The following is a 59,065-nucleotide window of genomic DNA, read 5'->3' as shown; positions in this document are numbered from 1 at the left end:
AAAAACATTTAATGCCATTAATTTCGAAATTCTAAATTATATGGTCTCTCACCCCATTTAATTACAATTTATTTAAGGAAAATTTAAATTATATGGTTTCTAACTTTATTCTTGTTTTAAATGAGGATGCCATGTATAGAAATTTATTGTGTTTATAATTATAGAATAATATAACGAAGATATGATTATTTTTATTTTTCTTCTAATACATAGATGTCTATTTTGGTTATTTAACCTACCTATAAAATCTGATTTAAAATATAAAATAATAGGGATGTGTATTAAGTAGTTTGGGGTGTGTATTTAAAATTTCTCTTCTTTTTTTTGTTTTTTTTTTTTGCAAATATAATGGACAGACTTAGATTTAGGTCATAATGTGATTTGTTTTGTTTTCCCTCACCAATATGTGTTCAATATGTATATCATACATTTTTATGTCACATAATCATAGTTTTAATTCTTATTAAATATATATGAATGCTTTAATGAGTATGTAGTGAAAGTGGAAAATGAAAATAGATAAGGAAAATTATAAATGCAATCTAATATTATTGAATTGGAAAGTCTATAGAAACTTAATGTAATATTTTTTGGTATAATTATTGTCCTTAATAGTCATTTTATAGTAGGTTATATATGTCATTTAATAATTCATAATAGAGTGAGGTCAAGTAAGCAGATTTAGAGGTCCCAATAGCAACACTCGAATCAACAAGGCTTTTTTTTGTTTTTTTTTAGAATAGAAAAATCAAGATGTTTTAGAGAAACTCTCATCCTCAACTTAAGTGCAATCATCTTTGTCCTTCACTTAAAAAAAGACCTAGCGCTCTGCTAGGGTTTCAGAATCTTCTTTCTCTGGGCGGCGGATTCTTGCATTCTTGCTGTTGCTTGTCAATGGTGGTGATGGCAGATTTTGGTCTGCTTATTCTTTTCTTGATTGCTTTGGGGAATACTGAGTCTTGAGTTCGGGGCATGGAAGCACTGTTGTCTCCGCGTTCATGCTAGATGGTGATATGAACGATGCGGCCTCGTGGGAGGGGATGGCATCTAGATGGCAGTTGAACAACAATCCGGTCTTGGCTTGGTCAAGATCGTCTCGGAAAGGTCGATTCCGATCGAGTCCATGGAACGACGGTGTACCTGTTACAGGGGTTGATCCTTGGAGGGCCGGCGATCTTTCTATCCCGGATGGTGACGGAGTGCTGGTTTGCTCAGACCCAGGGGATATTGCTTCCGATGGGGGTGCTTCTGGGGATAACGGCGGCAAGTATGGCGGTAAGTGCGGCGGTCGAAACGAATCAGGGTTTCTGGGGATGAGGGCGGATGTGCTTTCCTCCGGCCCGGGCTCTTCGGTGGCAGGGATGATGGTGTGGCTCTGCTTATCGGAGAATATTATCTCTGATGGTGACGCTGCCTGGTGCAGCGATGGGCTCTACATTGTCGGTGGTGCCGGCGGTCATGGTGATGAGGTCGAGCGGCCATGGGTCAGATGCAGCATCAGCGTCTTCCAGATTGGGTTGTCTCCAACTGTGGGCGTAGGCGGTGGTGTCACAAGTGGCAGGTATGGACTCGGTGGTAGCTTTTGCGCCGGTGCTGATCCTAACGTTTGGGTATGCGGCGTCTCAGTTGCTAGGGCGTCAAGACTGAGTGGTTGGGCTCTAAACAGCAAATTGGGCCTGATGGTGGATGTTTGCAATGTACGCATTGATGTTGGATGTGGTGGTTCGCTACAACGCGAGATTGGGCAATTTGTGGAGGCTGCTATTGTGGAGGGTGATGTGGAAGGTGCTATGTCACATTCCACTATTAGTTTAATTTAATTATTGCTTGGGTCGCAAAAATCAGAGCCTTAGTTGTTTCCCTTTTATGTCTGCTTCGAGGTTTCTTGGTTTTTGTTGGAATAATGGTGCGTGGATTTCCTAATTAAAATGTGGGTGTACTCGGGATTTTATTCTTCTAGAATAGGGTTTCATGAGGTTCTAAGGAACAATTGCTTTCTGTCGACCCCATAGGGGTGTTTCGTTTTTGTTAGGGCTGGGCTCGGGTCGGCCCGGCTCGGTTTTGGGCCGAACCCGACTTCGACCCGGAGTCCTCGGTTGGGCCTAAATTTGGACCGACAACTGTTTCTAAATGGGCTGGGCCGAAATATTCGGTGACCCGAATTTTCAGTTCGGCCCGGGTCGGGTTCGGTTCTAAATGGGCTTTTATTTATTTATTCAGTATTCACGGCCCAATTACAAATCCATGCAAAACAAGCATAAACACAACCTGCCCATGAAATGCTCAATACAATTACAACAAGCATAAAGAGGAAAAAATGCAGTTCAATACACAGTTTCATAAAGTCCTAGAAGGAAAAAAGGCAGAAAAATCCGACAAACTTAAAAGTCATAAACCATAGAGCAAAGTTCATAACAACCAGTTAACCACAAGTCCAGAAACAGATACCTAGTCCATTAGTTATTACATACCCAAATTTAACTAACAAAGGAGTTTCAAACTTAAAAACAGTTCATGAAAACATAAAAACTAAAAGGCAGATATGCAAATCTGCAGCCAACACCAAAACAGCAGCATAACATGCATCTCTCTACTTTAAAGCATCATTCATTCTTCTGCAGAAAGATCCACCTGAGTTATGACACTCCCTACCAATCAAAACAGCAACAAATTGTCAAATTCCTATTAGTTTGACACTTGAAATTCAACAACATAGAAAATAACAAACGGATTTTATAACAAAATGATCCCAGACTTCTGACTGGTTCTTCCTCTTCCCAAGTTCCTAAGCTTCACCGGTTGCTGCAGAAGTTGGTGTTGCTGCAGATGTTGGTGTTGCTGCAGAAGTTGGTGTTGCAGCGACAGAAGGAGACATGAGGAGTTGTCCGGCTTCAGCCGAAGCTGGTGTAGTTCCGATGCTAGACTGTGTCGGAGTCTGTGACGTCCCATCACCAATCTACAAAATAAAAACAAACAGATAGACAAAGTCCCAATAAACAAGTTAACAATAAACTCCAAGTTAACAATAAACTCAAACTCCAAGTTAACAATAAACTCCAATAAACAAGTTACCAGTTAACAATAAACTCCAAGTTAAAAACAGACTCCCATGAACAAGTTAACAATAAACTCCAAGTTAACAATAAAATCAAACTCCAAGTTAACAATAAACTCCAATAAACAAGTTAACACTTAACAATAAACTCCAAGTTAAAAACAGACTCCCATGAACAAGTTAACAACAGACTCCAAGCTAACAACAAGTTAACGAGAAACCCTAATTTGATTTCCAGAAACCCCAAATTAAAACCCTAATTTGATTTGCCGAAACCCTAATTTGATTTGCATCAAAATTGAACAGAATGAGAGAGTCCAGAGACTCGAGAGAGTGAAAATATCTGAAAGTTTAAAAAAAATCAAGAACAATGAAGATTTTAACCCGAACCCTAAAATCCAAAGTCTCACAAGTTCAATCCGAATCCTCACAAGTTTTACAGAAAACCTATCACAATAGAGAGTCCATGAATATCGAAGTGAAAACAGAAAAGTGAATTACCGAGTCCATGTCAGAGAGGCGACAAAACTGCAGATCGATGTGAAGATCGGCGTGGTCGGGCTCGGCGTAAAGATCGGCGGGCAGCAAACTACTTTCTGCAGCTAGATCGGGCTCGGCGTGAACATCGGCGGGCAGCCAGCAGCGTCTGCAGCAAGATCGAGCTCGGCGTGAACATCGGCGGGCGGTCGTTGCGGCGGTGTGCAGTCGGGCTCAGAGTGAAGCGTTGTGGCGGTCGTTGCGGCGGTGTGCAGTCGGGCTCGGTGTGGAGTCAAGAGAGAGAGAGAGAATGAGATGGGAGGCCGAGTGTGAGAGACTGAGAGTGGAGACTGAATGAGATCGCACTCGGTTTAGGTTTAGGTTACTTAGGTTTAGGAGTGATCGGGTGCGGGTGTTCTACGTGCAACCAAATGTCCACCAATCATAAATTGACACATAAGAAAACTAATAAAAATATATATAAATATAATAAATATACCGGTTCGGTTTTTTGCGGTCGGTTATGATAATTAACCCGGTTCCGACCCGGTTCAATCCGGTCCGGTTCGAAATCTGAAGATTTTTGCACTGCTTTTTCCGGTTCGGTAACCGCCACCATTTTTCCGGCCCGGTTCGGCCGGTTTTGCTCCCCCGGTTCGGTTTCTGCCCTCCCCTAGTTTTTGTACTGCTTGCTGAATCTAATGAAAGTGCTGACCTATTTTCGTCAAAAAAAAATATGTTTGAGAGAAATATTTAACACTAAACTAAATAGTAGTTAGACAAAGAGTGGCTCTATTCATACCTCCAAATTTAATATTTAGACCTCCTTTAATTTTTGAAGTTTTGAACTATTTTATTTCCATTATCACCCTTTTGCAAAAAAAAAAAAAAAAAAAAAAAACCATCTGCTATAATTCTATCCCTTTCTCTCTCTATGTTCTTCACCCCGTGACTCCCTCTCTCCCTCCCTCCTCCATCACCATCTGATCTGATCTAAAGAAAAAGGAAGAAACAAACTTTGATATGAAATTGAAAAGAAAAACGAACCATCATGTGCTGTAAGATTCAAGCCCAGTTGGGCAATAATAAAAAATGCTGATATTCTCAAGACCTCTTTATTAACTAGTTTGCTATAGAAAAAAAGTTCAAAATTCAGCTTCAATTGTGCCAAGTAATTTCAAAATTCTTGAGGAAGAACACAATATTTTGAAACTGAGAGTTTAAAATGTCATCCGATCGTGAAATTGTATGTGCGTAGTCTTTCTTTTTAATTTCATTTTTGTTGTTGACTTGTTGTTTTTCATTGTAGATATTTAATTTTTGGGGCTGTGACCACTTACCCAATTTCAGCTTAAAAATTGCCCACTTACTCCACTAAGAGTTATTTAACCTCATTTACCCAATCTAACATCTATTGACATTTTAGCCCCTATTAATTAAATTAAAACTCATCCCTCTCCTATCAGTCTCTCTCTCATTCCCAGACTCTCTCTCTCTCCCCCCGATCTCCACCTCCAGTCTCTCTCTCTCTCTCTCTCTCTCTTTCTCTATCTCTCTCTTCCTTCCCGGCTGAGACGACTCATCGACCACCGTCAGCCTCAAAAATCGGCGTCCTCGAGTCCGGTTCGATTGAAGAACAGAACCAAGCGGCTATGGAGATCAAGCTCCTACGACGGTGGGGGGCCGGGGGCTGGGCAACGAGGTGGGGGGTGGGCTGCTACGTCATCGCCGATCTGGGTGCTGCGACGATGGGGGGCTGACGAATCCGATCTGGGTGCGGCAACAGTGCAGAGGAGTCGTCGTTGCTCTGGTCCTGCTGTTGGTTGTGGAGATCAATTTCTCTTGGCTGGGTGCGGTGAGGCCGGCGGCCAAAACAATTTTTTTTTTTTTTGGATGGCGGTAGAAAAGAAGAAATTTTTTTCCTTCTTAGGGTTTTTGTTTTTTTTTTGACGGAAACTAGTAAACTAGAGTTTTTTTCTTGGCTATTGGCTGATAACGTATAAAAGTAAGAGTATTGGGAGGCAATAATATGAGTATTGGGGGGCAATAATATGATTACTGAGGGGCAATAATATGATCAATTGTGTCTGTAGTGTATTCATTTTGGTTTTGGGAGTTTATACAATTCACTGGACGGAAATAATATGATTATTGGAGGCAATAATATGATTATTGAGAGGCAATTATATGAGTATTGGGGGGGTAATAATATGATTATTGGGGGCAATAATATGATCAATTGTGCATGTAGTGTATTCATTTTGGTTTTGGAAGTTTATACAATTCATTGGACGGAAATAATATGATTATTGGAGGCAACAATATGATTTTTGGGAGGCAATAATATGAGTATTAGGAGGCAATAATAACATTACTGGGGGGCAATAATATGGTTACTGGGTATTATTAGGGGGCAATAAATTCAGACACCGGAATCCCGACACCAGTCCGGTAGCCGGATTCCAGATTCCAGTCACCGGCCGCCGGATTCCGGTCACCGGAGTCGGCGGCCGGCCATTGGTCACCGAAGTCCGGCAAGGTGGAGGATGATTTCTCCCTCTAAGTGAGAAAGAAGGAGAGGGCAAAAAAGTCCCAAAAATAAATAAAAAGAATAAAAAAAAGAATTAATTGGGTAAAGGGGAAATAATCCCTTAGAATGTTTTGGGTAAATGGGGTTAAAAAACTGTTAGTGAAGCAAGTTGGCAAATTTTAAGCTAAAATTGGGTAAATGAGCATTTCCCCTTAATTTTTTTCTTTGAACAATCATTGTAGAGATTGATATATAGAAGAAAGAGGTTCATATAGAAGAAAGAGGTTCAGAGGTATAAATATATAAAAATGGGTAAAACAGGAAGTTTAGTGAAGAAAAAAGTGTAAGGAGGCCTAAACCATCCTTAGACAAAAGTTGATGGGTTTGGCGTTTCTAATGAATATAAAGAGAAAGGTTTGGAAAGGTTGGTTTTGTAGCGGAAAGCAATGCAAGAAAGGAGATGCAAGGATAAAAAAGTTCACATACTTTTCTGGTTGTCTCTTCCATTTTCATTAGCAAAATCCAGGTTGGTGATATATGCACAAATCTTTTATCATCAAGTGTCATATATTAAAATAAAACACAGATATCTCTGGGTATCAAACCATCAATCATATATAATTCCAAAATTATGCTTTAGAAAAGAAAAAAATATAGAGCCCAGTTCTCAGTTTCTCTCTCACCCTGCTTCAGTTTCTAAGTTCATTTCCATAGTTGATATTTTTCATTTGTTTATATGAGTATAATATAAATTAGACATTAGAAGCTTTAGTTGAAGTTAATGGGTATCCATCAATCATGAAAAATTCATTAACTAATGATTGAGAAAAAAGATATTTTCTTTTACAAACTTGGATTATTCTCTCTTGTTTTCAGCAATATTCTTGCAGGTTTTTGTGATGTTGCTGTTGGGTTTGCTTTATTTTCTGGCCACTGCCCACAAGCATAGATTCTCATCTTTCACTGTTGCAAGAGCTCTAAGGGATGGATGAATGTGCTCTTCTCTGCCTTGATTGATTCTCTTTGCTATCCTCCTGCTTTTGTCCTTTTGTTAACCCTCTCCTTTTCATTGATGCCTTCCTAGGCGGTTTTTGGCGCAGTGTATAGCTGTTGTGCACACCTTTCCTCCACAGTGATGTGCATATTCACACATGTTTGTTCTATTTTCTCCCATCCCATTTGGTTATAAATACAGCATTGCCATTCTGAGTTTTCTACATTCCAGTGCAGTACCAGCCTCCTTCTAGCTCATTGCGATAGGTGGGGTGTCGAGCACAGTTACCCGAAAGGAAAAGATGAGCTATTCACGTTCTAATATGTCTTCTGGTTTGTTTCTTGACTAGCTTAGCACCTCTCAGGCTCTCATTGCCTCTATTTTCTCGAATTCTTTCCTTCTGCTGTCAATAGTGTGATCAGCTATATAACTATTCTTCCATTCAATTAGGCAACTTGCTTTATACTTGCAGAATCCTTGTTTATTTGCACCACCTTTAACTTGTATGATTGCTGAGTAGCGTCTTGTTTTTACGAAATTCAGGTAGCAGAACTGCTCGAAGAACACTCGAGTTTGGAAGGACACATGTTGTGAGGCCCAGAGGGAAACATCAGGCAACAATGGTCTGGCTACACGGACTGGGGGACAATGGCTCAAGGTATTATTGCTATTCCCATTCTGAACTAGTTTCACTCGTTATGAGTGATATATTATACATTGCAAGACCTTCTGAAGTCCTCTATAGTCTATCCAGTTAGGGAAGCTATGACTAGTGTGCAAACTTCTTTCTACTCAGCTCTGGGAAATAGCAGGCTTCATATTAATTTAAGTTCATCATAGAGTTTGGTATTCAAGCATCATTTTCAATACACAACCAAAGGATAAACCTTTTTTTCTTTTTTGCTATGATCTCATGGGAGAGGTTGGTGAGAACTCATAAACTATAGAACTTGTCTATATTTTGGTGTTTATTTCCTGATTTGTGATCAGCAGTAGATGCAATTCCGTTCCTTTCCTTCTGTATCATGTCCTGTATTGGAAGGATTGACTTTTTTGTTTTATAAACAAGAAAAAGAAACGTTTGCAAGAATGTCAACATCTTGCATGCTCTACAATTTGAGCTGGATGGGGGCCGTATAACAAATCTATTAAACACTAAGCATCTTTCTTTTTTGAGAATCTCGTTCTAATTAATTCGATTAAGACTTGATAGAGCAGCAGCGCCATCAGGGTATATGATAGATTGTGTGTCCATGTCAATTCTTGTCTGATTGATGTTGACTGTTTAGCTTAATCTGGGAAGCCTTGATTGGGAAATAGTATATGCCAAATTCATGACTGGGGGACCACTAGTTCACTTTGTTCTCTAAGTGGGAAACTACAAATGCACTTTAGCTGCAGATAGGCATATTAGATGTAGTAAATACAGATTAGTGTTGCATGATCAGCAAATAAACTGGCTCTGTTCCTTTTATCCTCAAGCGATTGCTGTATTATTATTACCCACCTGTGCTTTTTTTTTTTTTCTTATGTTGATGCTTTCTGAAGTAGTGTGATCCCAGCTATGCCTAGGCAAAAATACTAAGCAGTGGCCATAATGCCTGTTGAGTTTAAAAGAGCTGCAGAAGCTCCATTTGCAAATTTAGTTTTATTTTAGCTGTTTAATTGTCTGCTTGATTAATACTCTAAGACTTGCATTTCTCATTTTCTACTCCTTCTGGCAACAGTGCATCTCAGCTATTGGAATCTCTCTCTCTCCCAAATGTAAGTATATATGTATCTTCAGAAGCTCACAGTATTTGCATCTCTTTTCATGTATGGCTGTGTCACCGGTACTAATTCATTTACCCATTTGTGCATTATCATCTAAATTTTTAACTATATGACAGATAAAATGGATCTGTCCAACTGCTCCTACTCGTCCTGTGGCTATACTTGGTGGTTATTCTTGCACTGCATGTAAGATCATATGTTCTTCGAATGTGTATCAATATAAGATTCATATCTGTACCACTTATATCTCTACATCTTCTGCTTTCTGATGTTGATAAATATATTCTGAATAGTTATGACTGTTTATCAGGGTTTGAAGTGGGAGAACTATCAGAAGATGGCCCAGATGACTGGGAGAGTTTAGATGCTTCAGCAGCACATATTGTGAACTTGTTGGCAGCTGAGCCAGCTGATGGTACTCTCAATGCTAAACTAATTGAAAATGATCAACTTGCTGAGATTTATCATATTCTGATGCAATAATTGATAGAATGTTCTGTGTTGATTGTTTGCTTTGCTGAAAGTTTAATTAGCATATCACTTTTTCTTGTGACAGTTAAAGTCGGTATTGGAGGCTTTAGTATGGGTGCTGCAATGGCCCTTTATTCTGCAACTTGTTATGCCATGGGTAGGTATGGAAATGGCAATCCATACCCTCTCAATCTGAGGGCAGTTGTTGGACTTAGTGGCTGGCTTCCCGGAGCAAGGTACAGCAAACTTAGAGATTCTCAATGTAAATAAGTATGAAGTTACGAGGACTAAACAGCAAAATGTTTGTTGGCTTCCTCCAACTCACTTCAGACAATTTTCCACCTGTTGAATTGAGTTAAAATGTTGAAAGACTCCATGTTTGACAGTGAAAGGTATATGCAGGAGCTTGAGAAACAAAATAGAAGGGTCACATGAGGCTGCAAGGCGTGCTGCATCGTTACCCATTTTGCAGTGCCATGGAAATGGTATGTCCGCATAATTCTTAAGCTGATATTTCCATTTTCATTTATTTGAAAGGTTGATATATGTGCACATGACAAGATAGTAGTTGCAATGGAGATTTTCATTTCCATGAAAATAAGAATATCTTTGTAACTCTGATGACTCAGAAAGGCTTGATAATTTTCTTTCTGGTTGCCTTATACTTCTTGAAGCTAATACTTTTCTGCTGTTGTAGCTGATGATGTTGTCCCCTACAAATATGGAGAAAAATCGTTCCAGAATTTGAATTCAGCAGGATTTCGATTCCTCACATTCAAACCCTTTGATGGGTAAAGTTTCCGATTCTATTAGCAAAGTTGATTCAATCTGTTTTCATTTTGTAACTTTTTATCCATGCTTAACAGATGAAACTTGACTAGATTTTCTGAATGTTTGGTTCAATTCTGCAGGCTTGGCCATTATACAGTCCCTAAAGAGATGAATGAGGTCTCCAATTGGCTTACTGCAAGGCTAGGGCTTGAGGGTTACCGCTCCTGAATCCAACAGTTTGTAGTCGGAGCTAAAGTGAAAGTAGTAGCTAACAATAATGGGTGAGAAAGGGGTATGTACGTACAAGTAGGTAGTATACAGAATGAGGCATGGAGAGTATATACTATAGCTAAATTGACCAGTAATATCCTTGTGTTCTGTCTATCTCTACAAATAAGTTTTGGGTGTGCTATTTATTCATTACACTTTGGTTCAGTTTTGGGTGTATTTTGTATTCATTAATGTGATACTATTATAATAATTTGTGGAGTTTTACTTCTGCTTGCTCTTTTCTCTCCCTCCCATCACAATTGGAATTGGAATAGGAATAAAACATTCATCAACTATACGCACAATAACATCAATCCAAGCGGGCAATTTTGTTAACCGCGAAAGAAAGAAAGAAAGAAAAAAACCAGAAATAAAATGATATATCAACTGAATTACAACAGAGACCAAAAAGAATAAACCAAAAATGCAAACATTTCTGTCCATGGCAAAAATATCATTACCAATGATACTTACACTAGCATTGTCACCACGGACACGAGCCTATGGTGTTTCTTGCAATGGAATCATAGAGAATTAGGCGGCAGTCTTTGCCTGAGCTTCTGAAGTTGGAAGGAACTCAGCTGCTTGTCAATAATCATCTGCAAAAGCGATCTGATCATGACACACCGAACTCCTTGTGTGTCGTCTAATTGTTCTGGGTACCTTTATGGTCATTCCTAGTATCATTGATAGCTTTAGAATCGCTGTACGGGGAGAGAGGAGGGAAAGAAGGCATAGCCTGCAAAATGAATTTGCGGCCACTTCTCAAGCCTTTAGGAGACCTTGACCGCAACTTCTCAGCTCGGGATTGTGGAGGTGACACACGTTTCTGGTTTGGTGAACCTTTGACAACCTTGGGGGGGATAGAAGGTTCCTTCAGTAACTCAGGTATATCATCATCCATTCTTTCATAACTGGCACCATCAGAACTGAGCTGAGAGGGGCCCTTGCTTTCAAATACTTGTGGGGTAAATATGACAGGTGACCGTCCCCTTTTCAAGTGACCAGTACCTGATGGTTGAAGCCTACTTGATTGTAATTGGGCTTGTGAAATTTGTGTGCAGTTTCTCATACTTGATGAAGCTGAAGAAACCCTTGTACTTGAGCAAGGATTTGACAATGGCGTGAGATTGCTTATAACAGAAAGTCCTTCCCATGGAGAGTACGGATCCATATCCGAGGCCTTGATGCAATCATTCCCACCCTTAATAGTATCCAGCTTCTCAGCAGGGTGGGTTTCCCACTTTTCAGCTCGGTTGTATTCATGGTCTGTAATTTTAGCATACAAGTAAGAGATTTATTGTATTGAAGGAAGAAAAGAAAAAGGAAACCATGTCAATGCAAATGCAAATGTGTGTAATTCACATTCTGTGAATGTTTCATGCATGAGGATAGGAGACATCAAAATTAATAGCTGATTTCCTTGGAAGATAAGTGCGTAAAGACATAAGACAAAACTGAAATATCATTTGTTGTCACACGGAGGGAAAACCTAAGAGAAACTAGCTTTCTTTATTTTTCACCCCCAAAGAATGCATGTATAAAGTGGATATGCAAAAGATATACCTCTCTCTGTGTGTTCCTAACTGTGGCCATAATAGCAATAGAGAATTCACATATAGAAATATGAATAACAAAGAGAACCATGCCAACTAACCTGCCTTAGTGCCACACGGATTTTGGCAACAATCACATCTACATGAGCCAGAACATCCAACATTAGCCTGGAGAAAGTACAAGGGGCAAAATGAGGTAATGACATCAGGATAAGTCGAGAGCATAACATTAACCAACTTCATATGCCAATTCTTGTTCCATGAGCTAATTAGTCGTTGCTTTTCCATCATATCATTTAGATGAAAACATAAAATTATTATCTAAATTTGGAAATTCTACCATGCATCAGTTCAGGAAGCAGAACCAGAATGCTAGGAGAAACAGCATGTTTCTGAGCATGATACCAAAGTCAAAGCTCTATATACATATCGAACCTGGAAGCATTCACAGTATTTTTTCAGGCACTTTGACTTCTTGCAATTGCAACCTCTCTTGTGCCTAGCTGATGATGGGGTCGTCCAGTCTGCTTCTTCCTGCAAAGAGTTCTCAAGCTCAAAATACTCCCAAATTTCCAATTAAGCAACCCTGGAAAGATAAATGCTTTAACAGGAGTTACCATAATGTTAGGCGAAGAGTTGATTTCATGCTTCACAACTCTGGGAGCAAATGCCAGCGGATTACGGGATTCAATTTGCTGACGTGCATCAAAAACAGTGTCCTCAAACTCAGGCTTGTTGTAGCAGTTTTCACATGCACATGAATCCAAACAAAATACTCCAGCTGCAAAGCACTCACAATAACTGCCAAAGACAGAGCAAGATGAAACAAACTGCAAGAATAAATGGTGCGTTGTGTGTGTGTGTGTGTTTTTTTTTCCTTGAACACGTTAATGAGAGAATTCCGTGTTATAAGCAGAAATTCAGATGCTTGTTGATCAAGTTTTCTATAGGAAAAAGGTTGGACAGAATTGAAAGTCTAGTGGAACAGTTACTAACTACCTTGTTTAATGCATCACGCATTTGAATCTACTTCATAGCCCAAGTAATGATACAACAATTTCTCAAGAGTGATATCAACAAAGTTGGTGTTCACTTACAGTTTCAAACATTTAGACTTCTTACAGTTGCAGCGTTTGCAGCCCTCACTTATCTCTGCACCTCTTCTCCTAAACACATTTCAAACATGCAATATTATGTGAACCATGTAAAAAGAAAAATGAAGAATCATTGATCAATAGATTGATAAAAATGTACTTGCCTTTTCCTTTTTTGGCTCAGTTCGTTTAATTCCTCGATCTTGTTTGCATCCTGTGAAGCATTCATCTCCTCACAAGGAACTGAGTGCTGGTCAACCAGTATCTGATGCATAGAATCACATGGAAGGTATGGCACACCATCAGTAGAATAAAAAGTGAAAGTAGTGTGCGCAACGGTTTGACTTTCTTGCTGATCATTGCCCACAGAAGAATAATTTTGCCCAGGTACAACTGAAATAAAGCTACTACTTGACTCATGTTCTATGTTGTTTCTGTTGTCATGCTCCAACATCTGGTCCGGTGTACTCAGACAACCAGTTGCTTTCCTGCTTGGCAATACATCTGAGCTCATGGATGTAGATCGAGTAATGCTATTCAGATGTAAACCAATACCAGAACGAATAGGAGCTGAGGTGGAAGAGTTTCCACCAATTTGGCTGGATCTAACTGACTCACAGAGGCAGGAAGACAATTGTGAAGTGTCACAGCTAACACCCTGCGAACTGCTGGAGCCTTTGCTATCTAAATGAGAAGAAGCTAGAGTCTTCAAGTTTGTTAATTTGAATTCTGACCTTAAATTGTCAGTATCATGCGTCAGACTGCAAAGACTTCGATGGTTACCAAAGTTAGAACTCTTCTGGGCTACTGCAGTCTCAAATTGGAGATGCCTACGTATACCACGGTGGTGTTGACTAACCACCTACAATTGAAAATAGATATTAGTCTATTGCATATATGAGTATTGTTTGCATAAATATAAAGAAACTAAATGCCTATGTATACTCATGCACATCGTAGCGCACACACATAAATGGACAATGCAACATGTAATCCACATAAACAAAGAGATTAAGAACAAAAAAGAGGTACTCTCAAACTACACGGCCCTTATTTGAAGAGACTCTTTTCAAGAAAAAAAAACTAAATAAATAAATAAACAGATCATATTGTCAGGGCTGACTCCAAAATTTTAACCAAGTACGAAGAATGATATATCATATATAATTTTTACCACAGATTCTTTTAGTACTTTTCTCTTGCTCTTATTTGAATCTACATATAATTGCACAGTAGCATTTTGTTCAACATAATGATAGCCTGCACTCTGCAACTGTTAATGTAGAGAAACCAACATTCAATAGATAAATATATGTACTGAATTCAAATCATTTTCATATTCGTTCATAGAAATGCATCCATGCAACTACATTCACCTTAGCTGTATTCTGCCCACGGCTTTGTGCTCGGGTGACAAGATCTACACTATTTTGATCAGTCTTCTCAATGATTGTGGTTTCAATCTGTGTCAGTGAAGGTAAAGGCAGATCCACTTCAGCTTGATTCAATGTTGTAAGGGGTTCACTCTTTGTACTACCATCAATAACCTCATGAACTTCTGTATTGGATTCTTTGCTGGCATTGATACCGCTCTGTATATCAGCAGAACTTGTACAGTCTACCTTTGCAGGGTCAGCCAAATATTCATCGATACACCCTGATGCACTGCACAACTGGACCTCCTTCTCAAAACTAGGGTTCTGGACTATAGTTGTATTACATTCTTTATAACCTGCTTCAACTATATCATTCCTGAAAACATACAGGATATAAATGTCAATGAAAAACAAAAAGAGGGGGGAGGGGGGTGTTTTGGTTTCAGGAAAGTATAATAAAGTTATGATAAGATTAGGGTATCTCACACCTTTCCAAGAAACTGGTTTCGCGCTCCAGATCAATATGGGGAGATGTAAAGACAACTGGTGGCGTTGGGAAGAAGGCTCCTACTAATCTTTGTGAATAACTATCACTCTTCACTGTATTGATAGGAGTGAGATTGCTAAGGAAATAGGAGAAAGGCGACTCCTACAATACAAATAAGTACAGACAAGAAACTTAGTTCCATCATTAACTAAGACAAAGCAAACTCTTTCCTACACTATTATATGAATTACTCAACAATAGCCTTCTCAGCAACAACAGAGGGCTATCACATTTTAGTTCTTATTTTCATTCCACATCACTCAATTTCTTCAACCAACACAAAATAAAAACCCAAAAACGAAACCTAAATGGTCACAAAAAACAAAATGGAAACCCTACCCCAAATTTATAAGCAAATTTTCGTTTATAGCTCTCATTTCTTAGCAGCCAAACAACAAACCCAGCCACACCCAATATCACTACCACAAACGAATTAGGGACTCAATCCATACTCGACCACAACAATCGAAGCCATAACCTTTCAATATCCACAATCACAAAACCAAAACGACGGCGTTTACAGCACAGTCAGATTTTAAGAACCGAATAGTTACTTGCACAGCCGGAGACGAGGCTTGGGCCGGCGATGAGGCGGCGGCAACCCGATTCGTTTCCGGTGACCCGTCCATTTTCCGAGCGCAAAGTAGTCACCTAAACCCTCCCAACTCTCTCTCTCCTCTCTCTTCGCACCGCCAACGAAAATTTTGGTTGAAAAGTTTTCTGGTCAAAATGACGGCATCATCAGTCATCATCGTTTTTACCCTTTTTGAACGGACACGAGCGGGAACAAGACTCAGACTGGGCCACGTGTCCCTCTGACTGGGCCTTATTGGGCTCAAATCCTTCTGGCCCAAATTTGGTTTAAACCCTAATTCCCTCTCCCACCCCTCCTTTTCGCTCCACGTGTAACTCAGAGTGAGTGGGCCGTATTGGGCTCATAACGTAACCGAGCCTCCAGGCCCAAATTCAGCTAAAACCCTCTGATAAACCCTAAATTCCCAAAACCTCAAAACTACCCCAAAACTTCTCTGTAAGAAAACTTGCTCTGCTCTTCTTCTCTGAAGCGATGAACTTCAGGTTCCAGAACCTTCTGGGAGCGCCGTACCGGGGAGGGAACGCCGTCATCGTCAACAACACGGAGCTAATCTCACCGGTGGGGAACAGAGTCTCCGTCACCAACCTCCGTGACTCCGAGACCATAACCCTACCCATCCAATCCTCCTCCAACATAACCCGCCTCGCCGCCTCTCCGGACGGCGTCTTCCTCCTCACCGTCGACGAGAAGCACCGCTGCCTCTTCATCAACCTCCGCCGCCGCGTCGTGCTCCACCGCATTTCCTTCAAGAGCGCCGTCGCCGCCGTCAAGTTCAGCCCCGACGGCGGTTACATTGCGGTGGCCACCGGTAAGTTGGTCCAGATTTGGCGCTCGCCTGGGTTTAAGAAAGAGTTCTTTCCGTTCGAATTGGTTAAGACTTTTGCTGATTGTGATGATAAGGTCACGGCGTTGGAGTGGAGCCCTGATTCGGTTTATGTGCTGGCCGGGTCGAAAGACTTGACTGCTAGGATTTTCTGTATGAAAAAGTTTAAATTGGGAGGGGTAAAGATTAAGCCTTTTATGTTTTTGGGGCATAGGGATACAGTAGTGGGTGTGTTTTTCGGTGTTGATAAGAATGCCGGTAAGGTAAGCCGGGTTTATACAGTTGCGCGTGATGGTTATATGTTTGTGTGGGGTTTAAGTGGAGATGATGAGGAGGTGCCGTCTCCCGAGACACCAGAGAGGGATGGAGAAGGCAATGTGGAAGGTGATGGTAGTGTTGTTGTGAAGAAAAGGAAGGGGTTTGAGGGAAATGACGGTGAGTTGAATAAAGAAGGTGGGTATTTGATAAATAGGAAATGGGAGTTGTTGAAGAAAGAAAGTTTTGGGCAGGCGTCGATGAAGGTGACGGCATGTGATTATCATAGGGGGCTGGATATGTTGGTTGTGGGGTTCTCAAAGGGTGTGTTTGCGCTGTATCAAATGCCGGATTTCGTGTGCATTCACAGATTGTCGATATCTAGAGAGAAAATTACAACAGCGGTTTTTAATGAGCTTGGGAATTGGCTGACATTTGGGTGTGCGAAACTTGGACAGTTGCTTGTTTGGGAGTGGCGGTCTGAGAGTTATATTTTGAAGCAGCAGGGGCATTACTTTGATGTGAATTGTGTTGCTTATTCGCCTGATTCACAACTCTTAGCCACTGGGGCAGATGATAACAAAGTGAAGGTAAATGAGTTTTTAGAACATAAAGCTTTTTTATTCAAAGATAATGCTTGTCTAGTTTTATGTAAGTAGTTATAGGCTCCAAGCTCTTATCATTAGAGAAAGATGAGAATAAATTGTTAGCTCCTTTCTGCAGTCCTCATATAACCTCCCTACAATAGGAAGGTCTTTTGCATGCATGCATTTGTTTCTGGGTTTTGTGTTCAAGATAATTACTGAGGTTTTTTATTTGATCCAGTTGTTTCAGTTGTAGCATGTACTGTATTGAATAATAGTGCACTATTACTTTTGTCTACTATCACTTATTTTTTTCAAACCTCACTCTATTCTTTTATTTTGAAGGATTTGACATATGAGAATTCTAGAATTGTCTAGTGATTTCAACTATGCATGATTTGGGATGAAGTGATTTATGTGTTTTTACAGTACATCATGCCCAGCTATCAAATGGAGTTTTCCAAAAGAATCAACTATTGGCATTCTTCATGCATGCTTCACCTTTACAACTGCATTTTCAAATATGTGAATCATTAGATAATATTGCAGACTTAATCTTATTGGTAACAGAATTCATTTTAGAAAATCTATTATTTTCTTTGTTCAGGTCTGGAATGTTTCTTCAGGATTCTGTTTTGTAACATTCTCTGAGCATGAAAATGCAATAACTGCACTCCACTTTTTGGCTAACAAAAATACGCTCTTAAGTGCCTCTTTGGATGGGACTGTTCGTGCATGGGATTTTTTCCGTTATCGAAATTTTAAGACATATACCACCGCAGAACCAAGACAATTTGTTTCTTTGACAGCAACTCAGAGTGGTGAAGTGATTTGTGCTGGAACTCTTGATACCTTTGAGGTATTTGTTCTTCCTTGCTCATAGTACATTGATTTTATTGTTTCATTTTAGTTTCTGTTTCCTAATTTTTCTTAATATTATGCGTGCTAGATTTTTGTTTGGGATATGAGGACAGGCAACTTGAAGGACATTCTTAGTGGTCATGAAGGTCCTGTACATGGTTTGGCGTTTTCTCCTACAGATGCAAATGTGAGTCTACTCATATTAAATGTGATTGTCTAGGCTGGTTTGTTTTGCCTAAGAAATATATTGTGCGTGGCGATATGATATGTCTATGCTTCTACAGCTCTTTAGTTGGTTTCTGTTTCTTTTTTTCTTTTTTTTTTCTCAAGTGTGTTTCTCATTGGAATTCACTGTGCTTCCCTTGCTCTAATAACTGTTTTGTCTTTAGAGCTGCTCACCTGAGCGATTTTTTTTAGCTCCTTCCACCACTTGGCAATTTTGGTCATTTGTTAGAAGCGGTTCAATTTGATCCGACTGCTCTGTTCAATTGAGCTTTCTAAATAATCAATTAAAAGGTTGTGGGAGCATGAAATGTTGTCTTTCACATGTAGGTTTTAGCTTCATCGTCGTGGGACAGAACAGTTCGGTTGTGGGATGTTTTTGAATCAAAAGGTGGTGTTGAAACATTTCCACACACACATGATGTTCTTACAGTAGTTTACCGCCCAGATGGAAAGCAATTGGCTTGCAGCACATTAGAAGGTCATATTCATTTCTGGGACCCAATTGATGGCGTATTAATGTATACCATTGAGGGTCGTAGGGATATTTCTGGTGGTCGTCTTATGACTGATCGTAGAACAGCTGCCAACTCAAGTTCAGGAAAGTTCTTTACAACCTTGTGTTATTCTGCTGATGGGAGTTACATATTAGCTGGGGGAAGTAGTAAATACATCTGCATGTATGATGTTGCTGATCAGGTTAGTTTGCTTAATAGTAAAACATCTTCACTTAAGTTTATATTTATGTGATTGTTTGCCCCTATTTAGCATCTGTCAGATTCTTTGAATGGCTTGTCAGTGGTCTTCAGTTACTTCATTTTGTTCAGACATCAAATTAATGGGTCTGTGAATTGGATTTGTTTTTCCAGGTATTACTGCGGAAGTTTCAAATAACTCACAATTTATCTTTGGATGGAGTTCTTGACTTCTTAAACTCAAAGAATATGACAGATGCTGGCCCCCTGGATCTAATTGATAATGATGACAGTGATATAGAAGAAGGTATTGACAAACAAACCCGGGGAAAGTTGGGTTATGATTTACCAGGGTCCATGCCTAATCGTGGAAGGCCTGTTGTTAGAACTAAATGCCTGAAAATTGCACCCACTGGTAGGAGCTTCTCAGCAGCAACAACAGAGGGAGTTCTAGTTTATTCTATTGATGATTCCTTTATCTTTGACCCAACTGATCTCGACATGGATGTCACGCCTGAGGTACTTGGTGAAACATTAATATTACTACTTAATGATGACATTGCTTGTGATAGAGTCACAGTTGTGAAAGATTAATGGTCATGGAATATTTTACTTGTGCAAATATATAGTGAAAAAGGACATGACATTAAGCCAACTATTAGTTAGCTCTTTTATTGTTATAAAGGGTTGCTATGTTGACCCTCTGAATAAAGAGGAGATTTTTATGGTTGCCTGGAATAAAGGGGCCAATGGCGCACCTCTGTAAAGAGGCGGGATGTATTAGGGTAATGGCGGCGGGGAGAGGAGAGGGAAACTTTTATCGTACTATGTCCACCAATGTCATTTTACCTTAATGTGTATATGGGAACTAAAATTTCATTTAAGTAGCTCACTGAGCCAATTTTGGGGGTCTAAACAGTAATCACCCTTCATTTTAATGGCAGCTATTTATTGGTAATAGTAGAACTTCCATTGGTTTTCTTTTCTTTGACATTTGCTTTCTGTTTATATTATTCTACAGGGAGTTGATGCAGCACTGAATGAAGAACAAGTAACCAAAGCTTTAATCCTTAGTCTTAGACTAAATGAAGACTCTCTAATTAAGAAATGTATTTTTGCTGTCAATTCAATAGACATCCCTATGGTTGCCTCATCAATCCCTAACAGATATTTAGAAAGATTAATTGAGGTATTTGCACATCTTTTGGAAAAATGCCCACATTTGGAGTTCATACTTAAGTGGTGTCAGGTACTTTTTCTTGACTTCATCTTCTATTCATTCTTAGATGCTGCAGACCTGTTACACTGTTTTGGGATTGAGATCTCACTAGTGTTTTGTGATTGATTTGTCTTGCAGGAAATCTGCAAAGCTCATGGTAACTCCATTCAACAAAATTCTCAAAAACTGAAGCCTGCTTTAATATCCTTGCAGAAAGCAATTACGAGAACACATCAAGATTTGGCAAATACATGTGATTCCAATGAGTGTACGCTCCGTTATTTATGTTCAAAAACCTCTATTGAAAATCCATGAAATGAAAATGATTGCAATGCTGCTAAAGCAATTGGGGAAAAATAGAGTAGCATTTTGCATCAGATGTTCAACTGCCATGCGCTATATCAACACACTTTGGGTTCGAACCCTTGTTACACCAGGGATTGTGCTCAAGAACTCCCAATATGTTGGTTAATTGCCACTGAAGAGAGTTGTTAGTCATGGCAGGTATTTTTGGCGTCAGTTCATGTCATCCATTTGTTGTTAAAGTAGATTTTCTTGAAACATGGTTTGACGCATGTGCGTTGCCCTGGCATAGCATCAGGCATATATCTGCAGTTTTGTTGTACTTAAGAACAAAGAGAAATACATGTTAACGTCTCCTGCTCTCCAGATTGCTTTTGTCTGTGGAGTTTGGAATGATATGAAAGAATGAATTGATTTTATCTTATTTGCTTTCAGTCTCATCTCATTCCTTTTTATTTTGGAAGGAATAACTTTCATAGCACGTATTGTAGCAAACGTTCGTATGGGGTGATTTTTCCAGTCACTTGGCTACTGAAATTGAATGATGAATGATTCCGAGTATAATGTGATATTTCCATGTCACAACTTTAGCATTGCATCCGACTATAAAATCTCAACGGATTTTGTTTTGTTAACAGCCAAACGCACCTTCTCTATCAAATATGCCAAACTCTCAATCATACCTACTGAAATTGAAGGACATCCAAATCACACTTCCAATGTCATCCATATCTGATGTAAAAGGCATCAATACACCATAAAGGCTAGTTTTGTAAACCCGGACATGTGCGGCGATGCTGCACATCACAATTAGAGACAAAGATGGAACTTTGATTTAGAAATCTAAGCTACTGCTCCGCTCAATAGTTTTACTGCAAGTCCCCCATTTCCAATTCAAATCTCCACATTGAAATGCACCTTAGGCCTACCCACGAAGGTATAGATTATCTCCCAGACCCAATCTCACACAAAAACTTCATACCATGCATGCAGATGAACAAAGAATAAGTGACATTTTATTGCTGTATAACAAAATTTTGAAATTATTGACTCGAGGATACAAGACAACTACTTTTGTCACTTTCAGAAACAACCAAACTGAAATTTGATATACGTCTTCAGATTCAACAACTCATTCAGACTTCTCCTGATTGGCTGCAATATCCTTAAGCTTTTCCTTAAGCTCACCGTTCTACACAAAGCATACCACAGTTAAAAGTAATGCAGTGCCCTGGATTTATAACTATTAAAGATAAAACAAGAACTGAATCACAAGAACTAACCTGATGCATATTGAGAATAATATCTGAACCTCCAATAAACTCCCCCTTGATGAAAATCTGTGGAAATGTTGGCCAGGTGCTTCAAGGAAAAAAAAAAACACTGACATTAAGAAAACAACACCAAACCCTGAGCTGAAAAATGCTAAGTTTATCTAAACCACCAACCCTGCCTCTGGACAACCAACAAAATTTTCAATTGTTACTTAAATAAAAACCCAGTGAACCAGGCCACTTCTTATTATTAATACAATTACACATTCTGGCTGAACCAAGGGTGAGGAGACTAGTCCCTAATTCCCAATGAAATAATGAAAATATGATGGGTACTGAAAAAATTACAATGATAATTCTTCATTCAACCATGATTTCTTAAAATACTTTATGTAGTTCACCGGAACAAATTTAATTACCCTCATAACTATAAACCAACCTGGGCCAGCAAAAGGAAGTTCTATAAACAAAGCTGTGAAAGCTTTGGAAGATATAACACAAATAGTACTGCATACCTATAGGCTTTCACAGCATTTTTCAGCTCAGGATCTTCCAAGATATTTCTAGCACTCAAAGGAACATCTGCAAGGTCCAGAGTCATCATAAGAATATTTTTTGCAATAATTTTAATTATCAGAAGTTAACAAGTTGCACACAACATGTATATATATCATATGTGTGCAGCTAGGAGGCCACTGTCAAAGATAATTGAATAACTAAAATTTGGTGTGTTTGCTTCATACCCTTCCTTAAGTTGTACCCAGGAATACATGACTAGTTTTTTCAAGTTCATCAAATTGTCTAATTCAGGTACCCATTGAAGAGCTTGACCTAAAATAACTTCAATAAGTTCAAGAACCTAGTCCCTTCTGTATTTAAATTTCACCGAAAACAATATTGTACTTCATGTTGAATTACTACATGGACCAAGTTATACCTTGCGATGTTCTACCCATTGCAGTATTCCTAATTCATTCAGGTAGCTTGATCACATATAAAACAACATGGACAATCTTACGCATGTATATCATCATATGAGCCTCAATGTATGTGTTCAAAATTGTAGGCCTTTCTTTAGCTAAAGACCATCACTGTGATGGAAAATATGAACAGTCATGGAAACAGATAGCTCGCAATGTTTTTCTTTTAGTATTTCTAATCCTCTGAAAAATAGATTGATTGCTAAATGAACCTAACAAATCCATGAACGACGGCTGCAGTATCAAACAACTCGTCACTTACGGTATAGTGATAACACTCTGACTGCAAGTGAGCTGAATCCGCATTGAGGAGAATCAGGCACTCCTTTCATATAAAGCATTACAGGGTTTTCCTTGACATCCTGCACCACAAAGAAACCAGAACCATTTAGTCCGACGACAGAGGGGACACAAATTCCCACATTGAGAAGTCATTCTAGCATATACCTACCCGTTCAACAATGTCCTTCAAGCTAAGGCCAGAACCCTTAAACTTATCCGTGGGTTTAAAGTCATCATGCGTGTCGGGATCATTCGGCACAGAGGTGGAGTATCTCATTCCATTGAGATAAAGTAGCCCAGGAGCCTAGTACCAATTCAAAAAACTATACTGTCATTAAGAGTACATGAATGATAAAACCCAATTCAAAACATGGGCTAAATAGATACTAACACAGTCAAATAACCCCCTTTTTTTTTTTTTTTGGCTTTAATTTGGTTCGAACTAAAGCACTAAACCCTTTGGGGTTTTCCAATCTATTAGGTAATTTACTAGTTCTACCATTCAGATGTGGAAAACCCTTAAAACTCATAGTGGGAAACATCATAAAGAAAGAGTCTTTGAGGCTTACAATAGTGGAAGAACGAGAAGCTGGGACGCTTGAAAATGAGAGACCCTTGAAGAGCAAATTTGAAATAGACCTAGCCATGCTGTTCATCAATCAATTGCACAAAGTTAACAATTAGAGCATGTTTGTGCGGTCGAAAACCAAACGAAAGATTATTGAGTTACCTGAAGAAGAAGAAGAAGAAGATGGAAGGAAGAACCAACACTACTTTTCTGTCTAGTGATTTTGAACTGGCTGCTGTCGGTCTGTTATGTACTTCTGTTCGATTGAACCTCAAGAGTAAAACGGTCTTTTTGCATTTGTACCGCTCTATTTTTGGTTTTACGGTTTTACCCATTTTAACCTAATGTTTTAACGTTAATCCAATTTAGTTAGAAAATGCTTGAGATCCCAAAAAATTATACCAAAACTTATTACCAAATGATGTGGCACCGGCTATGTCATCAATTTTGGTTCTAAGATGGTGATGATATGGAAATAATACAATTTTATGCTTCTCCTTAAACAAAAAAAAAAAAAAAACAAGATAAGATTAAACCTAGACCATTAATTATCTTCTTCCTTATACTTTGAGCATCCACTCATGCTTCGCTGATCTTGCATCCACTCTTGCTTCACCTTTCATGATCGGAGCATGAAAAAGAGCTAGAACTTTTGCCTTTGTTGTCAGATGAATTAATTAAAAGCCATCCAAACTTACCAAAGTTCATTTCTCCTTCTCTTACTCCCTCCCTTTTCATGATTTCCTCAAGACATTTGAACTTTAAAAATTTGAATTAAAGAATCAATTGGAGATTGGGCTATATGCAGTGCCAACAATTGGAGATCGTGTTATGTTTGCAGTTAATTGTGACTTATTGGCTATTGGCCTGATCATATTTGTTGATGGAAGATCCTTGTTGCTTTGTCATCTAGACTCTGGGGTTACCCAAGGAGTGTTGATTAATAGGCCCCAATAGTCTTATTGGAAGAAAAATATCATGCAAGACAAGTGAATAAGGTGAGTGAAATGAGTGAAACATTGAAAATGGAGAAAAAAGCCTCACCCAACCAACTAGATCTACATATGATGGTAGATGATCTCCTCTCGATGAGGATGGCGGCCATATATGGGACTTTGCAATGGTTTTAAGTTTTCTTGATTTTTAATTTTTTGATAAAGAAAAAATTAGTAGAGAAAGTCCATGTTAGCAATTTCTTTGATGAGTTGGCACCTGCCACATCATTCGGTATATGAATTTGGTATAAATATTTGGTGTCTCTAGCACTACTCTTTTTTTATTAGAACTTCCAAATAGAAAAACTAAATGAGTAGTGCTACAGATCCCAAAAAATTATACCAAATATGAATCCCAAATGATGTGGTAACCGCCACATAATCTATTTTGACTTGCTAATTTCTAATGTGTAAATAAAATTAATTTCTTTGAGGATCTAATATAATGTTTTAATTCAAAACCCTAATATCCACACACTGGCAGTATTTTTCTTGACTTGAGTTTAGAGTTGTAGAAAAGCCATTTCTATCCAGGTAAATTACTTCTTTCCAGTGCATCTCCGCTTTCGAATATCAAATGGGACATATTTGTATTTGATCATGTGTAGGATCTGTCGTTTCATTGTGAGGACAAATAGCATAATCCAATAGCATTTCAATATTGGCCAGAAAACAGGCACATCCAACACAAAGATAAAGGTCATGATAAATGCAATAATGAAAGCCTTTGTGATGGAATACTAGAACTTGAACTCCGAGAGGCGGCGAACGAAAGGCCTGAACTCATCAGCAACTTTGGTAGGCAGTAAAGCCCCATCCAAAGCTTCAATTTCCTGGTCCATCTTTGGTGAGAAGAACCCAATCAAGAGGTTCAAGACGTAGATTCCAAGCCTTTAAGAAAAATACCACTGAAGAAGTACCCAATCTTTGTTTATTTCCTCTTTAAGAAAAATATAATTTTGCATAGAACATATACCATGTGGAAATTATAAGTGATGATATGGCATGTGCCACGTCATTTGGGATCTTATTTTGGAACAAATTTTTGGGATCTCTAGCATTTTTCAAACTAAATTTACACATCCTATCAAATGATTCAAATTTTCTATTGGAACTTCCAATGTTTTTTACACATCCTATCAAATAGAGTTTTTCTACGGGAACTACCAATGCTTTTTACACATACTATCAAATTTTCAAATACTAAATTTACTCATTAAACCTCACTAAAGTTACTCAAATAACCTCACTCATATAATTTGCAAACAAACTATTATTTAAAATAAAAAAACTTAGTCACTTTTATAATTACTCCATAAATCTGTTTTTTTTTTTAATAGAAATTGATTTCATTAGTAATCAAGCCATGAAAACAAGCTAGAGTCTAACAGAACTTACAGACAGAATCTCAGGACAAACCGGATAACCTATCCAAGTCATAACTAGACTCATTAAAATCTAAAGGGATGCTCGCTGAACAGCAAGCCTAAACTACGCAAGAATAATCTCGCTCTCTAAGGAAAATATATTCATCTAGTCTAATCTGCTAATCACGCAATTGTGGTACAAATATCACTAGAAAAGTCTTTGAAAAGCTTAAAGAAATTACCTCTACTTCAAAAGGCTTGAGTCCAGAATGTCTAAAAGCCTAGAGAAATTAAGAGAGTGCTAGTCCCTTCCCCTTAGGGTTGGAACCAGCACCATCTTCAGCCTCCTCAGTAGCCAAAAACCTCGGCAACAGGTTGCTCCTCGGGCTCTTCTTGAGGGTCTACAGTATATAGCCCCTCTTTTCAAATTTGAGCCAAACTAGCCCAATCACTTTTGGCCCACAAATCAGATTAGTCTCAACTACTAGCCCAATCATCGTCGACGCTACAGAAACTCGCCTCAGCCCTCATGCCGCCTCCACAAAGTGCGGCACACCGACGTCACCATAGCCCAAGTCGAGGTCGTCCCAGCCTGACACCACCGAAGGAACCAGAGCCTCCAGCCCCCCAGACCTAACCCCAAACTCGGTCAATCAACGTGGCCACGACGACGCAGATCCCAATCGCCCCAAAAACTGCTAGCGTCGACACCAATGTCGCAACTCCGATCCGATCCGCCAAACCACGTTAAAAAAGCCACCCTTAGTCGAGAATCGACTCAACCGAAGCCTTCGAAAACCTTGGTCGAGAGCCCAATGCCGTCGCAGAAGAAACCACGGTCTCCCCAAGCCCACGCTGCCGTCCATCGCCTTTGTCTGGTCTGGAAAGCACGAGACTCCCCGCAGCCATCAGGAAACCTAGGTTTCGCCTTCCCGGGTTGCTCCGCAAGTTTCGAAGGCCCTCTCATTAATCCTCCCCCCTTGTTACAATGAAAAGAATTTAATAATCAGAACCATTCATTTACATCATAAATCTTAATTACAAATCCATTCCTTAATCAGACAACATAAATATCTTTTTCAATAAAAAAAAAATCAAACACAAGTATTGTAACATAGTGTGAAGATCATTTATCTTTGTAAAAGGATTAATGAGAATGAAAAAAAATTTAGTGATAAACCGTCAAATTGGGTATATACCTACCTTTATGGGTAATTGGGCATATACCTACCTGTTTAGTGATCACTTACCTATAAAGTCATTCGAACGGTAAGTAATAGTTTTGTAACCATCAAATTGTACCGCCCATTAGTATGATACAATTTGATGGTCAAACCATCTATCCCGGCCTATTGATTTATTTTTATATATATTTTTTTCTTGCAAGATGATTTTGAAAGAATAATGTAAATATAAGTTGTTAGATTATAACGAAGTGGTGTTAGCTTAGTGGTTAGAGTGCCCACTACCTAGGATTCAGGTCCTGGTTCGAGTCACCATGGGGTAGGAGTGAAATCCTTTAATCCTCTTTAAAAAAAAAAAAAATTGTTAGATTATGAAATTATAAAGTGGATATACATTTAATCACAATGGGGTTGAAGGAGTTCACTCACCCAAGACGAACCTGAGAGTTATCAATTTTGTATCTCTTGTTTTTTATTTTTTTATGCAACAAAGAAATCAAAACAACTACATCATGCTCCCAACTAATATAAATAGAACGCTGGGAGGGGCAAATTAAACCACAACGTTGCATTCTGTCGAGAAAATACGCTTTGACCATAACTATACTGATACTTTGTAGCATCAAATGAGAAACAAAATTAATGTTGAAATTTACTTTCTTTCATACGAAGAAGTAAAATCAATGTGGATATTAAATAAAGAAAAATAATAATGTGAATGTGCAAAACTTTATTATGCGACAAAAAAAATTATCTTGTGCAACACACATTACTCAACAAAAGAGGGACTTTGAAATTTATTGATACTTAGAACACCAAAAATTTATTAACACTTAAAAAAATGAAATTAATGCTCTTCATTCTCTTGCTGCAAAATCACCCACGTATAGAGCGAAAAGAATATTAAGCTTAGTGTGGACTACACATCATGGCACGCAGAAAAAGGAAAACGAGAATCGTCCCCATATGCTAACTTTCCTCACAACCAACAAATCTGTGGGGCTGAGTGCAGAGCGTCTCCTATTCAAAAAGGGAAAGCACGTGGAGAAAGGAGACCACGTACTGAATGTGACATAGCAAAGTAACAAGGTCATGAGAGGTAGAAAGAGGGTTAAGCTAGGGTTTATTAAGGGTTATATGTAGAGGTTGACATCTAAATCGCAAGACTGGTAAAACTCTTGAATTACTCCAACCGAAGGTGAAAACCAGTGGGAGGTGGTTTCAAACATGTAGCTATCAAGTACTAGATCTCTTCTTTTATCATTCTCTCTTTCTACTTTCTTGTAGGTACGTGACATTAGAGTTAAGTAACAATTTGAGTGCAACATACACCATCAGATTGATGAGTTTGATATCAAATTTTTATTGATTAAGTGAGCTGTACTTAAAAACTCAAAAATTGTTATGGATTATTCGATGTGCAATTTTAATTCAAAAATCACCTCGGTTGTATCCAACCCTAGCTAGCGGATGGAACGAAACGAGATAGGGAAAGTTTAGGACAACCAAGGGTCTAAAATGAGTAGTTTAGTACTTTTCATAATTTAGTGGAAGTGTGAATAGGGTTGATGGTAAAGGGAGTGTGACCATAGGGTCGGGTTAACTCCTTTGCCTGCCTTTAGTTTGATGACTTTAGAGCAAGTGCAGCGGTAAGGGTCTTGACCGGTCACCAGCTCAGATTGCTGAGGTGTTGACTATGGATCTGCAGAAATCTCCTTCCACCGGCAATTTTTTGACCAGCCAAAACTTGGCTTTTGATGACCCAGGCGAAGAAAAAGGGCAAAGCCCTGACTAATTTCTTGACCAGTCGAAGGAGAGGCTCAACTGCCACGTCGGAAGTGGAGAACCCCGTGGCTGACGTCAGGGCGCAGAGAGACGAGGAGAAGAGGAGACTGGAGCGCACGGACGAATGAGGAAGCTCCAGCTGGCGTCTGCATCTTTTTTGTCGCCTAGCAGAGAGGAATTGGCTGATTTGGAATTTGAGGGCCCAACGGTCAAATGATCCACACCGTTGGATTGAATAGTGAAGGCAGATCTGACGGCTATGCAATTAATATGTATGATTATATATGTGAGGTAACAAAACAGTAAGGAAAAAAATTGTAATGTTAATAAACAGTAACAAAATAAATTGTAAAAAATTCTAAAAATTTATCTATAAATACCTACCATTTTTTTTACATCTCAAGAAAAAAAATTCACATTTTTTTTACGATGAACAGTGGAAGAATGAACAGTCTTGACTGGTCAAGAAAAAAAACGGGTGGAAACCCATGTCCAGTTGCAATGAACAGTAACTTGACTGGTCGAATTCTTGACTTCTCGACCTTGACATTTCTTGACTACGGGTGAACTTGTTCTTTAGGGTTTAGGGTTTAGGGTTACCCTAGAAAGATTCCTTGCCTCCTTGGTGATAAAAGATGCCTCGTAAAGAGTTTACCTGGGAACAATAAATATGCCAACTTGCCAAGTGGGGCTCCTGCATATGACTATATAAACGAGCAATGTTTTGTAGCATACTCAAACTCGAAATCAGATCTAGATCTAAGGATCCCAGAAGTTGCAGAGGTCAGTTAACTCGAAGAAACTTTTCTTTATTCCTTTTTGAATGATTCATGATTCATGTTTTGGTAAACTATTGTAGTAACTAAGTCATATACATGATTTCATATAGTTCAGGATTGGATTTTGTCAAGTGATCCAGATTCATATTTACTGAGAGATGGGAAAATCTGCCATCAAAGGATCAGGAAAAATTCATGATCCTGGGGGACCTTTGACCCTTTTCAAGTGGAACATGATGATGATGATACTGTCATGTGTGCCTGGTGATTTAGTGGATGCTTTGTTCCTTTTACATCCCTATCATCAACGAGGATATGAAAACTCTTCTTCCCCTGCTATATATGGCAGGAGTTGTGTGTTCGCCATCCTTCGTGTACATCCTTGCTAGTCATGTAAGTTTTGATCTTGATTCTTGTCCTTACTTTATTGTTATACCATCCAGTGAAAGTTTAGCAGCTTAGGTTCTTTATTACATGCATAAATGAGAATTTAAGATTATGTGATAAAATTTGAAGCTTTTTTCGTTTTTTTCCTTTTGATTAAGATAATTAACCAATTTATTATTGTTTTAATTAGGTACACGGAGTGATGGCTTACAAAAGAGTGATCATTTAGAGACAGCTTGTTTCTAAATGATCTATGCCCTATAAATCCACCAAATGCACTTCGACTTTGGTATATTTTTCAACAAAAATATACGAAAGTTCGTGTGATGCTTTTGATAGGGCATGTAAAATTATTAAATGAATTATTGTTTTTTATTTTAGTTTTTTTTTTTTATTAAATCACACCATTCATTCACTATTTCACTATGTCAGTGAGATTTAACCAGTAAACACCAGTGTTTGTTAAGTCAACTAACAAACAAGATTATTGCCCTATAAATTCACCAAATACTTGATTTTGTATCAAATTTCTAAACCTTTTTGGCGTGGCTGCCTGGCAAAACCAAGTATGGATGAACAAGTGTCGGCAAGCAATCTGCGAGCATCTCAGAACCATGAGCTAAGTGGAGCAGCTTCGCGTCTAGGTCTTGTTAAGTATTTTTAACTAATGTAACGACCAATGTCTTGGAGCAGTCATGATTAATGAAATCAGCTTTTATATCTGGGTTCAATATCTCCAGTACATCATCTGTTCATTTTGATTTTTGTTTTGTTGTTTTGTAGCAATATTGCCTTTATCTTCCTCTTGTCTTGGGGAAGAACAACATGCACCTCAAAATGAATCCTACCAGTTAATTCTCTTAGATTGATGGAATCGGCCACAACCTGCAATCAATTTTTGGCCTTAATTCAATAATTGAATGATCGACAGTGAAGGAAAAGAAGAAGAAATCAAACTGATTTGTCATGTTCAGATCTAAGAATTTAATTCCGATAAACCAAAATCAAGTCATGAAAATTTTTCTCTACAATTTTGGGTTGTTTTCTGTGATAGTGAAAAATATCTGATTTTTGTATCAGAGAAGGAAAAGAACAGAAGAAAATGAAGAGAACGCGAGAAAACAGAAGTAAGAAAAAGAAAAGGAGAAGGGGTGCAGCGAAAGATTGGGAAAAAGACAAAACCTAAAAGAGAGATGAACATTTCAGTTCAGTTGTAGACCATTAGATCTCATAGTGCTACATGGTTTAATCTCCTTCATAGCTCAGGTAGCTCAGGCAAAAACAATGCTCAGGAGAGGATCCTCTCCCGGAGAGGTTGACATCCAAATCGCAACTGAAGGTGAAAACCAGTGGGAGGTGGTTTCAAACATGTAGCTATCAAGTATTAGATCTCTTCCTTTATCACTCTTTTTTTACTTTCTTGTAGGTACGTGACATTAGAATTAAGTAACAATTTGAGTGCAACATACACCACCACATTGATGAGTTTGATATACAATTTTTATCGATTAAGTAGTGAGCTGTACTTAAAAACTCAACTCAAAAATTGTTATGGATTATCCGATGTGCAATTTTTGATTCAAAAATCACCTCGGTGATACCTAGCGGATCATCCCTCGTCAACCAAGGGTCTAAATGAGTAGTTTAGTACTTTTCATAATTTAGTGGAAGTGTGAATAGGGTTGATGGTAAAGGGTGTGTGACCATAGGGTCGGGTTAACTCCTTTGCCTGCCTTTAGTTTGATGACTTGGATCTCTTTCTTTTGTGTTACCCTTGAAAGATTCCTTGCCTCCTCGGTGATAAAAGATGCCTCCTAAGAGCAAGTGCACCCGTAGTCAAGAAAAGGCAAAGTCGAGAAGTCAAGAATTCGACCAGTCAAGCTACTATTCACTGCCACTGGACATAGGTTTACACCCGTTGTTTTTCTTGCCCGGTCAACACTGTTCACGTAATTCACTGTTCATATTACTGTTCACGTAGTTCACCATTGGATTTAGCTGAACACATTACTGTTCATATATTAATGTTCACTGTTCATATTACTGTTCACATTGGAATCAAAATCACTTAAGAAGCCAACCCAGCGCTGCCAAGTGTCCTGCCTCTTTGCTTTTCTTCCTGACGTCACCCACGTTCCTCACAATATCAAGCTAGCAGCTCCATGACTTTGGGCAAGAAAAAAGTCACAGACTTGCCCCTTTTTTTGACCTCAGTCATGCAAAGCCAAGCTTTGCCCAGTCAAGCTTGGGCCGGTGTAATGTTGTTTTCTGCAAAGCCCGGTCACCACGTCAAGATTCCTCCTTTTTGCCCGGGCAATCCACCACCGTTTACCTGGGGACAATAAATATGCCAAGTGGGGCTCCTGCATATATGATATATCTCTATATAAACGAGCAATGTTTTGTAGCATACTCAAACTCGAAATCAGATCTCAGATCTAAGGATCCCAGAAGTTGCAGAGGTTAGTTAACTCGAAGAAACTTTTCTTTATTCCTTTTAAATGATTCATGATTCATGTTTTGGTAAACTATTGTAGTAACGAAGTCATATACATGATTTCATATAGTTCAGGATTGGATTTTGTCAAGTGATCCAGATTCATATTTACTGAGAGATGGGAAAATCTGCCATCAAAGGATCAGGAAAAATTCATGATCCAGGGGGACCTTTGACCCTTTTCAAGTGGAACATGATGATGATGATACTGTCATGTGTGCCTGGTGATTTAGTGGATGCTTTGTTCCTTTTACATCCCTATCATCAACGAGGATATGAAAACTCTTCTTCCCCTGCTTTATATGGCAGGAGTTCTGTGTTTTTTATTTTAGTTTTTTTTTTTTTTTCTTAAATCACTCCATTCATTCACGATGTCAGTGAGATTATTCACGATGTCAGTGAGATTTAACCAGTAAACACCAGTGTTTGTTAAGTCAACTAACAAACAAGATTATTGCTCTATAAATTCACCAAATACAACACTGTTTGATTTTGTATCAAACTTGTAAACCTTTTTGGCGGGGCTGCCTGGCAAAACTAAGTATGGATGAACAAGTGTCGGCAAGCAATCTGCGAGCATCTCAGAACCATGAGCTAAGTGGAGCAGCTTTCTAGGTCTTGTTAAATATTTGTAACTAATGTAACGACCAATGTCTTGGAGCAGTCATGACTAATGAAATCAGCTTTTATATCTGGGTGCAATATCTCCAGTACATCATCTGTTCATTTTGATTTTTGTTTTGTTCTTTGTAGTAATATTGCCTTTAACTTCCTCTTGACTTTCAATAGCCACACGTGACGCTAAATTCAAAGTACCTAATTGAAACTGGGACTCTGAAACGCCAAGATCATGATTAATTTGCCAAGTTCAATTTTTGGAGAATTTTTGGAGTGCAAGTTAACCTTTGCCCAGTTTTGATCAGAATAAGAGTAAAATATTTGATGCAGTGTAGTCTGCAGACATGAATTACTGTGTGCCCTAGCAAACACATTTGGCATTATGGGATGAAACGATTCTGTAAAGCACAGATTTACCTTAAAAAAAAAAATCAAAAATCAAAAGCTTCTGAGTTCATTTAGTACTGAACTAGATATTAACAATCACTAGCCAAAAAAAAAATGGAGGAGATAAAATCTATGCTTAACATTCTATTATTCACCAAGACAGGAGTGTCCCAAGAGCCTAAGCCCTAAAGCCGTTAAATATTGTTCCAACAAATAAAACTCCATGCTTTTGTTTTGTCATTCAAATGATTCAATACTTCTTGGTCGATGGCATGATCGTTCCTGAGCAGACATTATTTGAAAAGCGCAGACTCAAATGTTTGAACTGAAAGCCAAAACAACAAAACAGTCGCAATGAGTTGGCAAGAGAAAGAGGAAAGAAGGATGACAATAATATGCACAATATTGGAAAAATTACAATGATCCTTCTAGAGTAACTCACAATTGAAACATGACATGTCTTTTGTGAGAGCAAATTGATCTCAGAAACAATGAGCTGCAGTCACCTTCTGTTATTGTACGTTGGCCATTGATTTCTCCATCTCAGTCTCCGAGGACGGGGTGTGCTTTCTGGTACAGAAGTATTGCCCCATCTAGGGGCATGCCCAGCCTCTTCCGATAAGGAGTTGTTGCCCCATCTACTCTCCTCTGATAAGGAGTTGTTGCCCCATCTGTGGACACGATTACTCTCTGACACAGAGTTGTTACCCCATCTGTGGACACGATTACTCTCCTCTGGCACAGAGTTGTTGCCCCATCTGGAGGGACGGGTAGTCTCCGATACGCTGTTGTTACCCCTTCTAAGGACACGGTTAGTACCCTCCTCAGATAAGGAGTTACCCCATCTAGGGGCACGGCTAGCCTCCTCCAATGAGTTGTTGCTCCATCTAGAGGTATGGCTAGTCTCCCCTGACAAGGAATTGTGGCTCAATCTGGAGGTACGAGCTGTCTCGACATTATTATTTGGTGCTCGCCAACGTAGACCTCTGGGACGGGATGTGCTATCTGATACAGTGTTGTTCCTTCTAGTAGCAGGGATTGTGTCATTGTCTTGCTGGACCCTAGTCATTCTCCCTGATCTTCTACTATGAGTTTGTTCCATGTCACTTGAACTCTCCATCAATTGAGAAAAAATCATAATCTCAAACGAGCGAAACATAGCACTTAAAAGGGAAGTCATCCAGCCACCGTCTGTTGATGGATCCGGAATAATATCATCTCCAGACCCTACTTGGACTATGCTAAGTACATCTTGCAAGTCCCTTTGACGTTCCAATCTCATCCAATCACGATGACGATTTGGATCCACCTCTGATGGCCGGACATAAGGGTGTTCAGACCTCGCATGCTTCCTCAGTTCTGAATAAGTTCCATTAAAGTCGCATGTCTCAGAAGAGCAGCTCCTCACTTTGCAATTCATGAAGTGACGAGCAGCCTCTACAACAATATACCCATAGATCTTTCCCCGACAAAGAGGGCAAGCTGGATGTGGTTGCAACTGACTCCCACAAGGGCTGGTTTGCCCAGGCAGCGATTCTTCTTCCCTAGAACCGTGAGAGGCTGTGTGTGTCAGAGGAAGTTCTTGCAACATCATTGTTGTGGACTCAGGAACAGAAGACTTACAAAACTGGTCAAGACAATTTGAGTGCCGGTAGCTTGTATTGCACATGTACGGCCTGCAGCCCATCTCATGAGAGGAACATTTTATAAGAACAGCATTATGTGGGTGTTCCATGCAGATGGGGCATCTAGTATCTTCCCATTCTTTTGTATTCTCTGTGCTTTCCAACGGACTATTCAACTTGTATTGCTCAGCATCCTCAGAAGTGCAAGGATAAGGTGATGCCCTAGATCGATCAAGAGACAAGGAAGATGATCGTCTGACTTTGGGCATTTTGAAGTTAAGATAGCACCAGAGAATACTAAAACTACCTTTTTCAACACCTAACACCAGCAACCATTATAAGTATAATCTGATAGAATGTGTAAAATTACTTTATCATAAGTAAATGCTTCTAAAAGAAACATAAAACAACAGAGAAACATTGTAAACTGATTGCAGATGTTCAAAAACCAAGTTAAACAATGTTACAGGTACAGATTTTTCAGCTTTTAGTATCATAACATATGATGACATACATGAAAGTCTCATGGAGAAAAGGCCTGCTTTTTAACCCTACTAACTGGATCCCTAATGTCTATATTATTACGACCGACAAACACATGGAACCAAATCCGTATAACAAACAAATCATTCAATCTGAATAACCGATCAAAAAAACCTATCTAGATTTAACTAATAACCCAGTTATATATACACAAACAACTACACCTAATGATACTCATCACAACCCACTTAGCCGCTACGCTACTAAGTCATAAACTGTAAAACCTAACACCACCAAGACACCTTCTAGTTCAATTCCCTAGGCTTCACATCAAATCACTAACCTTTGCTTTCCATCTTCGACACGCATATGTCATCCACAACACAATTACCATCATCCCCTATACCAAACAATCAAAACAACACACCCAAATAGTGTCCACGCAACCAAATTGCTCTAATACAAAAACCCACAATCCTTACCTACATTCCCCATAGTTGACTATCCCATAATTTAAAAAAAAGCTCCCAACTTTGAAAACAGAAACACAAAACAAAAGAACCCAGAACGTTCCTCAGAGCTAGAAATCGAAACCCAAAACAAAAACGAATGAAATTCCAAAAAAAAAAAGGAAGAAGAAAGACATCGAAACAAAGCTAGGAGGTAATAAAGATTCAATCTTTTCAGTGTTAAGGGAGTCAAACAACAAAATCGATCAAGACCCATGTAGAATTGGGATCTGGGAATCATGATGCGATAAGAGAAATTGTGGAAAAAGTGAAAGATCGAGGAAATTACCGGAGGAGAGGTCTTCCGTTGTTGTTGTGGGGAGGACTTGGGCAACTTTGAGAGAGAGCAAAATGGAAACAAGGGCGTGGGTAGCTGCCTATATAGAGAGAGAGACAGCGCCTTCCACATGATATGCAGAGGGCGAAATTACGATAAGGTCCCTCGTTCAAATGGTCCGCGTGCGAGGGACTTTGTTGTAAATTGCTAAGGCGGTTGCTCGGCGTCATTCAAACTCTGTCTTTTTTTTTTTTTACCCTTTTTCACTTTCATTCAAATTCAAAAATAATAATAATTATGAATAACAATTAACTTTTCGTTACTGTGTAACGTTCACACCGTCAAATAATTGACTAAGAAAATTATGCTCAATTTTCTTTGATGACACGTTTACTTACTTGGAATGGAAAATAATCATGAATCGGAGACAACTAGAATGAGAGAAGAAAGGAATCGGTATTGATTCCGGAGGAGTTGATTCCTAAACTCATCTCCCCCTTCGTAATCAAATTCCTGAGTATTCAGGAATCGATTTCTTATAAGGAGGTGAGACCTACACCCATTCTGATTCCTTCATGTGTAAGTAAACGAATGAATATTTTTTTATCCAGAATCATTCCGATTCCTTTATGTGTTAGTAAACGTATGAATAGTTTTACATCATAATCATTCCCTCCCATTCCAAGTAAGTAAACATGTCATGAACAACAACATAAATATATATTTTAAAGTTAATATGTTTTGTTTCTCACTCTCGAATGTAAATCTAAAGATAATTTAGCATAATTAGTTACGGACAGTTCTTGAAACATATACACAACTATCATCAAATTTCAATCAATAAAATCTGGAGTCATACAGTAATGACGAGAACATACAAAATTTGTCAAACTGAATAATACTATAATGGTACTGTAAAAGCAATAACTCAAGTAGAAAAGTTTGAAGCGGATAAAAGAGCTATAACAACTACCTACAACTATAAAACATCGTAATATCAAAAAAGATAGGACCTATAGAACTCTAGATAAAGAAAATTTCTAAGAGAACTTGTAAGCATAAATTATAATTACACACACTAAAATCGTGTCGTTATATCTTCAACAAGTATACGTCATAACAAATTATTAACAAAATTTATCTAAACCCACAGATTCATATGGGCAAAATCACTTGAGCATATAATAGTGAAATCACACACCTTAAGAATAGATCTAAATCTCTACTACAATAAAGGGAGGCGCCAGATTTGGTGTCAAAGCTTCACCAAATTTTTGAACTCCCATAATTACCCATGATTTAAAGAACAGTTCAACTTAAGTGAAAATTATCAATAAGGGATAGCAATGTAAAATACAAAAACATAAATAAGAAAATAAATACGGAATCATTGAGGAAAACAGAAATTGCCGGCAGTTAGCACGATCTGCTCGAAGAACGACTGGCGGGGCGCACGATTGGAGACGGAAGGCGGACGTGGGAGATGATTGGAGTGGATATGGCTTCCTTATTATTCACCCCACTCTCAATTTACGGTTCATATAAAAGGAGAAGGGAAAGAGGAGCAGAGCAAAATCAAACCCAGAAAGAGGAAAAAATTAGAATCAAATCGGAGACTTTCAGATTTCGTGTTCCATTGATTTGGCATTGATTTGGGTGTCCTATTTCCATTGATGTGGGCAGAGCGGATTCTTAATCAAACCCAAAAGGCAGAGTAATAGGTATCAACTCGAGCGACAGTGTTGCGGATTCAGTAGAGGTCAGCCTTGATAATTGTTTCCAGATTTTGAATTTCATTTATTTGGGTTTTCGTTTTCGATTGAAGTTCCATGTGTTAATTATTACATTGGGTAATTTCAAAGAGTGGGTGATTGCCAAATGCTGCTTCGCTTTCTTTCAATTTTTGCAGGTAAATGTATGGGAGATTTCGGAACATTGTGAAAGTTGGTGTCGGCTAATATTAGTTGCAGGTAGTGTTTCTGTATCCTATGTTCTTTTATCTTCAATCACCCAATTTGTATGCATTTCTTCTGCCAAATTAGGACCTAACATGTATAAGCAGTAAACTCTTTTCCACTTGCTTTGAATCATGCTTTTAAGGCCTCTCTGTATGATGTTATTATTACACTAGGAAGAGTGGGAATTGGTTGTCTTTCTACTTTAATATTGTTTGATTTTAGACTAGCTAAAAGGATAGGAGAGGGTATAATGCTGCTCCATTACTTTGAACAGTGGAGCCACCAAGGTTTTAGTAAGGCCATTCTGCAGTGGTTAATTATAACTCAAACAGAGGAACAAAATTAAAATCAAAATCGACTCAGTTTTGGCGAATTACCTAAAGGTGAGACTACCTAATTGTGACAGGGTATTTTGGGGTTAAGTTTCCATTGATTTGGTTTTTGATTTTTTGGTTTTGGTTTTCTTTCAAATTGTCTTTTGGTTTTCTCAGGGTTATGCTGTTTTAATTTCGTCAATTTTCACGGAGTACTCCATACTGCTATTCAATTGTTTCTCAAGGATTTGGAGCTTTCAGTATTTTGTGTAAGATAGGTGATAATGATCTACGGTGACATTTACTTCATTTGTTTAGGTACCTGTAAAGTATTTGATTGGACTTGAAAGGAAAAGCGCAAGACCAGGTATGTTAAATTGTTTCATTGTCAACTGTGTTCAATATTTCATCAGTCCTTACTTTTTCTGTTGGATTTCATTGTTACCTAAAGGAGTTTATGTGCAAGTTTATAAACAAAGTGCCCATCTGATGTAGCTATAGCAGCAAAGCTCTTCTAGGCAATGATTTGTGTCCGTATGGTTATAGGAAGTCATAGTACTCTAATACCAATAGAAATTGTTTGCTGTCTGGCTATAGAATTGGTCTAGGTGAAACCTGATTAAACTTTCAAGGCATTTTTTTAATTTCGTCAATTTATCTTGAGTTTCTCCTTTCTCATTTTTCAGCTGATTCTAATGTATTAATGAAAGATTGTAGCTAATTTTTTTCTTTTCTTCTTATCAAAGTTTACTATTGCTGTCTCTTGATTTTCTGATCTGTTGGCAGTCTTCTTGGTTCGTCTTTCTTGGAGCATGTTAAGGAGATATTGGAACCTGATACTTTTATTGCTGCAGCGCCTTGGGTGTACTACCCAATAATTGAAAAGTATTCAATATATTTGACATAGTAAGTTTCTCCCTTGCTTCATTTATAGTTATTCTAGAATCACATCTCCCCCCTCATCAAGCTCCCAGGCTACGAAATCTGTTGATAATATCTCATTTTTGATATTTTGAATTATTTATTGGTAGGATGTTTATTTATCTGTTATGGAAGTTTACGTATATCATTGTTTTCTTACCCCATAATGTTTGTTCACTACTGACTTGCCAAGGGAGAAAAATGCTGTAACTCAAGGAAAATAGGACTTCATTTTTGATGCCTATGCCTATGGATTTTGCATTGTCATTGCTATGTCCGGGTTTATGTAAAATGATAAAATTATTGATTCAGATTACTCCTTTTTTGCCGTTGAGTTTCTTTGGCTCTCATTGCTTCAGTTTCTGATTAATCAAGTTTTTTTTCCTTTCTTAAAAATAGATAATTAATTTTTCGTTATTAGTGTTTCTTTTAGTGAATGCCATGTATCATACGATTTGAGCTCCTTAGGTTGATAGTTATACATATCAGTCAACAGCGCTTTGGTTGAGATAATAGTTCAGTTTCTAATACCAAAGTTCATCATCTGCTTTGTATCCAATAAAGTTTTCATGCTTAATATATATCATACTCATTCAAGATCTCTTTAAGCTAAATTTAAGCGCAGCATTTTAACTGGTTTGTTGTCGCACGTGACTCAGATCTTCTATTGTAACAGGCTCTTCAGCGCTTCCAAACTGAGCATGGAAAAGGGTTTCCAACTCATTTCTCCCAGATAGGGGCTCCTGACTTCTATACCATTCAAAGGCCGACAAGGTTGGAAAAAGCTTCATTTTTTTATCACTGCTCTGAACAAGACAGGTCTGATGGTTTGAATTCATTGTATTAAATCCACTTCCTACTCGCATTATGCTCTTTATGATCTTCGCTCATGATTCAATTGCCATGTATTTGGCTATTGAACCTCAAAGTTTATGTTTTCATGTGATCAATCAATGCAGCAAGCTTCAAGGACGCTATAAACACAGACATGCCAAAATACTGCAACCATCAAGTAAAGATGCGGCCTCAAGTAAGGCCTTGATTAGAATTTGATCTAATTCAAACTCGCCGTATTTGATTCCTTATTGGTAAGGATTTCGAGTGCAACTCTAACCCAAACTACATGGATTTTTTTTTTTTTTCTTGGAATTTTAATTAATGGCTGAAGTGGTTTTCCAGATTGTTATGGGACAAGTTTCTTCATCACGCCCTCAGCCATCGAATGATGGCCAGGTAGATTAGCATTGTACTTTTCTTCCTTTCATAGATAGAATATAACAACTTATAGAACCTTTTTTTTGTGACGATTATATTTTGAACTTAACATAGTTACTACATAGGAACCATCCCGTGTTCATGCACCCAATGCAGAAAGGCAAAGTACAAATACCTCTCAAGGAGAGAGGAGACAATCAGTGATTTCTTCAGAAGCTATTTTATCGCAGTCTCACCCACTGGATGAAGATCAGGTTAATTTGCATGATACATTGTTTCGTTTGTTACATGTAAACAATTGATGGAAACCTTCTCTAATTTTTTTTTTTAAATCAATTTTCTATACAGGGACACACCCGTCTTCGTATACTAGATGCAGAAAGACAACGTAGAACTAATTATCAAAGAGAGAAGCGACAGTCATTGAATTCTTCACAACGAGCAGAAAGTTTAGCCCGAAGACGTGCTAATTACCACTTACGGCGACAGTCGCGAAATACAAGTGTGGAGAACAGAAGTATGACAAATCAACTTGAAGCAATGGCTGGTAACTTACTACAATGAGTCATCTAAAAGACAAACATCTTCAACCTTTTGTATAACTATTTGGAACAGATTCCTTTCTTATTTTGGTGGCCCACATGTAAATGTTCTTATATATATATATATATATATATATATATATATATATATATATTTATATACCTGTGCTAAAATGGTCGATAAAAGCACCGAGTGTAATGTTTTATTTTTTATTTTTAAGAAATAATTTTGTTATGTTGACAACACGTTGCCAAGTGTGTTAGAAGAGAGTGGTGGTTTAATCAAGACTCCAAACCAAGACCCTTGGAGTTCTAGAATGGTATTTTTTTTTTTTTTTTTGCTACAAACTATGACATGATGTTGATTGTAGCTTTATGTCATGTTGTACATATCGACATCTTTCCTTTAACCTGTAGCTTCATAGCAGGGATTTGGGATTTTAGGAGCTGATGAAATGCTTAGTTTGTACCTGTATTAATGCAAGATGAATATTGGTTGCTGGTGTTATTTCAAAAAAGAATTACATGTGAATTTCAAAGGCTTATGAGGTTATTGAAAGTTTCTCCTCCTCAACTGTTAACTCCTTACAAACGTGGTCGTAAATTTCACTTTGTCAGTCCATTTAAGTAATGTTGTACGTCTGAAACAAATTGTAGGTACCCCCTGCAGAGGGAGAAAAGAGTAGTTGACATCACTAATCTGCTATAACATTGGTTGTCAGTCCAATGTTATAGCAGATAAGGCTGAAGGTTAACCTTATCTGCTATTTGCAATATCAAACCCAGAGAAAAAGAGTATGGGGTAAGAATTAGCAATATCAAACCCAGAGAAAAAGAGTATGGGGGTAAGAATTAAGTAAGAGTTAGGTAATATGCAGCACAGAAATTATATTGCACTCATAAGTAACATTTCAAACAAGTGTGACAAGAGAGGAAGAACAATACGCACGCGTGAGCGCGGCCCTTCCGCACGCGCAATGCGCGTGCAGGAAGGCTAGTTTAGATAAAACAGGAAATTTTATATAGAAGAATCTAATAAAGTTATTGACTTGGAGAAAAGAAAAAAATATGTGATGAGATGGAGTTTGCTAGGAAATTCGCTAGCAAAGCTTATTTCAATTCACTACACGGGACATGTTATTCACCATAACGGACTAGACCAAAGGAGAAAAGAAAAGAAAAGTAGCCAAAGAGAAGGGGAGAAGGAGAAGCAAACAATCAAAGGTGGAGCTTCATTTGAAGATGTAATCAAACGTAAATCAAAAATTTATTAATGGCACATGCGTTCACATCATGGGGTTTAGCTTCTTTCTTATCTTTCGTTTTTTATTCAAAATAAACTACTCTTTATATTTTTAGACAGAATAGTTTTTTTTTTTTTTGAGAATTCAGACAGAATAAATTAAACCTTCTTTCCATGACCAGAAGGCACGTTCTTCATATGCTGTCTTACACCAAATAAAACCTAGATGGCCTAAGTTACCAAGCAAATGACAGGTAACCCTCAACACAAATCCAACACTACCTAAATCCGTCCAAATGACAAGAAAGTTTGCATAACCCTTGATCTCGTGCGTTACTTCGTATCACAATTGTGTGTCAGGAAACCTCCTTGAATAAATTGTGAAGTGATGTATTAGTCGATTAATTGTGTTTTGTTTAAAGTGAGCACTAAGTTCTATAGTGGAGTTTACTTGTTAGGGCTTTGTTACCCATTTATACCAAAGTAGGCATCACATTTTATCATTGCAGGAACTTAGACTTTGATGTGTGTAATTCTGACGGTAGCTCAATGCAGCCGGATATGAAAATTTCACTTTTTTTAAAAAAGAGAAGCCCTCCCCTTTCAAAAAAAAAGAAAAAAGAGAAGCCCCAACTCGTCATTCAATGATTCAAAAATTGTCATCCTTCGTCCAAAGAGTACTGTCACCAGCTTTTTGGTGCATGCACCTGTTGGTCATAAAGAAATGATAAGAAGACCACAAAATAGACATAAAACACAACCCAAAACACATGGATACACTCATACACCATAATAGATCGCATGCGGTTACATGCATGCTTTGGTGTGGGAATATACATCCCCTTTATAATGTTTTGCAATCTTACCTAGCTAATTATGCTTCTGCTAGAAATTGTGTGGATAAAGCAAAGAAGAAAAGCACATTCAATTATTACGTCTATTAGCTTAATAACAAGCAAATGATCGAAGTTCAACTGATTGGCTTTAGTACTTGTAGAATGTCCACTTCAAGCTTAATAGCAAAGGTGTTTTGGACGGGTCTTGAACTTGAAGACAGATTCTTATTAATTTATAATGCATATATTTATATAATGACTGAACCAAATACAACACTCCCCATTTCAAAGAGATGGGAGCACAGGATTTCCAAGACATGGCGCCCTTCAACAACACTTAGCTACAACAAAGATCGACCACCTAATAAAATGGCGGCTGTACGTCTTGTCACAACTCTTATACAACACTAAACAAACCAAATACAACATGTCCCCATATCTCATCTCATGAGTGATGAGAGGGAAGAACCTAAAACTCGCCCAAACAGAACAAACGACTGTAATAAACAACAACGATTCGAGTAATTAACCTAACTAGTAGTTCCTATTCCTTGGGTAATTCCCAGTCCCAGGAGCCCCTGTAGTCCCAGTATTAGTCCTAGTAGTGGTAGTAGTCTCCCTATAATAAGGATCATCCTGGTCATCGTTCTTGGCCATCCCAATAGTGCTCCTCACAGCATCAGCCGCACCGCGTGCAACGTTCTTCACTGTTTCTCCGGTCTGCTGAAGAATCCCGCTCGTCTTCTCCTTCCCGGCCTGGGCAGTCTCTTTGGTCTTCTCCGCCGCCTCTTGGGCCTTCCGCCTTGCCTCCTCTGCCTCCTGCGCCGCCTTGTCCTTCACCTGGTTCATTGTAGACTGTGTTTTCTCCTTGGCTTGTTGCGCGGTCTCGTAGGTCTTGTTCTTCGCCTCCTCCGCCTCCTCGGCCTTCCGCCTTGCCTCTTGGGTCATGTCGTAGTCCCTGTCCTGTGACCTGTTCTGCCTATTTTGTTCCTGAAAAAACAACCGGACCAGAATTATTATCAACAGGAATATTATCGGACAATGACTCGAACAGTACGTACTAAAAGCGAACACAACATATATATATATATAACCTGAGTTTGGCCTCTGTAGCTCTGTCTCTGACCGCGGGACTCCATCTGCTTTCAAAAAGAGTGAATGATAATTAACTGAGCTTCTGAAACGCTTGAGTTTATGATCAGAAAGTATTACTTGCTTCGAGTTTGTGATGAAGAGGAGGAGAATGCATGGACTAATGTATAGGGTTCGAAGTGGGTGAAGGTGGCCACACGTGTCATCCTTGGTTGACACGTCGTGTGGCACGTGGCGTACTCCTGGCAGGTGAGGTTAATCGATGCGTTGGTTTTAACTCTGTAGAGAGGATCACAACGATATGCGTTAGCCTGTGGCTCGATCGGTGTTCGATCTGATCGCATGACAAGTAAACGGTGTGGACGTATTACAGTTTGTACTTGTAGGATGATTTGTTGAAGAAGAATCACTGTGCTCCAAATCTATGTGCCACGAAAATAGAAGGAATAGGGGAAGAGACAAAAACAAGAAACAAAGAGATATATGCATGGGTATATAGACTTCTGTGGCTATATTTGAGGCAGCTAGGGCATCAGAAATATTGTTGATAGATCACCACCATAATAGAACAGAGGATTAGACAACGTATTGACGTAGACACTGTATATGTGTTCAAATTGTAGATGGACAAAAGCGTCTGAACAGAGGATTAGAACAAGTACTAGCTAGCTCCATATATGGGAGTAACCAAGAAAGTAAACCGGCCTAATAGCTCCATATAATTCCCAAGAACCATTTTGTTATTAATTACCACAACATTATTCACACTTATGGGATTTCTTCTGTTTTCCGTTTTAGTATGATATTTGGGGTTATGATCTATCTGTGGTTAGATCGATTGTATGTAACATTTTTCATTCACTTACCGTGAATGTTCCAATTTGTGATTAGTTCTAGCTGAGAGCGAAGCTAGGGTAGCTTTTGTTTACTGTCTCGCAAAAACTAGGGTGGTATAAAGTATATAGTTCAGAAAAATATATAGATTTGAAACGTCTTTCAAATTAATCAATTGATCGATTATCAAAAATATGACTGCTGCTAGCTAGAGAGGATTAAGTTTGCTATCCTAGCCATTTGCAACATTATGATATAACAAGAGCATATCTAACAGACCAAAACAATTTAGAGATCAATGGCCTTGATTCAAACTCGATCAAAACAAATTGAATGTGACAAATAGATCGATGTTGATAAAGAAGCTTACGTTTTCGCGGAGCCTATGCCAAGGGACTCTCTTTTCTTGACTACTTACCAACTTAGTAATTCTTTGAATTATTCCTCCCCAAATACTTGGCCAAAGAACCAGTCGAAAGATGCCAATTATGCTAGTGAATGCACGCAAAAGAAGGACTAGGAACTAGGATGTGGCAAAAAATAGGAGACATTCACAAGCTATATATACTTTCCAGAAGGAGGAGCTTTAGCATTGTGCACACTTAGTTTCAAAGTTTATTTTCGAATTTGATTCATTGAAGAAGAAATGGCAAGCCACCAATCAGGTCAGAATATTGGATACCAGGCCGGCGAATTGAGCGGCCAAGCTCAGGTTGTCTATAATTTAATATCTTTCTGAATAATGCTATATAAGCCACGTTATTAATCAATAAATGACACTTGGCTCTAATAGAACTGCGGTATAAATTTTTTTTATTTTTTATTTTCATGAGTTGAACTTATGACCTCCCACTTATAAAGAAAGACTAATGTTATTACACCAAATGATACTGGGTATGGTATAAATCAATATAATTGACCTTTGGGTGAGTGTCAACTATTTTTAATATCTTTATAATACAGGTGAAGAAGGATGAGCTTCAGAACAAGGCATCAGATGCATCCCAGGCTGTAAGGGACAAGGCATCAGATGCATCTCAGGCTGCCCAAAACAAGGCAGGAGGTGCTTCTAGCACTGCCCAAGATATCAAGGAGCAAGCCTCCCACCTCCTTCAACAGGCATGCAACAACTACCTCGTTGCCTCTTCTTTTCTATATCATATATCTGTTGATTCCATCTCAATTTCGTACTGTATAATGCTACTTGAACTGCAATATTTCTGAGTCGCATTACGTGTAGAGATTTTGTTTGATACGGATCTGCGTATCATAACAATCTGCATATATGATTGCAGACAGGAGAGCAAGTGAAAAGCATGGCTCAGGGGGCAGCTGACGCAGTGAAGAACACTTTGGGAATGAATAACCCAAACAATCCAAGCAACAATCCAAGCAATCCAAACAACCCTAGCAACCTTAGCCACCCAAGCAACCCAAACAACCCAAGGATTTGAGGTGAATGCTTTGTTCTATGCTAACTTTGCCAGCAGATTCATCAACAGTTTCTATGGAGAGAATTTTGTGGGATTAGCCATTCTATCTGGGAGTGGTTATGTTTTCTTTCATGATATGCAAAATAGTGTATCAATTTTCCTATTTTCTTTCCTTTTTTTTTTTTTCCTTTTGGTAAATAAAACATGCATCCACTATTCCTAGTTTCATGTTAAGAGTGTTGTGATGTATTTACAATTGATTTCAAGTAAATGAATAAGCAAAAGAGAGAATAGTTATCTCTCAGCTATTTATATATTTGCCTCTCTAACCTCTATTCTTTTCCATTCAAATTGTACTGCACCACATCTCTAGTTTTCCTTTTCCGGCCATAAGATTTCAAAGAAACAAATATGGGGCATTAAAGGCAGAAACACAAACAATTGCAAAGGAAATGGTCAGAAAGAAATATAAATGCATCCATAAATCAAATGGCATGGTAAGACATTTAGGTTAAAATGATAATAGTCTGTTTTTTGAGATATGCTGAAGATCGATCGAGTTTAGTGATGGATGGGTGAATATGCTCAGTGCACTCCAAACTATTTCAATCTCTCAATAAGATGAAAATTATACTGACTAGTGATGACTAGAAAGTGTGAGTGTAATTAATCAACCCTGTTTTGTTCCAATTTACTATATACACGAATGATAAGTTTCTGAAGATGTTTCATATCCGCCAAGACTGATATATCAAGCAATTTCAGTTGGTTACTCTCACCTGAGTTGTAGATATTGCGTGCATGCCACTACCATGTTGTGGTTGCAAATTCTTGGAAATAAGAGCTGCTTCTGAGGCACAAAGTCAACAGCTCAATATGCTTCAGTCTCTGCATATGGAGGATAAAAGAGAACTTTAACAGAACCACCACATTCGTGGCTTCGTGCATGCTCAAAACTTTTAGCATCGGAAAACTTGATATGAAATTTGGTGCAACAAAAACTAGCTTCTCCATATAGATTCTCCAAGTTCAAGTATATTAGCTTGACTAAGGCCTTTAACTCAATCGGCAAGTCTCCTATACTAGCTAGTTCCTGACAAATTGAGATGCTGCAGTGATACCAAGTTTGAAACTCCAGATGGAAGTCGAGTTATGTACCGATTATAGGACAAATCCAAAACATGTAGAGTATGCATGAAATCAAAGAAACCTACAGCAATAGCTTCAGATTATTTTTACAAAAAATGTATTCCTCCTGTATTCAAAGTGTAAATTTGCTTTGCTAGCCTCCTGGGACTCTTCAAAATGGTATTATTTGAGTAAAATGATGAATAATATCCCGCTACCGTTTAAGTGAGACAAGAATATGCATATCTGAAACAGGACAGTATGTGAAATTGTGAAAAGCATGGCTCAAGGAGCAGCTGAGGCAATCAAGAACGGATTTGATTTCCAGAGAATCAATGGGGATTTAACCCCTCCTGTGAGTGTTGTTTTCTCTATTAAAACGGTATTGCTGCATCTTTGTGATAATGAACTTTCTGATATTCTCAATATTCAAGCTAGTGGTCGGAATGTTATAGATCTTGTGTTATCGATAGTCAAGCCAAGTGGTAGGGATGTCTAGATGTGAATATAGTTTTACATGGGGATCAACAAAGTTCTGGGTATTCAGCGGTAACCAAACACCAAAAAGGCAAAAAGAGAATATCGATCTGCAGATGCGCCACCAAACTCGCACACCATCACTCGATCATAAATTTTGATCTGGTTACCTATAAAAGAAGCAGAAGGATGTGTCCAGATTAGGAAAAAATTGGTTCTCATTAGATGATCCCTCGACAGACAGACGGATGCTTCTATTACACTCGTAGTCTTTTGAGGATGAGAACCAACTATGTAGCATCTACATCGAGAATTCAAGTATTGTATACATCATTAGTCAGATCCTCTGTAGGAACTACCAGTAAACAAACTTGGAAAATGAATCCCTTTACAATAAGTTTCATTGTTCCTACCCTGCTTTCCCTCGATTGTTATTTGGACAAGTTATGTCTTGGTCTGAGTGGGCATAGCATTTCTGTTCTGCATGTCATTTTGAAAAATCCATACATCTCCAAAACCTCTCATAAGATTTAGGGCACTATGTGATAAGCTAGAGTGGTTGAGTCTAGAAATTTTTTTGTCAAAACTGGTACTCTGGTAGGTTGTTAGAAATGTCAAATAACCTTTGTTTCTCCATGTCGCGACAAACCCAAATTTTCTGGGGGCAGTACTGCTTCACTGTAGTCTGACTATTATTTCACTTCCAAACACCAAGCAGATAACCACATGCGAGTTCAATTTTCATTAAGGCATATGTATGGTTGACATGGAATATTTTGGCATAACAACAGACTAAGATATAATAATTCAACATGTATAATGATAGAGAGAAAATGATGAGGAAAAATCTAATAATTCAAAAAGATTTAAAAGGATTCAGCAATGTACCATCATCCCATTGGAAACCAAACATATTTAGAAACTTATAACAGTCAAATACCAAAAAGAAATAGCATACTATAATGTTCTTCAGCTGAAAAGAAAATAAGTTCCTAACAAAACATAGTTTGGAAAATCTCCAACTCGCTGGAATCCAAAGTAGCTCAGGCCTCAACCCTCTCAACAGCGTCCAGGAGTAGCTTACCGGTTGGCTTGGCAAGAAGATCAGTATGCTCTTGGAATGGGGACTTTGTGAAGCGAGTCTCCCTCCAGAATTCAGGTGTCAAGAAACCATAGGTTTTCAGAAGACAATCAAAAGTAGCCTGCAAATAAGACATCAATTTACACCACATCATTTAAACATACAAAAACAAACGCCCGCAATCAAAACAGTGGCAATTGGGAGGATACTAAATCGTAGGTGCTTTAACCACAAAATGGAACTAGATAACTAAGAACAAAATACAATACATCCAAGTTACATCATCATTTTCGATTGAATTTCAATCATTAATGTTCTGAAAACAAAAATATAAATACCCCAAAAGAGATGGCAGTAACTAGAAAACTGAAATGACAAATACAGTCCTTTTCTTTCTGGAATCACATTTCTGCATTAGCAATTCAAGAGCAACTACAACAATTACACTAACAGAGTTGAACTTCAATCAAAACATTGAATGAGAAAAACAGAACTCCAACAGATTACTCAAGTTCTTACTTCAACAGAACTTCATATAAAAGGTGCAGAGCAACAATAAGATTCTATTGACAATTTCAACAACATTCATACATTATTGAAGTAAAATAAACCCTTTCATGAGCCTCAGTCCATCACAAATGCACACAAAACTCTAGGTTCTTTGGTAACACAATCAATTTCATCATACATGTATCTATACATTTCACAATATACACAACAGATAAGTATGCACCTAAACACATATATGAATCAGTAGAGACTATCAGTCCATTCAAGTATCAATTTTTAAGTATCGAAAATTAACAACAACAAAAAAACAATTGGGTTTAAGAAGCAAACCTTGACAAAGTTTCCGAGAGTCTTGGTAGACCCCCTGGATGAGGTAAACACATCATCAATACCAGCAAACTGCAGCACCTTCTTGGGAACCCTAGCCGCCACGATACCGGAACCCCGAGGAGCAGGCACCATCCTCACAGTAACAGAGCCACACTTTCCGGTGACCTTGCAAGGCACGGTATGGGGTTTTCCAATCCTGTTACCCCAGTAACCCCGCCTCACCGGAATCACAGAAAGCTTGGCGAGGATAATCGCTCCCCGGATAGCGGTGGCGACCTCCTTGCTGCACTTGACGCCGAGTCCGACGTGGCCGTTGCTGTCGCCGACGACGACGAAGGCCTTGAACCGGGTCCTCTGACCGGCGCGGGTCTGCTTCTGGACGGGCATGATCTTCATGACCTCGTCCTTGAGGCCAGGGCAGAGAGTGTCGATGATCTGGTGCTCCTTGATTGGGAGCGAGTGGAGGTAGATCTGCTCCAGAGATGAGATCTTGCCGTCCTTGACGAGACGGCCGAGCTTGGTCACTGGGACCCATTTCTCCTCCTCGTCACGGCGGCCAGCACCGCGACGCCTGCCGCCGCGACCACGGTCACCTCCGCGTCCGCGGCCTCCGAATCCGCGGCCGAAGCCTCCACGCTCGCCAGCGGCGCCGCCTCCTCCTCTTTCGGCCATTTTTGGTTTGGTTTTAGGGTTTTGGGGGGTGAAGAAGCGAGAGAGGGATAGAATAGAGAGGCAGACAGAGAGAGTGAGAAGCCTTGCGGCTTGATGCTAGGAATTTATAGTAGAAGGGTTTGGTTTTAGGGTTTTTCTGTGACTGACTGTGGATTGGGTTTTTCTTTCTTTGTTTGTTTTTTTAGCCTGCTCGGCCCACTACAAGGGTGACAATGGGCTTATGGTTGAATCTTGATAAAGGGATAATGTTTATTTATTTCGGAAAGTTTTTTTTTCTTTTTCTTTTTTTGAAATCCAAGTAGGGAGGGGCTCTCTCACCTGAAATCCTGAATAGTAGTTGTAGGGGTGGACTCAGTTCTAGCGGTTCAGTTTTTCAGTACTAATCGAAACCGCACCGCAAATTCAGTTAATCGACTGTATTGCTTATCAGTTTGGTTCGGTTTCAGTTAATTTCAACATTATTAATATTATTGATTTAATCCTTATTTCTAATGAAAATTGTATTTTTTCGATTGTAATCGCACAACATCAATAATTTAATTTAGGCGAAAAAACATCAATAATTTAATGTAAATCGAAAATACATCAAAAGATCAACAGTATATAGGGCTGTCAATGGATCGTGTCGGGCTGGGTTCGTGTCGGGTCAAGGTATTTGTCGTGTCGCAAGAGACAAACCAAAACCCAACCCATTTAATAATCGTGTCAAAAATTTAAACTCAAACCCAACTTATTTATTAAACGGGTTACTCATTTCCAACCCGTTGAAAATAGGTCGTGTCTTATAATGACCTATTTAAGCGTTAACAATGCGACCCATTTAACTAAAAAAAAATGCATAAATTGATTAAATTCACAAAAAAACTTCACAAGATGAAGAAAATAAATAATTATATATAATTCATAAATAATTAAGTCCAATAATTATAAAGCAAAATATTTCAAATTGTCTAATCCTATAATCAAATACTCCCAACGTCTAAAATTTCAAGAAGAAATATAGCATAATCGGGTTATACGGGCTCACTTCGTGTTGGCGAGTTGACCTGCATCCGACCCATTTATTAAATGGGTCATGGCGGGTTAACCCACAGCCGACCCACTTTTTAATCGTGCCGGTTCAACTAGCTTTATTTCGTGCAGGTTTCAAGTTGTGTTATCGGGTCGTGTCGAAATTGACAGCCCCTAACAATATATTGGTTTGATTTGGTTTTTTCAGTTTATTAAGTGTACTGACAAAAAACTGCACCGCAAGCATCAGTTCGGTTCGGTTTCGATTAATTATTGTTAGTTGGTTGTGATTTGTCGGTTTTCAGTTTCAAATAGTCTACCTTTAGATAATTGGATAGGTCGAGAACATATGCTAGTCTCGTGCCTGAAATAATGACTCAAATTAATGCACATTAACAATTTCGGATATTCTCCATCTCTGTATCATGTATTCTTATTTATGTATAGAAGAATAAGACTCGTTACCCACAATGATTCCTTTAAAATTTTAGTACTGTTCATATAAATCCAGAATATGTGTCTGCCCAAATTCTAGGTTACTTGACCTAGTTGTAATAGAGTTTTGAATTAGAGATATTCTCGGAGATATTCATAGATATCTGATTAATTGTACGATTATCTTTCCTTGTACAACTCTGATTCTATGTCTTGTAATCCTCTATATAAAGAGGCCCCTATTATCAATGAAAGTACGACTCAATTCTCTCCCAATTTTGGTTTTCCTTAAACACGTTATCAGCACGACGTTCTAACCCTAAAACCTAATAGCCAAAACCCTAAATCCGAATACAAAACCTTGATACCTTTTCTGCCTCCGTCACACAACTTGAAGCCCTCGACCCCAGGAATCCAGAACCGGCAATAGAACCACCAGAACCGGCCGGAAACTTATCGAACCGACCACCGGAATCTCTAAATCACCCGCAGCAAATACTCCACCGGTTCACCACCTTCCGGACCTCCAATTTCTACCAAACTTTGCCAGCAGAAACTCCTCAGACCAACAATTCAGGAACCAAAAGAAATAGCCCAAAAACCGGTCTGAAAGATCCTGAACCGGCAACGAGAATATCCGGCAGAAAAAGAAAGGAGGAGGAGGCAGCCCAAGCCGAGCCTAAGCCACCCACTGCCGGCAAGCCCACCAAGGCGACACGTCAGCAGCCACACAAGCAGCCACGTCAGCAGCTCCGCCGATAGGTCACCGCCGACGACTTTTCCTGCCACTTTCCGGCGGCTTTTCAGGGCACTTTTTCCGGTCAAATTTTCCGGCGACCTATTTCGAGGTATTTTTTTACTAAAAGTTCTCGTTTTGGAAGTTTTTATTTCTTTTCTCTTCTTTTTCTCGGGGACTTGCAAACTCCATTCTTCTACCCTCCTTTCTTCATCATAGGGGAGACCTAATTAAGCCGAACTGTGGGGGTTCGTGCTCACTTCAAGCTTGGAGTTTGTTGAGATCTCCAAACTTAGAGTTTGTAGAGAATTTATGATCGACCACTTACGTCATTATTTCGATCTAATCGAATACCTCTTGGAATTGAATTTCTTGAAAGCGATTACGCTCAGAAATTTTAAATATTTTTGTGGTAGCTTTTTCCGCTCTGAAACTAACCCTTTTCCTTGTTCTCTTTCAGGATGAGTAACCTGAACAAATTGGACTTTGCTCTATTGGGAACAACTAGCTCTGGATATCACAGATGGGTTCGTGATGTCCGCCAGCATCTCAAGGCCGATGGAATCCTGGATACGATTCTCGAGCCTAGCCAGGACATGTTAACTGTTGAGCAAGCTCAAGCTTTGGAAGCAAATAGAGCAGCCTTAGAGGCAAATAAGGCGAAAGCCATCATCCTAATGACTCGTCATAAAGATGATTCGCTCCAGTACGAGTGTATGAATGAAGAAGACCCCGGAAGGCTGTTTAAGTCTGTTTAAGTCTTTATTTTTCCAAGAGATGTAATAGGCAATTGCCATATACTTTGTAGTAAATGCCATTGGTTTAGTTTTTCTTCACATAGGCTCATCCAAAATCAGTATGATGTCTAGGAAGGTTTTGAGATAAGTGGCAGGGGCGGAGCCAGAATTTGATGTCAAGTGGGGCACTCACAAAATATTAAAACTCCATAAAAGAAAAAAGAATTTCATTGACAAATAAAAACCCAAAATGCTATCTTTTAAATTGTCTAAAACAATTTGTAAATAACTATATTAAAAGTAATTCAAAACTAGTGTAAATGTTCAAAACATAATATATATTATATATAAAACATAAATGTTCAGGCCAAAAAAAAAAAAAAACAAAAAACAAAAAACAAACAAAAGCTATCCCTGATTGGTAGCTCGAACCCAAGACTCAAATGTTGCCTACTAATCACGCTTCCACTATGCCAGATCAATCACACTACATCTAAACAAACTAGAACATATATAAAGCTTATTGGGTCACGGGACCCAGTAGGCCCCAATGTGGCTCCGCCACTGATAAGTGGTACTTAAGCGAGCTTTGCTCCACTTACATCTCTCTACTCACCTGGTCATATTTATTTTGGAGTTACCGAAAGAAGTCAAACAACTACCTTTGTTTTGCATTAGCTAGCATTTGGATTAGATTCTCCTAATGGTTAAGAGACAATGATGTACTCCGTTGGCTTATGAATAAAATTTCGAGTTCTTTTCATTATGACTCTATTTTGATTCTGAGCATATTACTTTGTGACTACGATGGCTGGGCCATTAGTATTAATTCAAGGACATGGAATAGCCCAAATTCCCCTTGCAAAATGGCATCTTGATTACTATCACAGAAACTCTCTACGCTCCTAGGGCAAATCGCACTTATGAATAGCCAACGGATACCATGCGAAAACGCATGTAGAGAACGAAAATGAGTTCCTCAGCTTCAGGGGAAGCTTTTCATAAGCTGGTGGGACGCACTGTGGGATGCAGTGAATGATGCCGCCAAGAGTGATGTGGAGAAGGCAAAATTGGTGAACAAGTCAGAGTATCATCCAGGAAGAAATACTGAATGCCTTACAGCCAAATCCAATTCTGGAATCTTTAAAAATCGATAATTACAGTGGCACCACATTGTGCCCCAGCTGGATGAACATGTCATTAAATAATTTGAGATGGCTTTGATAAAGTAATATGGGGTTCGCATCCAAAACCAATTGGCAATGGATGAAGTGGCCCAAACCCTTATAAACCTATAGGCAAGGTCTCATTTTTTCCATGTGGGATGACATATATTCTCAACACGCCCCTGCACGTGTGGCGAATTTTATATTCTCAACACGCCCCTGCACGTGTGGCGAATTTTCAAGCCATACACGTGGACAACTTTGGATGACGTAGAGCCCGTGTGGCCGTTAGGCATGCACACGTGGGTAACCCGCTCTGATACCATGATAAAGTAATCTGGGGTTCGCATCCAAAACCAATTGGCAATGGATGGAGTGGCCCAAACCCTTATAAACCTATAGGCAAGGTCCCATTTTTCCCATGTGGGATGACATATATTCTCAACAGGCTTAGCTTCGATGGTTGCTGTGTATGTGAATTTGTTCCTCTTCTGATTTTGGGGAAATTGGTGTCCCTTGGAATTCTGCAAATTGGCAATATGTCGAAATTGAAAAAGGTGGGATTTGAGTATTCGAGAATCATAGAATCATCCTCATCTACAACATCACTTGAAGTCACTTTATTCCCAAATCTGAAAGAACTGGTGTTCTTCAACCTACCGGAGTGGGAGGGAGTGCCAGCTGGGTTGAGTGAAGATCAGGAGGAGGAGGAGGATTCTCTTGCAAGTATTAAGGTAATGCCGTGCCTTTCTACTTTAGAAATTGTAAGGTGTAACAAGCTAAAGACACTGCCAGACTGCCTTCGGAGGACACCGCTCAAGAATTTGATCATATATGGAATTGAGATTCTCTCGCAAAGTTGCAAAAACAGAGGGGGCATGGAGTGGCCCAAGATTTCTCATATCCCAAACATTAAAATTGATAATAAGTTGGTACAAAAAGACGGAGCCTGGATCCAACAACAACAACAACAGCAAGTAGATTGAGTTCATCATGTCATCCCAAATTGCCGCTTCAATCTTTCTGGTAATTAAGCTCCCATTTTCCTACTTTCTTTCTGTCTTCTGATTTTCTTTCCTTCAATTTGGACTTTCCTTGACTGTAAGGAATTAGTTCATCAAACATATTCTTTTCTATCTGTTAAGTACCAATCTTTCCAAGTTAATCTTTAATTACTTGGTCTGGAATTGATAATCATCTTATTTTAGTTCAGGTTATAGACACAAAGTCAGCTTTAAGGATGAAGCACAGAGGAATCTTTAGTCTAACATTGGAGTAGTAATGCAGGTACGGTACTGCATCACTTGATGTCCTCTACATCTTAACCAAGTCCTTCTGTGTATCAATTGTCTACGTAACAATATGGGATGATCGATTGTATGTATCTTAAATTCTTAATTATCAAATTTGATTATAATACTTCTAAAATAAGACTAGTACTGTTGCCTAATCAATTGTTGTTTAAATCTTCATACTACAATCAGATTGATGCCGGCTGGCTGCTAAGGTCATCTACTGTCAAAAGATGATCTTACAAATGAGCTTAAACACATTGTATGCACTGAAGCAGAATTGCCAAGAAGTAGGTGATTGATGAACTATGAATATCAAGGACTAATTTTGATGAGGTAACTTAGTGTCACTTTAGCATCTCTCAAGTAATCGAATGGAAATTGGTTTTAGGAATTGAACTAATTTTCAATCGGATGATTTTTCAAGTCATTAGTTTGAATTTTTTCAGTACAATCCAATCTATCATAAATGACTAATAGCATTGCTTGCTAATCTTCTTTACTAAAATGAGTAGCTGAAGATTAATTATCAATCTCATGGCACGGATAGAGGGAATTAACTGGAATTGTGGAATTGTATAAGTGACCCTAAAGTCTTATTTCAAGATTTTGGTTCATGGTGTTGAGGTTCATATTCTCACTGTCAGGATTTCACCATTACTGCTCAAGCTCCGCCCAGCTCCTCAAAAGGTATGTACTATATTGTTTTTGTTGGTGGGAGGAATTATGAACTTCACATTCACAACTTATTGTCTTGTTAATGCCCAAACATCCCCGCAGTCTGAGTTAGGTGGTCTAGGCCTCCACCGGGATGGCTCAGCGTCTGTTTCAACGGTGTTGTGGGTGCTAGGAGCTCTAGGGGAGGGATTGGAGTGATTGCCCGTGACCATGCCAGTGTTTTTCAGTTTGGGCTGGCTGCTACTGTTCCTCTAATATGTTCTTTAGCTCGCGTTGAAGAGTTGGCTGGGCTTAAAGCTTGCAAGTTAGTTCAGCATCTTGGTTTGGCTCCTGTTAAGTTCGAGTCTGACTCCTTGCAGTTGGTGTAGGCTATTGGTTCCTGACGCAGTCGGAAGTAACCTGGGTTTACAAGCAATAAACCCTAAAATAAATAGAAAATTACTTATAATTGTTAATTTGAGACTTATATTAGTCATAAGGCCACCTAAATTTTTTTGTACACATAAGGAAGCTCTCTCTCTCTCTAGTTCACTGAGGAAGATGAAGCTCTCTCTCTTTCTTGCACGCAGACGAAGATGAACCTCTCTCTAGATCGCTGCAGAAGCTCTCTCTAGATCGCAGATGAAGCTCTCTCTCTCTCGTCGAATCAATCTCAGTGTTCTCTCTCTCATTGAATCGATCTCAGCGTTCTCTCTCTCATCAAATCGATCTCAGCGTTCTCTCTATCTACACTCTGTAGTCCGTGAATTGCACACTTTCTAATCAATCATTGAGGTTTGATTCCATCTCTCTGCACTCTGTTTAGCTTGATTTATACTTTGATTTTCATCACTATGATTTAATTTTTGTTTTGATTCGATCTCAGCTTTCTCTCTCTACACTCTGTTTAGCTTGATTTGTAGTTCAACTTTCATTACTGTGATTTCATTTTTGTTTTGCTAAACCTAAATCATGCGTAGCTTATAGTTAAAGAAGCTTATTGTGTTATAGAAAAATGTACAGAGAAAGTTACTAATGCTGTGTGTAATTGTTACTAATACAGTTAAGGAATGTAACTAACACAATGAAATAATTCTACGTCTACTGTTTTGTTATACATTCTTTGTTTTTTCCTCTTGCCTTTTTATTCATATCAAAACTAGAAGCTAATTGATAGACTTATAGGTTCGCAGTGCAGCGACACGCTACTTTCTATTGATTCTTGTCATATATATCTTTGTTCTTCCATTATTTTTTCATTGTTGATTGCATTCAGTAGCTTTATATAATTGTTATAGTGACTTTACCTTACTGTGATAGTAGTTTTTTTTCTGCTGTTCTATTAACTTTACCTTACTGTGACTTTACCTCACTTGTGTTTGTTTTGTGTTTTCATTCATATCAAAACTAGAAGCTTATTGATAGAGTGATAGGTTCGCAGTGCAGTGGCACGTTGTTGTCTTCATTCTTCGTTATAATACCAATCTTTATATCATGTCTTTGTTTTCCCATTATTTTTTCCTTTTTGATTACATTTAGTAGCTTTGTATAACTATTATAGTGACTTTACCTTACTGTGATAGTAGCTTTCTTCTCCTCGCTAGTACTTTTTCAATCTGATTCCAGTAGGTTTTGTGTTTTCATTGATATTGAAAATAGAAGCTGATTGTTCTTCCTCTAATGTGAAATTGCAGTAACTTAGCCATGGTTGCAGAACCTTATGCGAGGTGCATGTATATGTCCGAGATAATCATGTTCTTTCTTGATATGAAGCATACGTTCGATGATATTGTGAGGGAGGTTTTATGAAGACGCGGCGAGTTAAACTTCTGTGGTGAAGCCTCCATTGGTTAAGAGGTCATTAGGCCGACCCAAATCTGTTCGAATGAAGTATGTCGCGGTGCCACGATGAGGCCTATCAAGTGTGGTCGGTGTGGTGAGTTGGGGCGCCACAACAAGATAACATGTATTGCACCA

The 59,065-nt window shown here is 38.6% G+C and overlaps 10 protein-coding genes and 2 long non-coding RNA genes across 24 annotated transcripts; 7 read left to right on the top strand and 5 right to left on the bottom strand.

Moving 5' to 3' along the window:
• Positions 1–6,438: 6,438 nt before the first annotated feature.
• LOC133739167 (uncharacterized) lies at positions 6,439–10,572 on the top strand. 3 transcript variants are annotated; one of them, XM_062166901.1, is made up of 11 exons: positions 6,439–6,588; positions 6,939–7,215; positions 7,293–7,388; positions 7,600–7,714; positions 8,784–8,820; positions 8,946–9,015; positions 9,140–9,244; positions 9,386–9,536; positions 9,703–9,785; positions 9,998–10,091; positions 10,212–10,572. In XM_062166901.1, exons 3-11 carry the CDS (start codon positions 7,358–7,360, stop codon positions 10,297–10,299), a joined length of 774 nt encoding a protein of 257 aa, XP_062022885.1. In that variant the 5' UTR covers positions 6,439–6,588; positions 6,939–7,215; positions 7,293–7,357; the 3' UTR covers positions 10,300–10,572. The 3 variants fall into 3 exon arrangements, with proteins under 3 accessions (XP_062022885.1, XP_062022891.1, XP_062022898.1); XM_062166907.1 differs by having other exon boundaries at positions 7,288–7,388; XM_062166914.1 differs by having other exon boundaries at positions 6,471–6,588; positions 6,953–7,215.
• Positions 10,573–10,693: 121 nt separating this feature from the next.
• On the bottom strand, positions 10,694–15,637 carry LOC133739154 (CRC domain-containing protein TSO1-like). The gene is made up of 9 exons (XM_062166890.1): positions 15,469–15,637; positions 14,856–15,016; positions 14,368–14,743; positions 13,156–13,853; positions 12,995–13,063; positions 12,515–12,698; positions 12,333–12,431; positions 11,999–12,065; positions 10,694–11,610 (listed from the first exon to the last, which is right to left on the bottom strand). The coding sequence occupies exons 1-9, from the start codon at positions 15,541–15,543 to the stop codon at positions 10,988–10,990; spliced, it is 2,352 nt and encodes a 783-aa protein (XP_062022874.1). The 5' UTR covers positions 15,544–15,637; the 3' UTR covers positions 10,694–10,987.
• Positions 15,638–15,922: 285 nt separating this feature from the next.
• Positions 15,923–20,905, top strand: LOC133725140 (periodic tryptophan protein 2). The gene is made up of 7 exons (XM_062152273.1): positions 15,923–17,177; positions 17,779–18,030; positions 18,121–18,219; positions 18,585–18,953; positions 19,124–19,468; positions 19,971–20,198; positions 20,307–20,905. The coding sequence occupies exons 1-7, from the start codon at positions 15,981–15,983 to the stop codon at positions 20,481–20,483; spliced, it is 2,667 nt and encodes an 888-aa protein (XP_062008257.1). The 5' UTR covers positions 15,923–15,980; the 3' UTR covers positions 20,484–20,905.
• A 560-nt stretch (positions 20,906–21,465) lies between these two features.
• On the bottom strand, positions 21,466–23,821 carry LOC133739144 (monothiol glutaredoxin-S15, mitochondrial). 2 transcript variants are annotated; one of them, XM_062166876.1, is made up of 7 exons: positions 23,744–23,821; positions 23,577–23,658; positions 23,177–23,311; positions 22,988–23,087; positions 22,261–22,327; positions 21,755–21,833; positions 21,466–21,663 (listed from the first exon to the last, which is right to left on the bottom strand). In XM_062166876.1, the coding sequence occupies exons 2-7, from the start codon at positions 23,652–23,654 to the stop codon at positions 21,604–21,606; spliced, it is 519 nt and encodes a 172-aa protein (XP_062022860.1). In that variant the 5' UTR covers positions 23,655–23,658; positions 23,744–23,821; the 3' UTR covers positions 21,466–21,603. The 2 variants fall into 2 exon arrangements, with proteins under 2 accessions (XP_062022860.1, XP_062022868.1); XM_062166884.1 differs by having other exon boundaries at positions 23,577–23,655; positions 23,738–23,817.
• A 5,742-nt stretch (positions 23,822–29,563) lies between these two features.
• LOC133739136 (uncharacterized) lies at positions 29,564–30,794 on the top strand. 2 transcript variants are annotated; one of them, XR_009860460.1, is made up of 3 exons: positions 29,564–29,689; positions 29,796–30,078; positions 30,263–30,794. It is a non-coding gene; the product is annotated as an uncharacterized LOC133739136 (long non-coding RNA). The 2 variants fall into 2 exon arrangements; XR_009860461.1 differs by having other exon boundaries at positions 29,576–29,689; positions 29,801–30,078.
• A 1,529-nt stretch (positions 30,795–32,323) lies between these two features.
• LOC133739129 (uncharacterized) lies at positions 32,324–33,282 on the top strand. The gene is made up of 2 exons (XR_009860454.1): positions 32,324–32,534; positions 32,640–33,282. It is a non-coding gene; the product is annotated as an uncharacterized LOC133739129 (long non-coding RNA).
• A 301-nt stretch (positions 33,283–33,583) lies between these two features.
• On the bottom strand, positions 33,584–36,563 carry LOC133725139 (uncharacterized). The gene is made up of 3 exons (XM_062152272.1): positions 36,481–36,563; positions 34,081–35,518; positions 33,584–33,899 (listed from the first exon to the last, which is right to left on the bottom strand). Exons 2-3 carry the CDS (start codon positions 35,466–35,468, stop codon positions 33,887–33,889), a joined length of 1,401 nt encoding a protein of 466 aa, XP_062008256.1. The 5' UTR covers positions 35,469–35,518; positions 36,481–36,563; the 3' UTR covers positions 33,584–33,886.
• Positions 36,564–37,692: 1,129 nt separating this feature from the next.
• LOC133725138 (uncharacterized) lies at positions 37,693–41,977 on the top strand. 9 transcript variants are annotated; one of them, XR_009854282.1, is made up of 10 exons: positions 37,693–38,227; positions 38,378–38,438; positions 38,701–38,809; positions 39,059–39,107; positions 39,527–39,646; positions 40,338–40,480; positions 40,621–40,749; positions 40,841–40,894; positions 40,991–41,130; positions 41,225–41,977. XR_009854282.1 is itself a non-coding variant. In XM_062152271.1 (3 exons), exons 1-3 carry the CDS (start codon positions 40,847–40,849, stop codon positions 41,438–41,440), a joined length of 393 nt encoding a protein of 130 aa, XP_062008255.1. In that variant the 5' UTR covers positions 40,841–40,846; the 3' UTR covers positions 41,441–41,977. The 9 variants fall into 9 exon arrangements, 1 of the variants encoding a protein (XP_062008255.1); XR_009854278.1 differs by lacking the exon at positions 38,701–38,809; XR_009854280.1 differs by having other exon boundaries at positions 37,693–38,438.
• Positions 41,978–43,851: 1,874 nt separating this feature from the next.
• On the bottom strand, positions 43,852–44,490 carry LOC133742523 (late embryogenesis abundant protein 1). The gene has a single exon (XM_062170218.1). It carries the CDS (start codon positions 44,443–44,445, stop codon positions 44,032–44,034), a length of 414 nt encoding a protein of 137 aa, XP_062026202.1. The 5' UTR covers positions 44,446–44,490; the 3' UTR covers positions 43,852–44,031.
• Positions 44,491–46,010: 1,520 nt separating this feature from the next.
• Positions 46,011–47,172, top strand: LOC133739120 (late embryogenesis abundant protein 7). The gene is made up of 3 exons (XM_062166847.1): positions 46,011–46,135; positions 46,387–46,542; positions 46,719–47,172. The coding sequence occupies exons 1-3, from the start codon at positions 46,070–46,072 to the stop codon at positions 46,875–46,877; spliced, it is 381 nt and encodes a 126-aa protein (XP_062022831.1). The 5' UTR covers positions 46,011–46,069; the 3' UTR covers positions 46,878–47,172.
• A 2,123-nt stretch (positions 47,173–49,295) lies between these two features.
• On the bottom strand, positions 49,296–51,137 carry LOC133725137 (small ribosomal subunit protein uS5w-like). Its single transcript, XM_062152270.1, has 2 exons — positions 50,383–51,137; positions 49,296–49,663 (listed from the first exon to the last, which is right to left on the bottom strand). Exons 1-2 carry the CDS (start codon positions 51,052–51,054, stop codon positions 49,505–49,507), a joined length of 831 nt encoding a protein of 276 aa, XP_062008254.1. The 5' UTR covers positions 51,055–51,137; the 3' UTR covers positions 49,296–49,504.
• A 4,541-nt stretch (positions 51,138–55,678) lies between these two features.
• On the top strand, positions 55,679–56,125 carry LOC133729222 (putative disease resistance protein RGA3). The gene has a single exon (XM_062156713.1). The coding sequence runs from the start codon at positions 55,679–55,681 to the stop codon at positions 56,123–56,125; it is 447 nt and encodes a 148-aa protein (XP_062012697.1).
• Positions 56,126–59,065: the final 2,940 nt, after the last annotated feature.

Source organism: Rosa rugosa, chromosome 1 (genome assembly GCF_958449725.1).
Source record: "Rosa rugosa chromosome 1, drRosRugo1.1, whole genome shotgun sequence".
NCBI lineage: Eukaryota > Viridiplantae > Streptophyta > Magnoliopsida > Rosales > Rosaceae > Rosa > Rosa rugosa.
This window is presented reverse-complemented; position numbering and strand designations above follow the sequence as displayed.

Bases quoted from the DNA above. Each gene is read 5' to 3' on its own strand.
- LOC133739167 (XM_062166901.1), top strand. From the start codon at position 7,358: ATGAGCTATTCACGTTCTAATATGTCTTCTG. The intron at 7,389-7,599 runs GTTTGTTTCTTG...TACGAAATTCAG, and splicing joins ACGTTCTAATATGTCTTCTG to GTAGCAGAACTGCTCGAAGA. The intron at 9,245-9,385 runs GTACTCTCAATG...TTCTTGTGACAG, and splicing joins GGCAGCTGAGCCAGCTGATG to TTAAAGTCGGTATTGGAGGC.
- LOC133739154 (XM_062166890.1), bottom strand. From the start codon at position 15,543: ATGGACGGGTCACCGGAAACGAATCGGGTTGCCGCCGCCTCATCGCCG. The intron at 14,744-14,855 runs GTGTGAGATACC...GTATGTTTTCAG, and splicing joins GAAACCAGTTTCTTGGAAAG to GAATGATATAGTTGAAGCAG. The intron at 13,854-14,367 runs GTGAATGTAGTT...TTTCAATTGTAG, and splicing joins GTGGGCAGAATACAGCTAAG to GTGGTTAGTCAACACCACCG.
- LOC133725140 (XM_062152273.1), top strand. From the start codon at position 15,981: ATGAACTTCAGGTTCCAGAACCTTCTGGGAGCGCCGTACCGGGGAGGG. The intron at 17,178-17,778 runs GTAAATGAGTTT...TTCTTTGTTCAG, and splicing joins CAGATGATAACAAAGTGAAG to GTCTGGAATGTTTCTTCAGG. The intron at 19,469-19,970 runs GTACTTGGTGAA...ATTATTCTACAG, and splicing joins ACATGGATGTCACGCCTGAG to GGAGTTGATGCAGCACTGAA.
- LOC133739144 (XM_062166876.1), bottom strand. From the start codon at position 23,654: ATGGCTAGGTCTATTTCAAATTTGCTCTTCAAGGGTCTCTCATTTTCA. The intron at 23,088-23,176 runs GTAGGTATATGC...TTTGTGGTGCAG, and splicing joins TGAAGGACATTGTTGAACGG to GATGTCAAGGAAAACCCTGT. The intron at 21,664-21,754 runs GTTAGTTCTTGT...TGCTTTGTGTAG, and splicing joins TTATTCTCAATATGCATCAG to AACGGTGAGCTTAAGGAAAA.
- LOC133725139 (XM_062152272.1), bottom strand. From the start codon at position 35,468: ATGCCCAAAGTCAGACGATCATCTTCCTTGTCTCTTGATCGATCTAGG.
- LOC133725138 (XM_062152271.1), top strand. From the start codon at position 40,847: ATGGGACAAGTTTCTTCATCACGCCCTCAGCCATCGAATGATGGCCAG. The intron at 40,895-41,001 runs GTAGATTAGCAT...GTTACTACATAG, and splicing joins AGCCATCGAATGATGGCCAG to GAACCATCCCGTGTTCATGC. The intron at 41,131-41,224 runs GTTAATTTGCAT...TTTTCTATACAG, and splicing joins ACCCACTGGATGAAGATCAG to GGACACACCCGTCTTCGTAT.
- LOC133742523 (XM_062170218.1), bottom strand. From the start codon at position 44,445: ATGACCCAAGAGGCAAGGCGGAAGGCCGAGGAGGCGGAGGAGGCGAAG.
- LOC133739120 (XM_062166847.1), top strand. From the start codon at position 46,070: ATGGCAAGCCACCAATCAGGTCAGAATATTGGATACCAGGCCGGCGAA. The intron at 46,136-46,386 runs GTTGTCTATAAT...TTTATAATACAG, and splicing joins AATTGAGCGGCCAAGCTCAG to GTGAAGAAGGATGAGCTTCA. The intron at 46,543-46,718 runs GCATGCAACAAC...ATATGATTGCAG, and splicing joins CCTCCCACCTCCTTCAACAG to ACAGGAGAGCAAGTGAAAAG.
- LOC133725137 (XM_062152270.1), bottom strand. From the start codon at position 51,054: ATGGCCGAAAGAGGAGGAGGCGGCGCCGCTGGCGAGCGTGGAGGCTTC. The intron at 49,664-50,382 runs GTTTGCTTCTTA...TCTTATTTGCAG, and splicing joins CTCTCGGAAACTTTGTCAAG to GCTACTTTTGATTGTCTTCT.
- LOC133729222 (XM_062156713.1), top strand. From the start codon at position 55,679: ATGTCGAAATTGAAAAAGGTGGGATTTGAGTATTCGAGAATCATAGAA.